This window comes from Cornus florida, unplaced genomic scaffold (genome assembly GCF_030987335.1).
Source record: "Cornus florida cultivar Cherokee Brave unplaced genomic scaffold, ASM3098733v1 CherokeeBrave_3.0.0_Hap2_Chr03, whole genome shotgun sequence".
Taxonomy (NCBI): Eukaryota; Viridiplantae; Streptophyta; class Magnoliopsida; order Cornales; family Cornaceae; genus Cornus; species Cornus florida.
The window spans coordinates 70,618,506-70,690,594 of NW_026775573.1; the positions used below are offsets into that span (position 1 = coordinate 70,618,506).

The window sequence follows — 72,089 nt, forward strand, 5'->3', positions numbered from 1 at the left end:
CGTGGGCCTGACCCACTTCTATTTTTCAGGTACACGACAGTTCCAGGCTTAGACGTGTTCGTGCTGAGCAGAGGTCTTTATTCACTCTTCCGACGATGTAGGGCTCTCTCTATAGTTTTATTTCTGGACGTTTATTACAGTTGTTCTATCTTCCGTTTGGATGTTTAATAGGGGTCCACTAGAGATGGATTCCCAAGTTGTAAATTGATGAAGTTTTGGAGTTTGGGTTTGATGGATTTTAATAATTATAATATTTTGCAGATTCTATTTTTAGTTCCTTCCAGGTTTATTTTCATTTCTTAATTTATTTTGTATTCCGTGTTCATTATAAAATATTAATTGTTTGATATTCCCTCGGGTTTGGGCCTGAGCCTGATCAACCCGTGTCTCGGATCTGAGGGGTATCTCATATACAACCAAGTAGGGGTTTAAGACAAGGATGTCCTCTCTCCCCTCTTCTATTCACTTTAGTAACAGATCAACTCTCTCAAAGTCTAAACACTACAGTCTCTGATGGCAGTCTGAAGTTATCTCATACCTCTTTAAAAGCTCAATCTTCTATTTGTCATACCTTCTTCGCTGATGATCTTTTGGTGACCTGCAAGGACTCTACCTCTAATGCTAAGATGTTGCTTTCAATTCTGAAAAAATTTGGAGAAGAGTCTGGATTGAAGATCAGCCCGCAAAAAAGTAGCATCATCTTCTCCAAAGCAGTTAGAAGAAAAAGTGCAATTATGGGAATTATACAGTGCAAGGAAGAAGAATTACCTTTGAGATATTTGGGGATCCCTCTTTGCTCCAAAGGGCTGAAGCGATCTCATTGCTCTGCACTTATAGACAAGGTTACTAAGAGATTGTCTAATTGGAGTACTAAATTACTGTCAACTGCAGGGAAAGCTGAGTTGCTTAGAACCGTGGATACTCCCATATGTTTGTATTGGTGCGAAGTCTTTAATATTCCTGTTGCTGTCTTGAACCAAATTCAAAAGCTTTGTAGAAATTTCCTCTGGGGTGGTGCAACAAATGCGAAGAAGATGCATCTCTTGAGTTGGGATTTAATTACTAGAACTAAAGCTGAAGGTGGTTTGGGTATAGGGAAATTGAAGGACCTGCAGGTTACTTCTAAATGTGCTTTTGTTTGGGACTTCTTGATCAGCAAAGACAGATTATGGGTTCCATGGTTCAAGAACAGATACTTGTCTCATGCTTCTTTTTGGAATGCAGTTCCTAAGTCTTCTCACTCTGTTGTTTGGAAAGATATGGTTAACGTTCGAGAAATCATGCAGCAACATGTTGATTTATGTATGGGCAATGGGGAGCTCTTCAAAGCTCTCTTGGATCCTTGGTGTGAGGGGAAAACTTTGACTCAGAAATTTGGGCATCGAATGGTTAGAAGGTTAGGGCTGCCTTGGGATTCAACACTCAACAATCTTATTCTTAATGAGAGGTGGAATGCGGAGCTGCTGCAGGATGAACTTTTCAATTCTTTCAAGCTATGTATCTCTAATATCCTGCTACCTAACAGAGATGATAAGTTGTTATGGGATGGGGGCACATTTTCTTTCAAGAAGGCATCGTCTAGCTGCCGAGAATCTGTTGAAGATGTGGACTGGTTTAAGCTATGTTGGGGTAAGGCTGGACCTCGATGGTCTGTGCATGGGGTAATAGTATTTCAAAATCGACTTCCCACCATGGTAAATTTGCAGAAGAGAAACATTCAGTTAGCTCCGATTTGTACTAATTGTAAAACTGAAAGTGATACTCGTGACCATGTATTTGTTACTTGCCCATTTGCGAGGGAAGTATGGTGCTGGCTGGGGGATACCTTAGGGTGGGATGTTACTCAAGTTACTGCTCTTGTGTGCTTCAGAGATCTGGTGGAATGGTTCAATCAACATTCTAGTAAGCCTTCCCAATATATGTTGGTGGCTGCTTTGTGGGGGTATATGGCATGAGAGAAATGGTAGGCTTCACGATTCAACTTCAAGATCATCACAGGAGGTTGCTAGACAAAGTTTTTTTTGAGGTCATTGATGTTACAAATGTTTCAATCCGAGATTTGCTTAAATAGGCCCTGGATTTGGATGTTACATTAGGTTTTCCTTCTGTACTGGAAATGGGTTTACACCTTGTCTGATCTTTGTAAATGGCTAATGGCTATTTGTCTCATTTACGAGGGTATACCCCCTGTGCACCTGTAATTAATTCTTCCTTTTATACAACACCAATTAAGAGAGAGAGAGAGAGAGAAAAAAAAAAAAAAAAAAAAAAAAAAAACCTTTCCTCACAACTTAATTCCATGTTGCCTAAACGGCTTGACCAGGGTCAATAGATGAAATGATCCGTCCACCGCAATTCGATTACAACAAATTAAAAGACCTAAAGATTTTTGAACATATGAGTTCTAAGAATGAATATTATTGAAGGGGGTGGATTTTGGAACATGAAAGTTATTTGAAGGGCAAAAATACGTGGTCTTAGAATGTTTTTTGAAATGAAGTAGGTGGACATACGAGTTTTGAATGGAATTTTTTTAATCAAAAGATGTAGGTCTACAGGACTTGTTTGGGATGGGATCACCTTAGGTTTAATTATGGTAATCCTAGTTTAGGAGTGATTTAGTCTTCTGACAAAATACATAAAGATCGTACAACTCTAAATGACTTTGGAAAGATAGTCAGTGGATTTTAAGGTTGTAGTACGCAAGATAACTTAATTTCCATGTTTCATTTTAGGAGCTCGTTTGAAGAGAGTTTTTGAAAAGAGAATTAAGAGTTCTTAAAAAGAGGTTTTTAAAAATGTAAAATGTAATATGATAATAACGGTACAAATAACAAAAGATAAACCATGAATTTGTGCATTTGCACTCAAAGTACACAAGAACACACAATAGCGATCCTATAATATTCTCTTAAAGCTACCACTAGGTCAGTAGCCTAGCCGTACTAGGCCCTTACTTCCCAAAGGAAAGTCATGTGTCGAATATCAGTGGAGACATGTGTATGCAAGTATCAAAATCTTCATCTGATAATCTCTTTTGATCAAAGCTTCATCTCTTATTCTTAGAGGTTGAGATGGATTGATGAGTTGGAGGTTTCCAAACTCAGGGAGCAGGAGCAGGAGCAGCACAAGGTTAGGTCTACTCCAACCGCATGGAAAGAACTTCTCTTGTAGCAAAAGGATGGTGAGATGAGCAATATTTTACATCCTAAAGTTAGTTACAATTGGAAAGTACCCAATTAGGTTTACCATGTAACCAAATGCAATGCTTAAAGTGCTAGCAATAATTATCATTTTCATTTATAACGAAATAAATATAATAATCAAATAATGGCAAACATAATATTTTTTAGAAAAGATCACCTTGAAGGGCCTCATGAATTTTATGTTGGTTACACTAATACTTTGACAAGGCTAGAAATATATAAATACATCCTTTATTTATAGAAATGAAATCCAGTGATGCTTAGGCCAACCTAAGCTAACGTTCTCCACTCCATGTAATGGTTGGTTGGCAGCAGAGCAAGCACGCAAAACTTGTAAAGCATAAAGTGGAGGAAAAATGCCACAAGGATCGATCCCAAAGAGCAATATAGTACTAGTATTTGCAGTCCTGAGATTGAGCTATGGTGATCAGTTAAATCCTTTCAGTATCAGAAATGCATGATATTTATAAAGCCGGGGACATGAAAATGCAAATGATTTGTTGGATCTTGATAGGCATATAAGCCGTTCTGATGCAGGACCAATCAACCTTTCATCATCCCATGGTGCTTTCCATCTCTTTCTGCACTTGATCATAAGCAGAAAGCATGGATGATCGTATGTTTGCTATTTCTACAAGTGTCTCCAGAGCTGCACAAAAATGAAACCAAGACTCATATACCAAAATCCATATATGTGGTGTTACAAGTGTCTGTCGGGGATGGAGATTGGGGGAGGGATAGTGGAAAAGGAGGAAAGAGAAGCAGGGGAGCAATTCAATATTGGCTGTTACAATTTCATACTAAATCCCATATCTATAAGCAAGTAAAATACAGATGAGAATAAGCAAATAAAGTTCTGTGCAAGAGAGAGAGAGAGAGAGATTTGATTGTCTACTTCCATGGAGCATTTATCTAAAGTCAACCTGTAGCAAAACAGTCTCTCATTTCATGAAGCATCTTTAGCAATTTACCTGTCTCAAAAGAAAGTTGGGCAGATCGAAGCTTTGGAGAAACTAAAGCTCCAAACACCGACAGTAATTTGGATCGTTCCTTTTGAGCCTACAAAAGAAGGAACAAGACAAACAAAATCATTCAGTGTACGCATTTCTTTGTTCAAATACCACAGCTAGTTCAACAGAAGAGTTGACAAAGATTTTCTTTTTAATTTTTACGCTGGAATCCATTTGACATTTCCTCATTTGGGTCAAAATTTATTTCAAATAAACCTATGTTGCAAGCATTAATAGGGTGTCAAGGTGTTTAACCTGTTGAACTTAGAGAAGTCAAATGCAATAGAAATGCTGGTACAATGGCCGATACACTGGTTTCCAACAAGGCAATAATTGCTAAACAGAAACTTCTTACTATAGATAATAAAGGCTTGTCGATACGAGTTAAAAATATGGAACTTTTATGATGTTATTTGCAGGATACTTACATGGTCGTCAACTGTAAGCAGAGGTCCGTTACTTTTCTCTCTCTTCTCCTGAATTTCTTTGCACCAAGAGATGAGAAAGTAAGAGAGTAAGATGCTATAAATTTATAAATTAACCAGGGGAGGTAAACAAAAGGCTAAGCAGTAAAACATTAAAGATATTCTACAAAACCATGAGCACTCTGGAAAATTCCTGTGTGAAACTAACTTGATGCAATTTCCACAATTATTGGAATGAAGAAGAAAACATCCCTCTCAAGTAGCCTTGGAAGAAACCTTAAAATATGGTTCCATAATTTTGTTTATACATCTGCATCATTACAGCTGGAAGTAGACCTCACATCACTTTACTTTTAATAGTCTACAGGACCAGTACACTAATTCCAAACCAGCATATAAATCCATTAAAATAAATGAAGGAAAGACATATACCAGAATACTGGGATATTCCCCGATGTCTAAGCTGACTAGTTGACTGACTTTGTAACATCTCATCCTCATCAAACTTCGCTTCTTCAGAGCAGTAATTTTTATTGTCAGGGGACATCCATTTGCACAAGGTAAAATGAGTTTGCTTCATCGTGGAATCAACTACAACAAAAGAGGAAACTGAATAATATCTGTACTAAGATATGCATAGATACACGTGCATTTGTGTGTGCGCGCGTTTGAGAGAGAGAGAGAGAGAGAGAGAGAGAGAGGAAAGGGGTAAAACAAAAACTTGCAAAATCATGAACATATATCATATGAACTTTTCTTTTGAACTGTTTTCTTCTCCTAATTTAGGATTAAAAGATAATTTTGAAAAGAGTAGTGATACTCACACCGAAGACTTGCAGTGAATTGCCTAACCAAATGGTTTTTGATTAGTTGTTTATGCTAAATACAAGTAAGTGGAGGACCCCACTCCCTTATTTGTTGCATAAATGACCAATTAAAAGAAGTAGGTCTAGCAATTCATTGCAACTACTCGGTGCAAAAGTCATTTTCCTTTTGAAAATCAGGAGAAGGAATGCAGGTTCAAATCTTTTGACAGCAGTTACTTTGTGCAAATAAAGCCAAATATTAATTTTGTCTCTGGTTTACCCCTCCCAGCACCCTTGATTAACAGGGGCCACACATGTAATGAACCGTTTAGAAAATTCAACCACTAAAGTGCATATGGGGTAAGGAACTGTGTAGAATCCATGTCCAGTGCCCCTGATAGACGTACAGCACCTCAAGTAATTGTACAATATTCAAAAGCCGTACATCATTAAACTAATTTTGTCAATAAGGATAACCAGTAATATACCATTACATTGTGTTACTTGCAACGCTGTGGCAGCAGAGTGATGCTTGAGGTCAAATAAGGCACTGTTGATACGTGAAGCACCCATAGAATGTCGAGCACTGGCCAATTCCAGCCATCCCTGCAATGTAGTAGTTTAGAACTACGGGTTTAACATTACTCATTTCCAGATGTCCCACGAATAAAGTGAACAACCAATAAATAAGAGAGGACGATGGGATGTAGTAGAGTGATTTCCTAATTTTCTGTTTAAATTTCAAATAGAAGCATAACAACCATGTCAAGAGAGTCAAAAATATAATTAATCTTTGATTGGTAGCATGGGATTGGTATCTTGGAAATGGAATTGAAAGAAAATTAGTTCAGATTTTAAACCAACTTCTCTCCAATTTCAACTCCAAGGCACCATTCAACACTTCCAAACACAACCTTAGTGCACTTCAAAGTCTAAATTAAAATATTCTGTCATGTAATCAAGATCTACTTAACAACCGTCAACCCTTTTCACAGACAAACTAGATATGTTGTTGCACAGAGAATCCAGTTCCACCATTCCATTTTCCACAAAAGAAGCTTCCAAGCTTCAATTTTAGACCACAAGAGGGAACTGGTATGTGAAAGTTTATGACCTATTAGGGCAGTTTAAAAATAAGATACAACTATTATGAATAAAACTTTAGAACAATTAAATATTTCCCATGAACCGAATAGTTTAAGTCTTTCATTTGTTCCTTGGCATCCCAATTTACAATATAATTAGGGATCTGGTAGATTTAGGGTTAAATATTTTTATTTTGATTATTTCAGTGAATTTTTTTTGTGTTTTCTTATTTTAGGGTTTCTTGGAGATCGCATATATAATGGTTATGATGTAACAGAGTTATTCAGCCTTTGATGTCTTTTCAGAAATCCCACTTCCCGTTTTTCTCTCATTTTTCCATTCCCTCCATCGTGTTAGTCCTGCATCAAGTTACATTCTACATCTAAAGATGGGAAGCAACTAATAGAGTTATTACATTTCTAAACAAAGTCGTGAAAAGGAAAATAAAAGAAAAATCAAGGAATGGCAAACTAACCACATATTGACCACTTGAAGTGCCAACCCCAACAACAACAAAAATAAATTAAAAAATAAGAATCCCTCAAATTCCAATTCCAGTGAAACAAAATGCTCCCTCAATCTTGTAATAATTTTTATTAAATTTTGAACCACTGAACAACAACTACATAATAAAGAACCAACCATGAACAAGCCAAATGTAGAATTATCCACAAAAATGCAATCATAGAAACCAATTTATCAATGAATAAAAACAAGAGCTTTCTAATAAGAAGATAACAACTGGGTGTAAACTCAAGCTTGACACAACTGAAAAGAAAATGACTTAAGTCCAAGCTTAATACTAAAAGCTAATTAGAATAGTAATATAACAGCAAGAAATGTAAATGTATTCATCATGCAAACAAGTGTTAACAGTTCATGAGATTAGAAAGGTTGACCTAAAATCAAGATAATTTAAAGACTCAACCGCTCAACAAGCAAATGATTCCATAAAATTCAAGTCCGCACAATCACAGATTGGAACAGAGAGAGATATAAGAAAAAATTGGAAGAAAGATAAAAGGTAGGCTTTTATATACTGTTGTACCTGTCGAAGTGTGGAAGATAAGGAATCCAAAAGGGTTAGATAGCTATCCATTGAATCCAAAAACTTCACAACATTGTTTTCACCCTCTTGCTCTTCTGTAGGAATCCTACCTAGAATTCATTAAGAATCACACCCTTGTAAAAGAATGCATTATATAAAGATTTTCTCAAATTCTGAAAACTTTCACATTTTAAATGGTCATTAGATAACTCCTACTAAAAAGTAAAAAACAGAAAGTTACATACATGCACGCACACACATATTAGTTAAAACCTTAAAATTTTGACTACCAAAGAGTTTTTTAGAAATTATAAATTTTACATCGACTCCTCAAAAAGAAAAAGAAAAAGAAGAAGAAGAATTATACCAACAGCATGATTATTTAAAAAAACATAAACAAAACTCGATTTGATACAAAACTTAATTATATAATCTCCTTGAAGCATCCTATATAAAATTCCCAATTTGTCCTTCTTAATTACTGTTCCACATCATTCATCCCATATCATAAAACTAGACAAGTCTTGTATAGCAGAAATGAAGATTTCAGAACTTCGTACTTATATCCATGGATGCATGGAATCATAGAACCCTTTGATTGGAATTGATTTTGGAAGCAACAAAAAGTAGATTAAAATATTCATCTTGTCCTTAGAACCACTGAATCTGTCTAAAATTAAAAAGTAGATGTGAAGCAGTGCCAATTTAGATTTCCTTGGAAGGCTATTGGCCAAGCACTCTCTAACACAGCCTTCTTCCAGTGGACTGTGGTGATAAGCAAGATTTTGCGTTTTGATAACTCATTAAGAAGAAGAAAGTTTTCTCTAACTATTGTTGAATGTAAGAGAGTGAAATAATGTTCTGTTGTTCTTTTATTGATTCCCATGTGCATGATTTGAATTCTTATGATTAATTATTTTAGGTTTCTTTCACCATCAATATCACGTATTTGTGGCAGTTAGAAATTATTAAGGAGTATAATTAATCTAAGCTTGGTTTTTATACCCTTTGTTAAAACACTTATGTGTATATATGTATTTATGCTGGGACCTATTGTAATTAGATATAGGATTTGTGGCCATTATGTAAATAGGCCTTTCTTGTATTGTATAAAACCCCCCTTTATGTTTTAGGGTTAGAGATATATGGAAAATATGGGCTGAGCCCCAAACTTGCTCTCTCGCTCTCTCTCTCTCTCTGTATCTCTATTATCTTTATATACAAATCTCCATTTCTACATGGTATCAGAGCGGATCGAAATTGTGAGTGTGGGAAATTGCAGTTGTATCGTTCTTGTATAGATCTGTTCAGAGCTCGTGACGATGGTGAAGTTGTTGCCGTTTTGGTTGTTAACGAATTCACCGCCTTCTCTCGTCGTCGTTGCTCGCTGCTTGGTCACCGGCGGTTGTCATCATCATCACTGCTTGTTGCTTGGTCACCGACGGCTGTCACAAGGTGCGTCGCTGCTTGTTGATTCCATCGCCGCCGCTGCTGTTGCTGCCGCTGCGTGCTTACCGGATAGCTGAGACTTTGTAAAGAAAAACGGTGTTTGGCTACAGGGTTCTCGCTATCCTAATCCAGGTTAACATAAACCGGATTTGTTTCGACCCGGTTTGAGGTCTAGCCCGTTTGACCTAATTTAAGGTCCAGCCCGTTTGACCCGATATAAGGTCCAGCCCGTTTGATCCAATTCAAGGTCCGGCCCGTTCGACCCGATTTACTGACCAGGTCTGTTCTGCTCCGAGTCTTCTCCTGTTCTTGGTTCAACTCTGTTCTGGCCTTCTCGGGTGCAACAGCTTCTTTGGTTCCTCGGTACATATTTGGCATCTTAACTTGGCGCAAATAAGTTTTTTTTTCTTCTTTTCATATTCATATATCCATGTCGGACGATTCAAATGTTGCTTCTGGGTCTACTGGAGTTAAATCTTCTGCAACACATGTTGATCCTGTCGGGCTGCAAATTACATCTATGAAATTAAGTAATTCCAATTACTTACTATGGGCTCAAGCAGTAAAGATTTCTTTAGGTGCCCGACGAAAGCTGAAGTTTATTACAATCGATCCTCCATTAAAAACATGAGCAACATATGAGGATTGGGAAACTGATAACTATATGGTTATGTCCTGGTTGTGGAACAATATGGAACCTTCCATTGCATCCACTTTTATGTTTGTCAACACTGCAAAGGCAATCTGGGATGCAGTTAAAGAAACGTACTCTATGGACACGAATGTTTCTCGCATATATTCATTGTATGAAAAGATATTCCATTCTCGTCAATCTGACTTCTCTAGTCAAGGCCGTGGTGAGTATTACAGTACTTTCAAAAGCCTGTTAGATGAGTTGAATCAGTACCATCCCTTGACTACTGATCCTGACGTTCCCAAGCGACAACGTGAGGAATTTTCTGTTTTCATTTTTCTTGTTGGTTTGCACCCGAACCTTCATAATATTCGGGATCAGATCCTTGCTGGTGATGGAGGACTCCCATCTTTGGGTAACATTTATTCCTGCTTACTTCGGGTTTCAGAACAATTACATGTGACGCCCACTGAAGTGAAAGAAAATTCAGCTATGATGATTCCTTCTATTTTTCCACAGTCCTCTAGAGGTCGTGATACTCCTAGTGGCAACAGAGGGTATGGTGGAAATTCAAGTGATACTCCTAGTGGCAACAGAGGGTATGGTGGAAATTCAGGTAGTTCTCGTGGCGGTAGTGGCCGTGATAGAAGTCGCAGTCACTATAGTCGTGGACGTAGTAACACTCGCATCTGTAGCCACTGTAGGGGTACTAACCATTCTGTTGAGAACTGTTGGACTCTTCATGGGAAACCAGCATGGGCAAATCAAGCAGTGTCTTCCTCTGACCTTACGGGGTCTCATCCCTCTCTTGGTCAGACTTCTGTATTAACATCACCTGCATCTACTAGTGACACCGTGACACTATAACTATCACGAGCTGAGTTTAGTGCATTGGTCAACTGGACACATCCCAACTCTACTGATGTGGTTAATTTTGCGCAATCAGGTAATATTGCATGCTTGTTCGAATACAGACTTCAGCATCCCCTTGGGTTATTAACTCTGGGGCTTCTACCCATCTCAAAGGTGATGCCTCTCTATTTTCTAATTTTCAGAAATCTAATTCCTCATCTTTTGTTACTCTGGTTGATGGTAGAACATGTTCTATTATTGGCCAGGGAACAATTCAATTAACCCCATCCATTTCCTTATCCTTTGTGCAATTAGTTCCAAATTTTCCCTTTAATTTATTATCTGTAAGTAAACTAACTCAAGCATTAAATTGTTTTGTCACATTTTATCCTTCGTCTTGTGTTTTTCAGGACCTCAACACGAAACAAACGATTGGTGGGGGCAGTAACAGAAATGGCCTATACTACTTGGATTGCAAACCTTCCACTACTGCTTTACATTCCCAGATGTCTGTGTACCAGTGGCATTATCGGTTAGGTCATCCCTCGATGCGGTATTTGAAGTCTGCTTTGCCTTTCCTTGAGTCGGTGTCTACTTTAAATTGTGAGTCTTGTCAGTTGGGTAAGCACCATAGAGTGCCTTTTTCCCTCCTCATATTATTAATCGTCGATATGCTTTATTTGAATTGCATACGGACATTTGGGGTCCTGCTCGTCACACTAGTCACTCAGGTTTTTCTTATTTTGTTACTTTTGTTGATGATTATTCAAGGATGACTTGGTTGTTTTTAATAAAAGACCGTTCTGAACTTTTTTCCATATTTCAAATATTTTTAAAAGAAATTGAGGTCCAATTTGGGTGTGTTATACGCACTTTACAATCTGATAATGCTATGGAATATGTCAAAGGTGCTATTTCTAGTTTTTGTGACTCTTGTGGTATTTTGCACCAAACTTCTTGTTTTTATACTCCCCAACAAAATGGCGTAGCCGAACGGAAAAATAGGCATTTAATTGAAATAGTTCGGACATTGATGATACATATGCATCTTCCAAAAGCATTTTGGGGCGATGCTGTTTTAACTGCTTGTTATTTAATTAATTGTATGCCATCTTCCATTCTTTTATTTTTTTTTTTTTATAAGTAAAATGTATTAGAAGGCGTTCAAAAGGGGAACGCGTCCCAAGCTATACAAAAAATTGAAACTATGATCTCAAGGAGCCCAAAAAGTCCACAATATCCTCAATGGAGGAAAAATCTCTCCCCCAACCCCAACAAAAAAGAGTACAAATAATAGAGAATTTCAACACCCCAATGGAGGACTCCTTCCCATCAAAAGATTTTCTATTCCGCTCTTTCCAAATGCTCCACCAAACACAAAAGGGGGTTACCCTCCAGAAGACTCTCGCCTGAACCCCCACCCATTGGCCCCTCCAAATATCCAGCAAATCCCGAGATGTCCGAAGCATAACCCAATGAATACCAAACAAATCAAAAATGAGACTCCAACAATCATGAGCCACAGGACAATGCAGCAACAGGTGATCCACTGACTCCCCATTCAACTTACAAAGACAACACCGATTAACAATAATATGTCTTCGCTTCCTCAAGTTATCTAAAGTCAAAATCTTGCTCCAAGCTGCAGTCCACACGAAAAAGGCCACCCTAAGAGGCGCCTTAGACAACCATACCGTCTTCCACGGGAAGGAAACGCCATGAAAACCAGAAAGGCACACAAAAAAAGACCGGACCTGGAACATCCCCTGAGAAGAGGGCACCCAAAACAGGGGGTTAACACCAGTGCCCTCCACCTCCTGTCTATATAAGAGACCCAACAAGCCAGTGACATCATCCAACTCCCAATCCTGAAAAGATCGCCGGAATCGCACATCCCAAGATAACCTCTCGCTATCAAGGCGATAGCAGTTAGCAACCATAGCATGTTTGCCAACAATAATCCTGAACAACCTAGGAAACAAAAGAGCCAGAGGCCTATCCGCGCACCAGGGATCCTCCCAAAACCGGACAAACCTTCCATCCTAAACTTTGAATCTAACATGTTTGGAAAACTCGTCCCATCCTTTTCCAATGGCCCTCCACACCCCTACTCCACTAGCAGACCTGACTGGCCTAGCTGACCACCCCCCTCTCCTCCCCAAAGCGACAGGAAATACCCTTCTCCATAATCTATGCCTTTCACTGCCGAATCTCCAAAGCCACTTACCGAGGAGAGAACTGTTAAAGGGGGCCAATCTCCTAATCCTAAGCCCGCCCAACTGAAAAGGCCTGCAAACCTGCTCCTATCTGACAAGATGATACTTAAACTCCTCTCCATGACCCCCCCAAAGGAAGTTTCGTTGTAACATCTCAAGACAGCCAACAACCGAGGCTGGAACACAAAAGAGCGAAAGAAAATACGTTGGAAGGCTTGACAATACGCTTTTCACTAACGTAACTTTGCCACCCTTGGAGAGATATTGCTTTTTCCAACCAACTAATCTTATTTCGACCCTCTCAATCACCGGGTCCCAACTTCCCACCCTCCTGGCCGAGTCCCCCAGCGGCAAACCCAAATACGAGATAGGGAAACGTTGTGTCCCACACCTTAAGACAGCAGCCAGAGCGTCCACCTCCTGAACCTCCCCACAGGGACAAGCACACTCTTGCCCACGTTGACTTTCAAACCAGATCCACCGCCCTTCTCATCAACCTACTAAGAGTCTCCATAACAATAATAAAAAGGAATAAGGAGAGAGGGTCCCCCTGCCTCAGACCGCAAGAGCTGCCGAAAAACCCCGCAGGGGACCCATTCACCAACACCGAAAACCTGACAGTGGAAACACACGAAACAATCCATTTCCTCCATCTCTCACCAAAGCCCATCCTCTCCAACAGGTAGAACAAGAAATTCCAACAGACATGATCATAAGCTTTCTCGATATCCAGCTTACATAGAACCCCAGGAGCCCCACTACACAATCGAGAATCCACACATTCACTGGCAATAAGAGCGGAATCCAGGGTCTGTCTACCCCCAATGAAAGCATTCTGAGACTCAGAGATAACTCCATCCAAGACCTCCCTCAAACGGAATGCAAGGACTTTTGCGATGAGCTTGTAAATGCATCCAATCAGACTAATAGGTCGAAAATCCTTAATGTGAGAAGCACCACCCTTCTTAGGAATAAGAGCAATAAAGAATGCGTTCAGTGATTTCTCAAACCGCCTCGTGGAATGAAACTCATGAAAAGTGCCCATCACCTCGAACCGGACCACCTCCCAGCTCTCCAATAGAAATCTCATAGTAAAGCCGTCCGGGCTTGGAGCCTTATCACCATTACAGCTCTTAAGGGCCTTCAGCACCTCTTCATCCGAAAAAGGATTTTCCAACCCATCTCTTTCCAATGTAGGAATAGAATCAAAGTGAAGATCATCAAGACGTGGCCTCCATCGAAGAGGCTCAGCATAGAGATTCTGGTAGAAAGAGACAATACCACTACGCACCTCCTCCTCCGGAGTCAAAACCGCATCATCCACACACATCCACCCAATGTGATTATTCCTCCTATGAGCATTAGCGGTTCTATGGAAAAACTTGGTATTCTGGTCTCCCTCTTTGAGCCATAAGGCCCGAGATTTCTGACGCCACGAAATTTCCTCCAAAACTGCAATCTCCACACATTCTGCCTGACAAGCTGCTCGCCTACTGCATTGGGAATCAGAAAGAACACCCTCCCCTTCCAGTCTATCGATCTCGGCAATATCAGCCAAAGCCCTATTCTTTCTCCACTCCAAGCTCCCAAAAACCTCCTTATTCCACCTTTTAAGATTATTTTTCAGAATATGAAGCTTTCCTGCAAGAATAAAACTCGACGTACCCACCACCAGGTTATCCTCCCACCACGAACGTACAAGCCCCTGGAAGTTATCCGCACAAAGGCACATATTCTCAAATCTGAAAGGAGTGCAACGAGATCTCAACCCTCCACAATCCAGAACCAAAGGAATGTGATCCGAAGTCACCCTAACCAACACAGCCTGAACAACATCCAGGAACTTCTCTTCCCAGTCTCCGGAAATCAAAAATCTATCAAGGCGAGAGAGAGTTGGTGCTTCCCTTCCACTGGACCAAGTGAAAGAAGCTCCCTCAGGAAGATCAATAAGCTGATGCCCATCAATAAAGTCAAAAAAGTGCATCATAGCCTGAGTCCATGCACCTCCTGTAGATCTCTCCGCCGAGGACCTAACCACATTAAAGTCACCTGCCACACACCAAGGAAGAGACCACCTCTCCTTCACCCCACTCAACTCCTCCCACAGATCATCCCTCACATCATCATCAACTGCCCATACACCCCAGAAAAGCCCCAAGTGAAACCATCCTCCTCCATCACAAAGGCACAAGACAGAGAAAAAATCCCTCTAAAAACATCCACCTTAGCCATCCATCTTCTATCCCGCATAAAGAGAACACCGCCTGAAGTCCCAATAGAATCCAGCGCCTCCCACTCCACAAACCGGTTACCCCACAAACTCTTCACCATCCGATTAGTCATAGAATCGATCTTAGTCTCTTGAAGACACACCAACTGCACCCCCCCATTTCCTCACCGCCATCTTCACCACCTTTCTCTTGCCCAGACCATTGAGGCCACGGACATTCCAAGATAAAAGTCGTAGCTTCATAAGGAAACGTTCTCCCCTATCACCCCCTTACCCCTCCCTCCTCCCTTAGCACTCCCCCTCTCCTTCCCTCCCTCAGACACCCTATCATAATTCACATCAGAGACTAGATTCCTAAGCTCCCTTTCCCCTTTCCACGAAGAAAGGTTTTTCTTCTTCCGGCTCCACCTTCTAGAAAATTGAATCATCTCCCCCTCTCTCCCCTCTGCCGTAGCCTGAAGAATTACTAAGGCCTGATCCCGATTGCCGTTGCAAGAGACACCCAGAAGTTCACTAGTGACCCCAATATTAGCCTTGACCCATTCCTTTCCAGTATCCTCAACTTTCTGTCTACACACCTCACTACCCAAATCCTCTGGAAGAATAATAGCCAGTGGGTCCAGCACCCCCAAGTTAGCATGACCCTCTTCCCACAACATCAGATCAAGAGACCTGCTCCCATCTCCCTCACCGTCCTTATCCACCATTGCCTCCTCAACATGAGAAGACCAGTCCTCACCATAGTCCAAAACACCATCCCGGATGAAATGGTCCGGATTGCAATCAACAGTTTGAACATCAAGCGAAAATCTGTGCCTCTGCAGTTCCTTTACCAAAAGAGAGGTTGATTCATCGCTGAGGGAAATACGGATGTCTTTGCCCACACAAACAGTCACCAACTCAGGCGCAGAACCCTTCAAGCAAGTCATTGGGCCATCTTTTAGAGGAGAACAAGGCCCTGCCGATCCACTCAAAAGAAGCTTGGCCGACCTGCCCATTTCCTCCCTTGAGGATTCATTATACCGAGACGTGGAAGAAAACTCCGAGCATGTCTCAGCAAACCCGGCACACAACCGGTTGAAATCCCTGTCACCAAACAAACAAACCGTCCCATCCCTTTCTGACGGCCCAACATCCCCAAAATCAGAGCCAACCGTAGAGCTCCTCACATCCACTGAGTCATCCTCTATAACAAGCGACAACACCTGCTACCTCCCAGCAAAAACCTCCTCCCCCTTGCTTCTCGACAACTCACAAGAAGGAATGGAAGAAGAGAAAGAAATTGATGGAGCGTTCCGGACATGAGAAAGAGACGACTTACCTGGGCACGAATAAGAATCCTTACGGGCGACCCACTTCTGTTTGTCCTTTCTGGTCCATTTCTTTCTGGATTGCTTCAAAAGATTCCGAGAGAGACCCTCCTCCATGGACTCACAATCACCATTATCTTCTTCACCGAAAGACCCAGACTGCAGAGGATCAAATCTGTTACCCGAGAGCCGGTTCTGACAACATGAACCATGCCGGAAAGACTTCGGACAAACCCCATCCCCTTTCGTCATTCTCAAACTCACCTTCGCCCAGTTCGTCTTTTCTCTCCTTGACCAAGACCGTGATGCCGAGCTTCTTTGAGATGTGTCCGGATAAGAATCTTGAAAAGAATGGCTATGGTTCATTCCTGAAATGGGCTGCCCACCTTGAAATGAAATTGAGAGGTTTTTACTTGGGCCCCATTTAACCACCCTCTCCTTAGCCAATCTTGGCTTAACCTGGGCTGGTCCAGCAACAACAAGAGCCCAGCAAGCTTGAGGCGTCCATCCCTCTTAGCGGGCTTTGAGGGGCGCCCCGGCCCAAAAGGAAGCCTAGAACCACCCCCCTCATGCTTTTCCTTGCCAGGCCCTTTCGAGCCTTTAACATGAGCCCCACGTTGAAGAAGCCCAACCTCAACAGGCCCAAAAGAATTAGAATTCAAAAAACGCCGAGAATCACGAGGCTCAGCACGTGGAGGAGCAGCTGTCTTCCACTCACAACGGGCGTCATTCCTCCTTCGACCACGTGTCACATGAGATTCCTTCGCACTGCCACTCGCCTGAGGCGTGTGGTGTCTCCCACGTCCCTGACCTTGAGTCCGGCTGTGCTGCACCTCCACCTTTTGGAACTCCGACTTAGATCTACCTCCCCCACCAGATCTGCGAACTGGACGGGAGGCATCTGACGCCGCCGATGATCCCAAATCACCATTTCCAACATAAGTCCCTGTCAGCGGGACCATGATCGGAGCAATTTCTTCCGACAACGAGATTCTGAACGCCCATTAACCATCCTCCACCACAATACTCGCCAGAATCACACCACCGTCAGCCACAGTGATCACAATCCTTTCCGTGTCGCTCATCTCGAAGGCCTCCACTTCCCGAAAGCCTCCACACACATCTCCAATGGCGACGAAAAGCTTTTGGCACCAAAGATGCAACGGCAGACTATACAAAACGACTCGCCGGAATTTATTCCTAGCACTCGTAAGGCTTTTGTGTGCATGGACATTACCTTTTTTGAGGATACTACTTATTTTTCTTCACATAGTTCGTCTTTAGATACAGAGATGTTGCTTCTGTTGCCTGTTGTGTCACATTCATTACCCTGTGACCCACCACAACCACCACATGTGCCACCGCCACTTCAAATGTATAGTCGTCGATTACGAGTAGCACACCCACCCCCCACCCCAAAATTGTCTACTTCCATTGAGGCTCCTCCTGCTACTGATGATCTTCCTATTGCATTACGTAAGGGTGTTCGCTCGTGTGTTACTGCACACCCCATATCTAACTTTGTTTCCTATAAAAAGGTATCGCCCTCATTTTCTTGCTTTTTATCCACGTTATCTGCTATTGCTGTTCCGAAAACTGTGCAGGATGCTCTATCTAATATAGCTTGGCGCAAAGCCATGATATATGAAATGGATGCTCTTCATCATAATGGGACATGGGACCTTGTTTCCTTACCTCCCGGTTCCAAAACGGTTGGTTGTAAGTGGGTCTACACTATCAAATATCTCCATGATGGATCTGTTGAGCGATTAAAGACTTGCCTTGTTGCAAAGGGATACACACAAACCTATGGTATTGATTATGATGAGACTTTTTCTCCTATTGCGAAGATTTCTTCTATCCAAATCCTTATTTCCATTGCCGCCAATAATAACTGGCCATTGTTTCAATTAGATGTGAAAAATGATTTCTTACATGGTGACTTACATGAAGAGGTTTATATGGAGCAACCACCTGGATTTGTTGCTCAGGGTAGTCTCGTTATGCTGTATGTCGTCTTAAAAAGGCCCTGTACGGATTGAAACAATCTCCAAGGGCTTGGTTTGGAAAATTCTCCGAGGCGGTACTTTCCTTTATCCTTAACAGATGCCAGACAGATCATTCGGTATTTCACCAACATACTAAAACTGGCTTTATATTTCTTGTGGTATATGTAGATGATATTGTTATAACAGGTGATAATTCTGACAGTATTGTATAGTTAAAATTGTTCTTGCAGAGCGGTTTCACACAAAGCATCTAGGCAAACTCAAATATTTCTTAGGTATTGAGGTTGCTAGATCCAAGGAAAGTATAAGTCTATCTCAAAGAAAATATGTGTTGCACTTGTTAAAAGAAACAGGTATGTTAGGTACTCGCCCTGCTGATGCTCCTGTGGACCCAAATATAAAATTATTACCTGATGAAGGTGATTTATTTGACGATCATGGCATATATCGACGTCTAGTTGGGAAATTAATTTATCTCACTATCACCCGACCTGACATTTCATATGCAGTTAGTGTTGTAAGTCAGTTCATGAGTGTTCCTAGAGTATCACATTGGAATGTTGTTCTTCGAATTATTCGATATCTCAAACAAGCTCCAGGTTTTGGATTACTATACAAACCTAATGGTCATCTTAATGTGACAGGTTTCACAGATGCTGACTGAACTGGTTCTCCCTTTGATAGGAAATCTACTACAGGCTATTGTACATTTGTTGGTGGAAATCTTGTTACATGGAAAAGTAAAAAGCAAACAGTTGCAGCACAGTCTAGGGCTGAAGCAAAGTACAGGGCGATGGCCCATACCTCTAGTGAGTTAACGTGGATACAACATTTTCTTGAAGAACTTAGGTTAATAGTCAAGACTCCTATTCTACTGTTCTGTGATAACCAAGCAGCTATTCACAATGCATCCAATCCGGTGTTTCATGAAAGAACAAAGCACATTGAAGTTAATTGTCACTTCACTCGAGAGAAAATATTGAGTGGAAACATTTCTACTCCATTTGTGAAGTCTGAAGATCAATTAGCTGATATGTTTACTAAGGCTTTTGGTCATAATCGGTTAAAAACAATTTGTTCCAAGCTGGGATTATATGATATATATTCTCCAGCTTGAGGGGGAGTGTTAAAACACTTATATGTCTATATGTATTTATGCTGGGGTCCTATTGTAATTAGATATAGGATTTGTGGCCATTATGTAAATAGGCCTTTCTTGTATTGTATAAAACCCCCCTTTATGTTTTAGGGTTAGAGATATATAGAAAATATGGGCTGAGCCCCAAACTCGCTTTCTTTCGCTCTCTCTCTCTCTCTGTATCTCTATTATCTTTATATACAAATCTCCATTTCTACGCCCTCAAAAAGTAATAATCTTTGATCTTATGTTTTTCATTAAGTAGAATACATAGGATGGTTAGGATTTCATAACATGTAAGCGAAGGAAAATCTAGTTTTGAAAATATTTTTACTTGAGTTTAATGACAAAATATTTTGAAAGCAATGGAATGACTTCCGAATTGCTTCTGCTAGTCAGGGAATTGATAACTTGATGATTGGAACTTTATGGAATTAATGGTGGTGGAATCCGAAACCTTAGTACTTTTACCCTATTGATATTATTCTCGTTATTTTATTTTAATTTCATTATAATTTTCACTCTACAATCAATTTGGGTAACTAGGTTAGTTTTAATTTAATTTAGATTTGCATTAGTTTTTATCAAAGCATTCTCTTGGGTTCGACCTCTCTCTTGCTTATCTATACTTCAATAGATTCGTGCACTTGCGAGTTAATTTTAAAACAACATCAGCGGATATGCCCATTAATACCATTAATACATTGATAACTTTCATCTAAGCTCCCTTAGCTTTTGGATTGCAGGGGTGTCACATTTTTGAATTTTTGTAAAATATAAAATTAAGGATATGTAAGGCTAGGTTTTTGCATATATCGTCTGTAAATTTGTCGCAATCTTCAATCACTGAAATTTATTTATCTACAGAGGAAAAATATAGAATAGGAAGTATTTGAGGCTTTACTGGCAGAAATTTTTAACAAAAGATGGCAAACCGCTATATTGAATCATGATTCCACACTTCTGGCTTAGCACCTTGTACAAACCATATTTCCCTATTCAAGGAGCCCCAAGTGTGTATGGGCCACGGTTCGATTCTTGTGGTAAAACATTTTACTTCTCAAAAAAAAAAAAAAAAAAAAGGAGCCCCAATTGTGTCATGACAGAATCTTTAATTCATTTGGGATGATTTCAAATTATCAGAAAGGTCAGCTAGCAGAACTATAAAAGAGTTGATAGCATTACAAGAATTCGTAAATTTCTTCATCTTATTTCAATATATTTACTATGTCATCGTCATCCTTCCCATATGGATGGGGGCGGCAGCGTGAATTCTTTTTTCCATTCTTTTCTATTATATACCATATCTCTTCTAATATTTAATTTTTAAAAAATATTTTTAATTACTTCATTCATATAAGTTATGGTCGGCCTCTTTGTCGCTTACCTTCTAGGCAAACCACACTTTCTCTTCTAAGCCGTTCAGCTTCAGGTGTACATTGTATATGACCATACCACCTTAGCTACTTTCCTTACTTCTATTATTAATAGACACTATTCCTAGTTTTCCATCACTAATCTCATCTCTTCCAGTTACTCCTATCATCCATTGTAGCATCTTCAAGTGTATGAAGGGAACTTTTATAAATACAATATATATTGAAACATCAAAGGCTCTGTTTCCTTCATCCCATAATATTTTGTACCTTGTTACGCTTTTCTAATATACTTATTACTTATCAAAAAATATATATATATTTTGTACCTTGTTAGTTTTATTAAGTTGTAAAGCAGGAGTTATTACCAATTCAAGTTGGGGACTAGTTGTCCAGCATACACTTACCAAAACAAAGGCACACGAACGAGCACACACACAGTCGAAAGTGATCCTACACTTCGTATTATATGTAGGAAAGACATACCTTTCCATGAACGCATGAACTAATTATCCATATTATCTACGCGATAAGATATGCAACATTCCTTTTTTTAATTTTTCCTGAATGTGGTATTTTTATTGATACAAGTGAAATAAAGTACATAGGAAAGCCTATAGGCTCAACAACTCTAAACCAGAGAGATAAATGAGAAAAGATGACTAGTGCATACCCCAGCAATCAACTACACCTAAAAAACACAAAACATAACTAAAAAATAATGAATTCAAGTCTGCAATAGCAATACCTACTGAATCACAAAGCAGAAAACACAAGTATATGGCTAACTGTATTCTATCTTATCCTTCTTTTAGCAATTATTCTCCAAGATGATAACAGTCAATTTTTACCATGCTCCCTTCTACCATGTGTCAAATTTTGTCCAAAAACTACTCAGACACCTAATTTGCTTCTTAGACAAAGTGGGGTGCTGACTTAATAGGCTAGAATCGACAAAGCACAGCACATAATTTCACTGAACATTTAAAAAAAAATTGAACTTCAAATATTGGTGGGGGGAGGAGGGGATGTGGATGCGGCTTCATGGATAATCATGTATACATCCAAAACTATTCCTTCTATATTCTGAGGTAAAGAACCTGGCTTTGTGGTATGCAAAAGAAAAGGCTAGACAAATATTGAAGTGTATCTTCCCTTTAGAGTCTATACACCCTCAATGCTAGAACTAACTATTTTAACGCGTTCCCTGACTGCAATGGCACCCATTACAGAATTATGTACTAACCTCGATTTAAGTATGAATTATCAAATGAAAAATAGTTTTACCTTTCATATAGCTTCTATTTAGAAGAAAGAGCATCTCAAATAGAAAATTTAGGATATATTTCTTGGATTTTCATCGTTCAATAATTCTTCAGACAAATATCGACTAACTCTTCCTGTCCATGATTCAATTATTAATGTCAATCTTAGGAATTTTCTTTGTCAAAATAGAAAATGGCCAATAGATCCCACTTTACCCTTTTAAAGTCTAATAAGTCCTATCAAATTTAAGTAAGAATAGTAAGAACTACTGTTGAAACATTTTCCTATATAAGTTCGAATAAGACAATATTCTATTTATAACCGTACCAAAACATTACTAAAATGTTGTAATTATACTTTTTATTCAAAAACAAAAAAAAAAAAAAACAAAAAACAAAAAATTAATAAGTAAAATTTCATTGAAGAGATCTCTAAAGGAGAACGCATCTCGAGCATAAAAAGGGCCAAGAGGGCCCACTATACTGTCAAAGTATCTACAAACTCTACTATATCGCCCACCAATTTACAATATACTCCCTATACCCAAAAGAATAAACCAAGTACAGAAATTTTCAATACCCATATTGAAATCTCCTCCCCATACCAACGGGCCAGTGGCCTCGCGGTATCAGCCTCTTACCTCCCAAAGGGAGGTTAGGGGTTCAAGTCTCAGAAGAGACAAGTGTGTGTGAGTACCAACTAGGAAAAAAAAAATCTCCTCCCCATCAAAGGATCATCAATTCGATTTCCTTTATTCAATTTATTATTTATTTTTTATTTTGGGGTGACTATTGAAACGTGCTTAATATTATTTTCACTAGCATAACAGTTGGACTTTTTACCTTATTATGAATTTTAATTGTTAAATAATTATTTTACATTTTTATTGTAAAAAATGATTCAATTTTTTATATAAAAAGAAATTATAATATTTTATTGACTTTTTTTATGGTAATTTTGAATTTGTGGCAAAATTTTAGCCAGAACAAAATTCTATGCAAAAATTTCTAAATTGAACTAAAGTCAAGTTAATTAAAATTTAATCTCATAATGTAATATCCATTAATTTACTAACACTTGAATATATATATATATATATATATATATATATATATATATATATATATATATATATATATATATAACTTTATATTTAAACAAAAAATAAAAATGAAATAAAATCTAAAAAAAATATTATACAGGGTAAAACTAGAAATTTGTGAGACTTAGAACTAATATGGAAACATTATCAAAAGTAGGATTTACTGGTCTTATGGAAACTTGAAAGAGCTTATTTGTCATAAAATGGAAAAGTGTGACTTATCGATAATTTTCTCTAAAATTTAGTTATAACAAAATATACTAGTTTTTTGTTCCCATGTACAGTAACAGTGTGAAGCTTCCACTATAATGTCCAAGGGGCACTGGTCTTTTACCCCCTATCCTCCCTCTCTCTTCTTTGTTTGGACTGCAATTTGGGACGAGATCTTGACGCTTGACAACTTGAGGAGAGACAAGTTACTGTCAATTGGTGTTGCATGTGCAAGAGGGATGGAGAGTCCGTGGATCACCTCCTCTTGCATTGCTCCGTGGCTCACAACTGTAGGAATCTTATTTTTGGCTTGTTTGGCACCCAATAGGTCATGCCTCGGTTTGATTGACGCTTGGAGAGGATATTTCGTGGGAGCCCACGCTAGTGATTTTTGGAGGGCGGCACCTTTATGCATTTACTGGTGCATTTGGAAGGAGGTGAACAGGATATCCTTTGATGGCGAGGAATCTTCCATTTGGGCTTTCAAAATTCTTATTATTAACTCTCTGTTTAGTTGAGTGATGGGGAGAAATTGTAAATATATAGAGGAGATAGTTAATTTTTTGGGTTCCTTCGTAGGACCCCCTTTTTTGGATCCAGCCTTTATGTAGTGTTCGGGATGCGTTCCCCTTTTAAATGCTTTCTAATATATCTTTACTTATCCAAAAAAAAAATATTACGATTAACAACCGAAATAAGAGCTAAGAGTTATAATGTATAGACTAAATCATGATATCAATATATCAATATTTATTTTTTAAAAAAATTTTAAACTTCTCTTACCAACTATCCTATGATATTATTGTCATTTTAATGCTCAAAACAAGTTAATTATGTGTTTTGAAGTATCTATCCGTGCTTCCTAGCTCTTCAATCAACATATGCGTTCTCGATCTTCTGTACTAAGTGGCTGTTATTAACTCGAACACGCTTATTCAAGCTTGTCAACCAAAGTTTTTATCATTGCACCAAGCATAGACCCCCTTGATAACCAAAAAGATTTTTTTTTTAAAGAAAATAAAAAAAGGAAAAAGAAGAAGAAGAAACACAAACATAACTACCATTTCTTTGCAAGCAAATAAGCAAAGAACTATTAAGGATATTGCAAGCACCTTCAAGGAGTGGGGTCTGAAGAGGCAACAATCTACCATTTTCAGCCATTTGTCTTACATCATTCTCACACTTCTCCAGATTCTCCAGGGTTTTATCATTCTTCTCGACTGCTAGAATGTTGTCTGATTTGCTGCTTGTCATTCCAACTAAAATAAGGTAAAACTGAGTTAGTAAAACTGCTTATCAACAATTACAAGAGCAGTGATCATTACATATGGGAAGGTAAAACTGATCATTCCCATTAAGGGAAACAATAAAAAAGAAAAGTCCCTGTTTGCCTATGAATAAGGTTTTTTGTCTTACATTTTTGTTGAACTGAGCATGGTTATTTTCCAGCACTAAGCATAGGCACAGCTACATGTTTCATTAGGGTTCATGACAGCTATCTTGGACACTAGGTTCTTTGAATCCTTGGATTGCCTCCATATACCTCGGCATATTTATTCAATTAAGTATTGTTGTATAATAATGCGTTGTTGATTTCGGATTTCTTCTCCCCCAAATTCTTCTTTTCTCTCTCCTTCTCTTCCCGCTATATATTAGTTTGGTATCAGGGCAAAAGATCCAAGTTCAGAGCTAAAGATCTAAGCATGCTTTTACGTTTCATTCACATAATCCAAACCCAGTTCAACTATTGTTCATCTATCACCATCATAGCAGCCTCAAGTAATTTCAACAGATCAGCCCAAACCTCACTGTCATGAAGCCCTAACCAGCCCACCATCTTCATCGCACAACCTGACCATCAACTTTTCCCATGCTAAAACCACACTTACAAACAAAATACCACCAAATAAACCCACTGTTAATTGTTTTCTTCAGTCCCACATTCCTAAACCATAATCAGATCCTCCACCAACCAGAAAGACAAAATAAATAAATAAATAAAAATGGAATGATATATGTTATTTTTTCCGTTTGAAGTTATTTACCATAACAGAATGCATTGCATGAATTTGGATAAACAAGTGAGAAAGGAAAGGGAAAGATATTCGTATATTACTAATTAGGATAAAAAATGAATGAAAGGAAATGTAGTACCATAATTATTTCTCTTGTTTGGATGACTGAGAGAGAAATAAACCCCTCGTGTGTTTTGAAAATATATTGGATAGAAAAAGGGGCAATGAACTAACTTATTATGTGACTAGAAATGGGAAGTCACTGGCTATATGAAAGATGGACAAACCACTAATTCTCTTACCTTTCCCCTCTATTTCTTCTACTTTTAAGAGGTAGCAAATCACTCTGAGGGGTTAAACTGAAAAATCGGCTTGTTGCTCATATGATCCTCCTGCAGAAAACATCTTCAGAAGTTTCGGCCCTTTTTTTTTATGTGTATGAACATATTGAGAAAACTTCCAAACACGCAACGGGTACAGTAACAGAAAATTTTGAGAAAATAAATTTTTTTTTTTTGGTAAGTAAAATATATTAGAAAAGCGTTCAAAAGGGGAACGCGTCCGTAATACACAAGAACAAAAGCCCTAAGGACCAATAGAATCTAGAAGGTCAAAATAATCAGCAATCGAGGAGCAAGCACTTCCTCTAACATAACAGAAAAGAGAACGGAGAATATGAGATTTTAAATTAGCTATAGTCGATTATTTCCCTTCAAGATACACCACCAAACACAATGTGGGACAATCCTCCAAAAATCACGTGCATGACCTTTAACTTGGCATCTTCTCCATGCGTTGATTAATTGAAAAGAGTGTTCAAGCATCACCCACTGAACACCAAAAATACTGAAAATAAGATTACAACAATCATACGCCACAGGACAATGCATAAGAATGTGATCCACGAACTCACCATCTGTTCACAATGGTATTACCTCTCTTTCTCAAATTATCCAATGTCAAAAATTTTCCCCAGGTGACAGTCCAAACAAAAAATGAAACTCTAAGAGGAGCTTTAGAGCGCCAAATAGACTTCCAAGGGAAATCTTGGCCTTGGACAAACACAAGAACATGGATCGTACTCCATATCTACCATGAGTGGAAGGGACCCACAGAATATCATCACAACCTCTGCCAACATCCTACTGTCTATACAATAAGTCCAAAAGAGCGCACACTTCTGTCATCTCCCAATCCTGAAAAGAGCGCCTAAAACCCACATCCTACGTAACCCCACTGCTATCAAGATGACAAGAATCAACTACGTAAGAATGATTGTTTTCGGCAATACTGAAAAGGCGAGGAAAGGAAAGAGACAGCAGCTGATCACCACACCACAAGTCTTCCCAAAAACAAACATGCCTACCATTGCGAACTTTGAATCTAATGTGGGTGGAAAACACATCCCAACCCTTCCGAATGAATTTCCACACGCCAACGCCTCCCGTGACAGAAACAAGATGAGAGGACCAACCCCCACTCTCCTCCCCAAATCGACACGAGACAACTCTTCTCCACTGATGATGACGCTCTCTACCGAACCTCCATAACCACTTACTCAATAAAGCTCTGTTGAAAGGGACGAGCTTCCGAAGGCCTAAACCACCAAATTTCAAAGGTTTGCAAACTTGCTCCCAATTAACAAGATGATACTTGAACTCCTCTCCTCTTCCACCCCAAAGAAAGTCATGCTGAATTTTTTCAATCCGTTCAGCGACAGAGCATGGAATTTGAAACAAAGATAAAAAATAAGTGGGAAGGGACAAGAGGGTACTCTTAATAAAAGTGGCCTTCCCCACCCCCTCCCCCTCCCCCTCCCCCTTTTCGAGAGATACTGTTTTTTCCATCCTGCCAATCTCTTTTCATACCTGTTGATCACCAGATCCCAACTCCCCACTCTCCTGAAGGAAACTCCCAAAGGCAGTCCCAAATAAGGAAGTGGAAAAACATCCACTCCACACCCAAGAACTGCAGCTAAGGAGGAGATATCTAGAACATTCCCCACTGGGACAATCACACTCTTTCCAACATTAATTTTGAGAAAATAATGATTGGAAATTTCAAGAGATGATGACGCTTTAAAGGTAATATATATATATATATTTTTTATAAGTAAAAATAACGTTAAAAAAAGGCGATCAAGAGGGGAACGCGTCCCAATTACAAAAGTGGAACCGGGACTAAGGCCCCAGAGAATCCAAGAAAGTAATTAAATCATCAAAAGAGGGACAAAAGCACATCTTCACATAATTAAAAAGAGAACGAAGAATGTAAAGTTTAACCATTGCCGTAGGCAACTCTTTCCCTTCGAACATTCTGCTATTTCTCTCCTTCCAAATACACCACCATACACAATGTGGGACAATTCTCCAGAAATCGCGAACATCTCTTCTCATTCGACATCCTCTCCAAACATGGATTAATTCCTTAGTAGATCGAGGCATTACCCATCACATGCCAAACAACCCAACAATAAGATTCCAACAGTCGTTTGCCACAGGGCAATGCAAAAGGAGGTGATTAACGGACTCTTCATCATTCTTGCATAGACAACACCGATTAACAATACAATTGCCCCTTTCCCTCAAGTTATCCATTATCAGAATCTTTCCCCACACAGCGGTCCAGACAAAGAAAGCCACCCTAGTTGGAGCCATGGACCGCCAAATAATTTTCCATGAGAAGTCTCGATTAACAAAATTAGACAAACATAAGAACAAAGATCTTACTTCGAAACGACCATGGGAAGAAGGAACCCAAATCAAATCGTCATTATCTCTGCCAACGCCCTCCTGCCGATATAGAAAATCCAGAAAAACACATACCTTGTCCATCTCCCAATCCTAAAAAGAGCGCCGAAAATGCACATCCCACGTAATCCCGCTGCTATCAAGCCAATAACAGTCAACTACGTAGGCGTGTTTATCAACAGCAATACTAAATAATCTAGGAAATGTACGAGATAGTGGCTGATCACCACACCAAAGATCTTCCCAAAACCGAATGCGACATCCATCACGGACTTTGAATCTGATATGAGCAAAAAAAGCATCCCAACCCTTCCGAATAGCCTTCCACATCCCTACTCCTCCCACAAGGGTAACCGGACGTGTAAACCAACCTCCAGCCTCTTCCCCAAACCGACAAGAGACTAACCTGCGCCATGGACGATGTCTTTCCCTCCCATATCTCCATGACCATTTACCCAGGAGAGCTTGATTAAAAGGAACTAAACATCTTATTCCAAGTCCACCTAATTTCACAGGCTTACAAACTTGCTCCCATCTGACAAGGTGGTACTTGAACTCATCGCCCCTTCCTCCCCATAGGAAATCCCTTTGAATTTTTTCAATCCTATCTGCAACGGAACAAGGGATTTAGAACATAGAAAGAAAATAAGTGGGAAGGCTCGATAATGTACTCTTAATAAGAGTAACTTTACCTCCCTTGGCTAAGTATTGCTTCTTCCATCTTGCCAATCTCTTCGCATACCTATCAATCACAAAATCCCAACTCCCCACTAACCTTGAAGAGACCCCTAGGGGCAAACCCAAATAAGGAATAGGGAAAGAACTCACCCTGCATCCAAGAACTACAGGGTAATATTAAGATGAAAGATAATTGCTTAAGACCACACATCACAAATGAATAATATTGATGTTGTACTTTCTTCCATGTTATTTGTGACATGAATTAGATCGTTCACTTGATTATTACTTCTTGTTGTGTTACCTTCATCATGGATTTGGTACTTTTCGCACCGGGCTTCTTAAGAAATAGGATAGGACGATTTGGAAGCAAGAGTTATCTAGATTGGAGATTTTCAGTAGAAACTTTTTATTTTAATTTTATCTACTGAATAAGTTATAAGGTAGTTTATAGGTGGTTTGGAATATTCTTTTCTAGCGGTTCTAGAGACTTGTAATGATAAATATTACTATTCTTCAGATATTCTGAATTATATTTAAAAGTTTATGCTCAAACATTGAAATTCTTGGAAAGCTGCAATAAATCTGGATCATCCCATTTCCCCTGTTTTGTATACTGAACCAGACTTTGTTTCTGGAAGATTTCACAAATTGTTATTCTGTTTTCTGATTTATATGACTTAAGCAAAAGGCCCATACACTGTTCTGTGTTTGGAAAACTGCTGCAGTTAGCCTGACTTTGGATTTTTATTTGAGGGCCTTGATGCTACTGAAAAATTATGCTTTATACGTGTATAGAAAGTTTCTCAACCCTAGTTTTCATAAACATAAAGTTCAAAAAAGGTTTTATGTGTACAATTACAGCAATTAAATTTTTTTTTTTTTTTTTTTTTTGGTAAGTAAGATTTCATTAAAGGCACTCAAAAGGGGAGCGCTCCCAAAGGAAACAGACTAGGACGACACTATAACTTTAAGCTATCAACAAAATCCAAAAGACAATCCATAGAATTACAATCTCGCCCATTGACCCAAAAGAATAAAAAAGATAGAATATTTAATTTAAGAGACCAAATAGGAGACCCCTCTCCCTCAAAGGATCTCCTATTCCTCTCGTACCACAAACCCGACCTAATATTACAATAAGGTCAATCCTGTCAGCAAACTTTCAGCACAGGAGATCCATCGTCGTCATCGTTCTTGCCTTAATCCCATATGAATGAAGTTGGCCACATTAATTTTGTGTCTCCCAATCCTTTCTATTACATGCCATTTCACTTACTATATTTAACTTTTTTAAGTCATTTTTAATGATCTCATCCCATAATATTTTTGGTCTCCCTCTCCGTCTCATACCTTCTATGACAACTAGTCTTCCTCTTTTGACTGGCGCATCTGATCCCCAATGTATATGTCCAAACCATCTAAGTCTACTCTCTCTAATTTTCTCACTAATGGGAGCAACTCCTAATTTTCCTCTTACACTTTCATTAGGAACCTATCTCTTCTAGTCCTCCAATCATCCACCTTAGCATTCTCATTTCTGCTATTTGAAGGCGTTGTTCTTGTTTCTTTTTTAGGCTATGTGTCATCCTTTTGTCAGATAAGATGCCACTAACTTGTCTCCACTTTGTCCACCCAGCTCCAATTCCACTAGTTATATCACTATCTATCTCTCCATCCTTTTTGTATTATCGATCCTAAGTAACAGAAGTGGTTGTTTTGAGTAATTGTTTGGTTTTGAAGTGTCATCATTATATTGTTAATATCCGACTCCTTTTTAAATTTACACTCCATGTACTTGGTTTTAGCTCAACCCTTTCGATTCTAAAACATTTCTCCACATTTCTAGTTTTATTGCTAAGTTCTCCTTAGAGAAACCAAGTACCACAATATCATCTATAAACATCATGCACCATGGAATCTCGTTTTGAAAGTCATTTGTTATTTCATCTAAGATTGTTGCGAATAGATATGGCCTTAGTCCCAAGCCTTGGTGCAATCCTACATTTATGGAGAACTCACTAGTTTCCCCACACGTACAAACTTTATTTGTGTATTTATATACATATCTTGGATACTTTTTATGACTTGTAAGGGAATTTGTTTTCTTTATGGAAACCACCAAATTATCTCTTGGGACCCTAGCATATGCCTTTTCTAAGTCTATATAAACCATATGTAAGTCTTGTTGCTTAATCCTACAGTCTTCAACTAATTGTCTAAGTAGGTATTTAACTTCCATTGTTGATCTCCCCATCATCTATCCAAATTGGTTATCAGATACCGTGGACTCCTTCCTTAGTCGTTATTCTATTACCTTTTTCCATATTTTCAATGTATGACTCATTAATTTATTTCATTTATAGTTGCCACAATTTTGTATGTTGCCTTTATTTTAAAAAATTGGAATAATTGTAATTTTCCTCCAGTCATTTGGCATTATTTTATGCCTTGTTTTAGTAATTTGTTAAACAACCTTGTTAGCCACTCAACTCCTACATTACCTAATTTCACCAAGCCTCTATGGGTATATGATCCGAGCCTAATGCTTTATTACTCCCCATCTTCTTTAGTGTGTCCTCTAACTCTTTGTTGGTGATTTTATTTAGTACCCCTGTGTTAGTGTGTTAAATTCATTTCCTTCTACCTCTTCTCAAGGCTATTCCTCTTTTAATAGATTTTGATAATAACCTTTCATCTAGTTAATATATCTAATATTTCTAAACACAACCTTGTGGCCACATATAAAATTAAGGTTGGACTAGAGAGCAATTGTACAGATCATCGATGGGAATGGGGCATGGTTGTCAAAAGCGTGCCTAGGCGCAAGGCGCCTACAGGCGCAACAGTGGCGCCTCACAATAGCCCAGGCGCAGCGACCTCCACTACGTGCGCGCCTGGGTTGCGCCTTGGAGCTTGTATAAGGCGCGCCTAAGTGCGCCTCATGTATTACGCAGCATATATGATCTTTGTTTGATTGTTTGTTATTTATATTATTATATTTAGTGTATATATATATATATATTGCTTTGGAAACTTAAAGCTTTGGAAACTTAAAAAGTAAAAAATAAAGAATTTTGTCATCTCAAATCAAGCTGGCTGCAGAAGAAACGTGGAATGCCCACTAACCCAAGTCAAAAGTGGGAAAGTCAAAACTCAAAAGTAGGAAAGAGAAGAGAGAGAAAGAAAGAAAAAAAGAAAAGAGAAGAAAAGAGAAAAGAAGAGAAGAAAAGTTGAAGAAACTGGCTTGCCTCCTTCCTTCCGACAGAGAAAAGAAGAGAAGAAAAGTTGAAGAATCTGGTCTTGCCTCCTTCCTTCCAACGAAACCACTTTCCAAGTTAGTAGTAATTTCATTTAAGTTTTTTTTTCCCCCTCTTCTCTTCTCCTCTTCTCTCTCTCATCTGTTTTTTTTTTTTTTTTTTTTTTTTTTCCCTCTTTATGGGTCTCTGTTTTTCTTTTTTTCTTCCGGCTTTATTTATTTATTTATTTTTTTCCCTCCTCCTCTTCTCTTCTCCCTTCTCTCTCTCATCTGGTTTTTGTTTTTGTTTTTTTCCTGGTTCTCCATTTTTTCTCTTTCTCGTGTTTTTTTTTTTTCCCCCTTTCTTTATGGGTCTCTGTTTTTCTTTTTTTTTTTCTTCCAGCTCTATTTTTTTTTCCCTCCTCCTCTTCTCTCTCTCATCTGGTTTTTGTTTTTTTTTTTTTTCCTGGTTCTCTATTTTTTCTCTCTTTTTTTTTTTTTTTTTTCTCCATTTTTTCTTCTTTCTCTGTTTTTTATTTTTTTTTATTTCCTTCTTTGTGGGTCTCTATTTTTTTTCCTCCTCTTCTCCTCCTCTTCTCTTCTCTTCTCTTCTCCTCTCCTCTCCTCTTTTCTCTCTCATTTGGTTTTTTTATTTTTTTCTGGGTCTCTGTTTTTCTTCATGTAGGGCCGCTGTATTTTTTTTTTTTCCCCTCCTTTCTGAGTCTTCTCTCTAGCCTAAAATGCTGCTCTGCTATTGTGGACTAAATACATGCTCTGTTTGCTAGAATTTGCTACATTATTTAAATTTTGAATGTTTGTGCCTAAATGCTGATTGCTGAATTGCTTGAATGCTTGTTTGCTAAATTTAACTTGGTCCATTGACTCCATTCTATTTCTCATTGTAAATAGATAGGAAAAAATGTCAAAGGATCCAGGTTGGAATTACTGTCACCTGCAAAACCCACAAGATAGGAATGCAACAACATGTAATTTTTGTGAAAAAGTTATGAAAGGAGGTATTTATAGGGCTAAGCAACACATTGTAGGGGGATATAGAAACGTACAAGCATGTAAAAAGTGCCATGAACATGTGAAAGAAGAGATTAGAGAATACATGAGCAAGAAGAAAGAAGAAAAGGAACACACAAATTTGTTGCCGGATTTTGATGACATGGATGATCAAGATGAGGATGATGTAACAATAATTGATGTTAAGAGTAAAAGAGTGGCAAGTGGAACTAGTAGCAATAATATTCAATCAAAAAAGCAAAAGCAGAAAGGTCCTATTGATTTGTACTTCACCCCTCCTCCGGAAGTAGTTGTGCAAAATAGAAAAAATGACAAGGGTAAGCAAACAACAATTGATAATGCTTACAAGAAAGAACTTAAAAACCGAGTATGTCAACGGTTTGCAAGATGGATGTATGATGCTGGGATATCATTCAATGCCCTTAATTATGATAGTTTTGCACCAGTTGTTGAAGCTATTAGCCAACATGGTCCAGGAATGAAACCTCCTTCTTATCATGAGGTGAGAGTTCCCCTCCTCAAGAAAGAACTGGAGCATACAGACAATTTAATGCGGGATCATAGAGAGGAATGGGCAAGATACAGATGCACAATTATGGCAGATGGATGGAAGGATAAAAGACACAGGTGTTTGATTAATTTTCTGGTGAATTATCCTAAAGGGACAATGTTCATTCAATCTGTTGATGCTTCCTCTTATTCAAAGACCGGTGAAAAAATATTTGACATGCTTAACAAGTTCGTGCAGCAAATTGGAGCATCAAATGTGATTCAAGTAGTCACTGATAGTGCCTCTTCTAATGTTGTGGCAGGTATAAATTTCAATCTGTACTTGATGTGGAAATTTTAGGTTTATTACTTCTAGCCTTCTATTAATCCATATTTTCTTTCTTTACAATAGGGAGAATGTTGGAGGGAAGGCACCGACATTTGTATTGGTCACCTTGTGCTGCACATTGTGTGGACCTGATGTTGGAGGACATTGCTAAGATCCCAAAGATAATGATGACCATAAAGAGAGCTATAATGTTAAATGGTTATATTTATAACCGTTCGGGTTTGTTGAACATGATGAGGCGTTATACTGGACATAAAGAGTTGCTTAGACCTGCAACGGCTCGATTTGCCACTTCATTTATCACATTATCAAGCATCCATCATCAAAAGGATTGCTTGAGGAAGATGTTCACTTTACAAGAATGGATCTCCAGTAAATGGGCGAAAGAGATAGAAGGGAAAAATGTAGCACAGATTGTGTTGATGCCTACATTTTGGACAAGCATTGTGTACTCTCTCAAAGTAGCAAGTCCTCTTGTTCGTGTACTTAAGTTGGTTGATGCTGTGAGAAGGCCTCCAATGGGATATATTTATGAGGCTATGGAAAGGGCTAAAGAAGCGATAGCTAAAGCTTTTGGTGAGAATGAGGAGAAGTATAAGGACATCTTTAAGATCATTGATACTAGATGGAATATCCAACTCCATCGCCCTTTGCATGCAGTTGGGCATTTCTTGAACCCAAAATATTGTTATAACAATCCAAATATTGAGCAAGATGAAGAGGTGATGGGTGGTGGTTTATATCAATGCATAGAAAGATTAATTCCAACTACTTTGGAGTTGAGTAGATATATGAAAGCTGATGGTCTATTTGGCTCATCAATTGCTATTAGACAAAGAAAGTCAAGAGCACCAGGTAAACAAGTCAATTAATCATTTTTTAGTATATTTGAATTTTAATTTTGTTAATTTTTTACTAATAATATGTAAATAACAGCCGATTGGTGGTCCGTATATGGTTCTACAACTCCTAATTTGCAAAAGTTTGCCATTAAAGTGCTTAGCCTCACATGTAGCGCATCTGGGTGTGAACGAAATTGGAGTGTATTTGAACATGTAAGTTTGTAGTATTAGTAGTTCAATGATAAAAAATTAGATTATAAACAGTTATACACTTATACTTATTAGTTATTAATTATTTGAATTAATGCAGCTTCATAACAAGAAGAGGAACCGGCTAACTCAATGTCGATTGAATGATTTGGTTTTCATCAAGTATAATAGAGCACTAAAACGACGATATGACATGCGTGATAGGATCGATCCCATCCTTTTAAATGATATAGATGATAGCAATGAGTGGTTGGTTGGAGTAATAAATGAAGATGTAGATGCTGAAAATGAGTTGGTGTTTGAAGATGGCTCTTTGACATGGGGTGCAGTTGCTAGAGCTACCGGGGTTGGAGAGTCCAGCCATAATTTAAGATCAAGATCAGCTCCAAGGGCAACAAAGAGGACAACATCTTCATGCTCGTCTTCACTACAAATCATAGATGATGACGAGGCAAACTTTGAGGAGACAGAAGAGGAAGAAGATGCTGAGGGTTACAAATCTTTTGATGGAGGCGATAATGAGACTATGTTGTTTGGTGAAGAGGATGATATTTACGTCCCTTAACATTGTTTGGTAACTTTGGTTGTAGGAGTCCTTGTCAAAACTCAAAACTAAAACTAATATTTTGTTGCTTGGTTTATAGATTTGGTAGGCTACTAAGTTAAGTATTGACTATGATACTTTATAAATTTGGTAGGCTACTAAGTATCTTTTGATGAATCTGTTTTGGAGTCAAATGATAGCTTTTGCTTAAGACATCAAGTATAAATTTATAATATATGGTTAATTGGCTTATGTTTTGCTCCTTTTGAATCTTTCTTATGAATAAATAGCTTTATTAGTTTAATTGTTCTATTATTGGATGCTTTATTGGTTTAATTGTGATATATTTAGACTAATTTAGTGTTTTTATTATTGGATGCTCATTGTTTAATTATGTTATTTTTGCTAAGAATTATTGTTTTAAAATTTTACTTGTGCGCCTCACATCACTCAGGCTCGCGCCTCGCCGTGCGCCTCGCGCCTAGGCTATAAGGGACCTCTAGTGCCTCGGTGCACCTTGGGCTTTTAATAACTATGGAATGGGGTTAAAGCCGAAAGCTAACGAGTCACCTTAATGGAAACCCAACCTAGCAGATTGGAGATCCCAAAATCTAGCTTCAAAGGAACAATAGAAATTCTGAGTGACTCACCAGAAGCACTGGGAAGATATAAATCTTCTACCCATTTCTATGATGAGACAGTGCTACCTACAGCAAGGATTAGGATAAGCTACGCTTTTAATGACTCTTGTACCTTGACAATTCAAGTGGGGTATAGTAGGATACTCTTAATAAGAAGTCACCTATATAAGTGTGAAGTGGGGCTGCTTCTATGAGAACTGTAAAGGCTAAGTTTTCTGGAGCCCTCATTGAATACCAAGAGTTGCTCAGGGCCAAAATGAACACAACAATGAGAACCAACTCTGTGAGGAAGGGAACAGTGTGTTTGCTATTGTCGTGGTTTACATCAACGGCTGAACAGTTCAAGACATCATGTTCACTGGTTAGCTAGTAAATCCGATAGTAATACACTAGGGAAGGTTCAAGGCCAAAAGCTACCTATCCCGATACAGTAACTTTCCGACTATACTCTCTCTAGTGTCTGCATGATCATCTTTTGCATTTAAGCAGCCAATTTCTATTCATGTGGGGGATTATTAGAAATTGTGAATGAAAATTGTTTGATTAGTCATCAATAGATGTCTTTGACTAAACAAGTGTGATTACTGGTTGGTTATGTGATGAAAAGATGCAACTTAAAACGAACAGACATAACCTATTGGAGTGGATGTGTCTAGTGGTGAACAGACACCATGTGAACCATTGCAACCTATTGGAGTGGATGTGTCTAGTGGTGAATAAACACCATGTGAACCATTGCAACCAATTGGAGTGGTTGTGTCCAGTGATGAAGAGACACGTATAAATGGTTGTGTCCAATGATGAAGAGACACACCCAATCCGAAAAGACACTTCTATTTCTATAAATACCCCCTTGGGCTGCCATTTGCAATTCATTCAATTCAATTTTTTCTCTCTCCCTCTCTAGACTTGAACCCAACCCAAGTAGGTTCAAACCATAGGTCAAGTGGTCCGAGCCACTTAGACCCTAATCCAATTTCATTGAACCATATTAAGATTGGTCCGAACCATTTGGTTCGGATTGCATCCAATTTAGCATTTATATAGTATAGATGCATTTTTTAGTCAAAGAGAGTATTACACGGCCTCAAATCTTTGTTAATCTATAAATATTTTTTACACCCTCTTTTGTGCCTAGTTTTTCATATAAGCCATTTAGTGAGCTTGCTTAGCTTTGTTTACTATCTTCTTTGCTTCACATTTGTTTGCTTTTTTGCCATGCCTTAAAGCTTTTTCACTTCTGTTTAATTATTTGTTTCACTTCCTCACTCTAACACCATGTCTCTTTCTTGATGAATTTCTCGCCTTTGGTTTCGCCCAAAATTTCTTTTTCCTTATTCCTAATATAATTTTTCATTTTGCACCATAAATTATTTTCATCATCATTCCAATCCCATTGCTTTTCCTTTAAAATTGGTTATCTCAACATAGATTGCCTAACTACCTTTTAGTACTTTCCACTTAATACTTTTATGTCCCTTATTCATTTTTTTATACTTAACCCTTTAATTAAAATGTCTAAAGGTAATATGTGATGTTGCTTTGTGAGGTTCTCTCCAAGAATCACTTTACAGTCTTTACATGATGCCCATTCCCTTCTTCTATAGTCATATGTTTTTGATAAGTCTAAAATTGTTTCTCCTATCTCATTTCGCTCTCCAAAACCATATCCTTCATGGATTCCTGTATATCATATCCTATCAAAACCTACATGTCCATTAAAATCGCCGCCTACAAATATGCTTTCACGATTAGGTATAGATTGCATCAATTCATCTAACAAGTCCCAAAAGAGTGTCCTTGAAGTGTCATCTAATGCTCCTTGACGAGCGTACGCACTTATTATGTTTAAGATATGTTCCTCCACGACAATTTTAATAGTTATTAGTCTATCTCCTTGTCTCCTAACCTCTATGAATTTATCCCTCATGTAGTAATCTACTACTATGCCTACTCCATTTCGTTGATTATCTTTCCCTCCCGAGTAAAAAAGTTTATATCTATCTTGAATCTCTCTAGTCTTTTCCCCTTTCCATTGAGTTTCTTGTAAGCAAATTATGTTTACTTTCTTTGTTTTATGGTATCCACTAATTTGTCACACCTACTTGTTAATGTACCTATGTTCCATGTTGCTATCCTAGTTTTTTTGCAGCTTACTTTTTGTGGTATTCTTATTTGAGTGAGAATTCATCAAAATGATTTGACATAATTTTACAATTGGTTGTCGCCCTGACACTAACCCTCCTCCTTTTCACATCTGGCCTTGGGTACCGGCAATGGGAGAGTCGAGACAAAATAAAATCAATCAATCAAAAGAACAAATCAACACATAAACAAATTACAAATTACAAATTAGATAAATAATTACATAGATAATAGGAATAATACTAATAATAATAGATAATAGTAGTAATAATAGATGTTACCACTATACCTATATATCCTGTTACTGACTATGCTATACCCTCTATATACTGTATCTAAAATGTCCCCAAGAACTAAACTAAGTACTAGAAATCCAATGAACAAGTACAAGATTCAAATAAACAAGATGCATATAAATCAGGGTGCACTGATATGAAAAAATGCACATAAATTTAAATGGTCGCCAAAATGCAATACTGTGAACAAATAAATCAGGATGCACTCATATGAACAAAATGCAAAGAATCAAAATGGTGCTGTGAAAACGCTGTATGTATATAACAAACCTTGTCTATATATTACTATATATGTATGTATCGATAGAGGGAAAGAGAAGCTTACCGGCTGCTCTTTGAAGAATGAAATTGCCAGAATTCCGAGGAAAAATAGCCTAAAGTCTCCGGTCACAATATCGTCCTTGGACGATCAGGTCACAATCGCACAAGGGAGAGAGAGATCACCCACGGTTGATCGCTCAAGAATATGTATATGTTTGGTCGTTCATCGACTGCTAGTCTGCTAGTTCAAAATCTGAAATTTTGGTTTTAAGGAAATTAATACTCCGTGGTAGAAAGCAAAAATGAAGTTAAAGAAAAAGAAAATAAAATTATTTAAGATTTATTTTGGTTATCATGAAATTTTTTCTTCAATTTTATAGTTTGGGTAGGTTGAAACTTGAAAGTTAATACTTCGTAATAGAACGGTACCCAAAACTATCTCTGACCTCCCCTAACTCAATTACTTATAATAGTTAAAGTACTATTTTACCCTTCACATTTTATCTTCTTTCCTCCTCTCCTCACCCCGGCCCAAACCCACAAGAAGACCACCACCCACCAAGCCGCCTCCGCCACCAACCAAGCCAAACACCACCACTGTTCTTCACCACCACCACCACCACAACCAGTGAACACAACCCCGTCAGACACCGACACGTACAGTTGATCCAAAGGGCGAACAACAGGAAACACCATTTTCACCTAACTACGCCACATGTGGTAGTGTGGAGAGAGCTCAAACACCACCAAAAAATTTCTTCAATATCCTCTCATTTTTCTCTTCTCCTCCCAGACACAGATCAGCTCTCCTTCAAATCGAAGCTCAGACTTATAGACTATTTCTCACTCATTCAACTCTCTCTATACTAAATATATAAAACTTATTATATACACAGCACAAAAATTACACACGCACACTATATATATATAAGGTTATTATAAGCCAATGGGTCTACCCAGATTCATTATAGAAGCTTCAGAGGTCGAATCAATGGCGAAGTAATTGGGCCTCTCAGTCCTCCAGCTCGGAGTTGTTGATCTGATGGTGATTATCAATTGGAGAGGAAGATCGTTTTTTCTTCGATGTTGATGAGATGGGTCTTTTGATTTCACGATCGAAAGATTCAAAAGTGCAGAGTCTAAGGTTTGGAAATGAAACCCTTGGCTATTTGATGGTGATTCAGAATTCAGAGCTGTCGGAATTGCCGATAAAATCCGCAATCGTCGGCGGAGTCGAAGTTGAGAGCGATTTGATGAACTATTTAGGTTTTCCGAAATTTGAATGTACTTGTCGTTGTCATGTGTTTCACCGGCACCGGTAGACAGTGCAAGAAACAAAATTGAGCAAATAGCGAGTACAAGGCCGTCGAGGCCGACCCAACATCGAGAAGTACCCGATTTTCCGGAGACGAAATCTTGGTTGTATCGGACGTATTTGATTGCGGAGAAGGCGAAGGAGAGGCCTTGGGAGAGCTGGACGACGCGGATGACGGGGAGGGGTTAGGGGCAATGCCGGTGTGCCACGGTGCCGGAGGGTTAGAAGGGCAGTACCGGTTCGGTGGCCGGAGCGGCGTGTTTGTGGTGCTTTTGGGGGTGTGGAAGCTGGTTCTTGGGGCTGTTGTTTGGGAACTCTTTTGTGAGAAAATTGGGTCAGTTTCCGATTGGGATTCTTGGGGTGCTATTCCTATTTGCGATGCTTGGTTGGTGGGGCGGCTTGGTGGGTGGCGGTCTTCTTGTGGGTTTGGGAGAGGATAAAAGAAGATAAAATGTGAAGGGTAAAATAGTACTTTAACTATTATAAGTAATTGAGTTAGGGGAGGTAAATATATATATACGGTTTAACAATATATATATATATATATATATATATACGGATATATACGGACAAACTTAGCTTCATCCTAGAAATATGAATGTGAAAAAAAAAAAAAAAAAATTATATATATATATATATAAATATATATAGAAAATATGGATAATTTACATTTTTTCTATTAATGGCAACCTTAACAAAGACACCCTAATGACATTATTGTCATTTGACTAATTTTCACTAATTGGTTGATCTATTTAAATATTGAAATACATTTTTAACTTTTACAAGTAATTTTATTGGACCAAGGAATATATTCTCACGTTAATAAACTAAGCCACACCACTGCAAACAATTATTTCAGTATTCAGTAATAAATTTACAAATGTTTATAAATATTAGTAAATACACGTGCTATGTATGTGAGTACAAGAGTATGTTTAACGGTAAAGTAAAGGGCCTTTGGCCTAATGGTATTTCTCATCTTTAAAAAAGAGGAGAGGGGTTCGAGCCCGAGCGTGGGCAAAAAAGTATGTGTATGTTTGCTTTACCATCCAAAATAAATAAATAAATAAATTTGTAAAGGATCAAAAAATATATAAGAATAATTTTTCATTATTATTAATTATCATATAAATAATATTATAAAATATATATTTATTTATTAAAATAAATAAATTATATATTTCAATCTCTAATTGGATTTCCTTTTATAATATTTCAGTATTTCCTACTACTATATATGCTTATATTTCCTTTTATTGAATTAAATAAATATTTTTTTAATATTATATATTTTCTTCTCCAATTAGATTTCTTTTTATTGACTTTTAGTAAGTCAATTTTTAAATATTATATATTTCCTTTTCTAATTAGATTTCCTACTACTATATTATTAAATAAGTTTTTAATATTATGTATTTCATTCTCTAATTAGATTTTCTTTTATTGAATTTCAGTATTTTCTACTACTATAGTATTATTATTATTAAATAAATAAATGTACTAAAATTCTGAAATTCAATTATTGATATATTTAGATATAGAATTATTGTTATCTATTTATTGAAATAAATTATATATTTCCTTCTCTAATTAGATTTCTTTTTACTTAAATCCAATTATTGATATATTTTCATTGAATTACTAGTAATTATATATGCGTGTAAATTTATTAATTAATGTTGAGGTAATTGTTGTTAGTGGTTGTGGTGTTGATTAGTTTATTAATGTAAGAATACGTTGTCAGACTAGGTTAGTTTGGTTCAATAAAATGACTTGTAGAGGGTTAAAAAGTAATTTTAATATTTAAATAAGTCAAGTAACTAGTCAAAAGGCAATAATGTCATTTGGGTGTCTTTGTTAACTTTATTAAACTTGAAAGGTGTCATTGTTAAAAAATGGGCCAAGTTATACCTGTTTATAATAAATCCAAACCTCGGGGGGTGTACGTCATTCTAAATTACCCAAAAAATATTACAATTTACTTAAATTGTCTTTATCTTTATTAAATATGATAATTGGTCTAGATAAATTTATAATTTTTTATTTTTTATTATAAACAAAAGCAATATAAGAATCTAAATTAAAAATATTTGTAGAACAACTAGAGGGGAGATATAAATTATGATATTATTTTTATCAAAAGTTATGCATAAATAAATTTTAGGGTAAAATGCAAAAACAAAAAAAAAAAAGTTTTGCAACTAACCCCTCGGAACTACAAAAAATTCCCCTGAACTATGAATTTGTTACAATTTACCCCTTCAGGCCATAGGAAAAGTAGAAAGACAAATTTATCCTTCCAAAAAAAGGATGTAGTTTCTCTATAACGTCAACTTAAGTTGCTTATGTGGTAAATAAAATCTCAGCAACCAATAAAATTGTGAGAACAAGGCGATTACACTTTGTAGATACCTGGTTTTGCATTGGTCCTGGAAGAGTCAAGAAGGTTTGGGAATATACCACTCAGCAATATGAAGAATGCAGAAGGGTAGGAAGAAGGGAGAGAAAACCAGTCCAGAGAGAGAATCTTGAGCAATGGTAAGGAAGGAGCTACCGTCAGTTCTTACCCGCTTCTTTTTGTCACTGTCTCCTTTTATAGCCCTAGGTCATTCAGGTGATACATTATTGGGCCTCCATCTTTAGAGCGAGTCAGAATCATGCCTCTTTGGGTCATGTTGCCCTAATCCTTATATTTTTGGATCAGCTGCCAAGTGTACCTTTCCTGTTGAATAATCTAAGAATGACAGGCTGTAAAGGCGATTGTACTATTCCAACTGTCCTTTGCTCTTATCCTCAAATTGGGTCTTGCCTTAGTGGGTAAGACATTACTAATTTTCTATCCTCCATTCCAAAATCCCTTCTACATCCCAGTGTCACTCGAAGGGCCCTACCATAGCTCTTCATTGCTTGAATAAAGGCTCAAAGCCCATCAATTGATGATTTGCTGCTACATTGATTCGAGGCTCAGGATATGTCGGTCATCGAACTGTGACAATCAGACGCCCAAGGCTCGTTGCCCAACAAGCTATGAAGTGGTCGAATCGAGGTTCAAGGCTCATCGATCGACGAATTATGATCGGGTCAGATCGAGGTTCAAGGGCCGTCGATCGACCAACTGTGATGGGGTCGGATCGAGGTTCAAGGCCCGTCGATCGACCAACTGTGATGGGGTCGGATCGAGGTTCAAGGCCCGTCGATCGACCAACTGTGATGGGGTCGGATCGAGGTTCAAGGCCCGTCGATCGACCAACTGTGATGGGGTCGGATCGAGGTTCAAGGCCCGTCGATCGACCAACTGTGATGGGGTCGGATCGAGGTTCAAAGCCCACCAATCGACAAAATGTGATGGGGTCCTATCGAGGTTCAAGGCCCGTCAATTGACCAACTGTGATGAGGTCGAATCGAGGTTCATGGCCCGTTGATCGACTAATTGTGATCGGGTCGGATCGAGGTTCAAGGCCCGTCGATCGACGAATTGTGATGGGGTCGGATCGAGGTTCAAGGCCCGTCGATCGACGAATTGTGATGGGGTCGGATCGAGGTTCAAGACCTGTCGATCGACGAATTGTGATGGGGTTCGATCGAGGTTCAAGGCCCGTCGATAGACTGCGGAGATGGCTCGTGGTTCAAGGCCTAGGATCCATCGACCGAATGTTTGGTTCAAAGATTGAGGCCCAATGGTCGACTACTGCTCACCTTACTGAGGTGGATCTTGTCAAAGTGTTGACTATTTGATTTGACCTTTGGTGACGTGGCTGAACCACGTCCACATTTAGCCCCCCTACACGTGACGTTTTGAATTTTGAATTTTGAAAATAAAAACGGCGCGTGCATAAAGGCGTGGAGATTAATGGTGTTGGAAACCAGTACGGCGTGGTGGTTTTGGCGGTTAAACATTTAATGGGAAAATGATAAGACACGGCTGTTGAGTGTCGTCGTCTTCCCCAAAACAAAACCCTAATTGTTTATATAAAGGTCGAGTTCAGAGACAAGAAGAGTGTTGCAAACAGAGGAAAAAAAATACAATGCAAGGAAGGTGTTGACGTGGGGCTGTGACAACAGAACTGTGGAAGAGTGACCAGACTATTGGTGCAGGAGCAGTATGGGTGTTTGAGGAAATGACGAAGAGAAAACAGTTGAGTAAAACCGGTGAACCAGTGCCGGAAGTACCACCGGAAGGGGAATGGAAGCGTGCTCCGTTCTTTGGACCAGTGGATAGATTCTGGACAGCGACGTGAGACATGGCCAGAGACGAGATTGACAGCGGGGTAGCCTAATTGATGGAAGAAGAAGCCGCCGTGGAAACAAGTGCCCTGCCGTCGGCGGACTGTGTACACCGGCTTGCCATTGAACAAGGGATGTATCCTTATTGTTTTATTGAGTTCAAGACACCGGTGGGGCCATGTACAGGTTGGGAGGAGTGGTCTGAGCACATTTTCAGTCACGCTATGTATGTACAGTGGCTCCGGCAAGCACGAGTTGCACAAGCCATGCATCTATCCCGGAAGTTGAAAGTGCCCTGAGATGGGCCAGGGTTGGACTTATTGGTATCAAGGTGGTGTAGTGCAACACACACCTTTGTGGCTAAGTGGGGGGAGTTTACAACCACGCTAGAGGATGTGGCCCAATTGCTTGGGCTACATGTCATGGGTTGGGGTTTTACAGTCCCCTTGGCGATGGATGCAGCCGAGAAAGGAATAATGGCTGCGCTGGAAGAGGGATTGGAAAAGACCAAAAACTATGGATCCTTCTACAACACAAAGGGAGCAAAACGCGATGAAAGGGCAGAGGGAGCAAGGAAGAGCACGATAGGGGCATGGATACGTTATTGGTTCAAAGATTTGCAGCCAGCCTTCAAGGGAGAGAAGTCAGAGAGTCCTTTTGTCGATGGGGACAAGATTAGGCACCCGACAGAGCTCGCAGTGAATGTACTGTGCTGGCTATCTAAGTATGTATTCCCAGGCACTCTAAATGATACACCTTTAAGTCGATGGTGCCTAATTGCGGTGAATTTCGCAAGTGGAGTGGCGATCCCCTTGGGGCCATTATTCTTGGGAACATTGTACCATCGGCTGGACATGATTGCAGAGGATAGTGCACGCTCAGTTGGTCGATACCCCATGGTGTCCTATGTGGCGACTGGGTTTTTGCAGATGTATTTATATGAGCGCTTCCTTGCTTACGGGCCTGTCCCGCTGGAGTTGAGCGATCAAGGAGTGCGAGTGAGGCGCTGGAGTGGGCGATGCTGCAGAGTGTCACTCGGAGAGGTGATCGACTCAGAGCAAGAGTTTGTTTTCAGACCTTACAGGGAGGATATAGCTAGAGCAGCAGACTTAGTGATATACTGGGAGGAGGTAAGGGTATATAAGCCAAGAACAGAATCTGGAGACCCAGACGAACAGACATTTGCCTTAATGGTGCTGCCAGGTAAAACGATTTGAGCTTGGCGATATGCTAAAGGTGTATATCCCAAGGCGTGTACCAAGAAAGTTTGGGTATGACCAAGGGATGCCAAGAGAGTGTGACTTAGTGGAGAAATATAAAGAACTGGAAGAGGCCCTCTTTCGATTCAGTGTGCTGTACGATCTGGTAGAAGAGAATGTTGGCAGCATAATGATTCCAGCATGAAGTCGCCAGGGTGATATTACAGGGAGCTATCGACAGAACTGGATGGACTGTTTAGGCTCGTTCAGGATGTTTTGCTTACAACATCCTCATCCATACGCTCCGGTAGCCTTATACAAAGATGATGCCTCTCTACGCATGCCTTGACCAGGGATGCAAGGACACAAGTCGATAATGGCTCCGTTAGCCTTGGAGATAGGTGAAGTGGCGTATGACACTGTACCGGAAGGTGTGGTGCCTGCCACATCAGTTGAGCCAAGGAGTGGCAGGAGGGCTGCAAGGGCAGCTCCGCCCAAGCCCAAGGAGAAAGCCGTAGTGTCAGACGATAAGGAGGATGAGCCAATCGCTAATTTGAGGCGACAAAAGCGGAAAGCCTCGATAATCGACTTATCGGAGGATGAGTCAATGAGAGAGACGGAGGATGTGGTGGAGTTGAGCGACGAGGTCTCGCTGAGCGTAGAAAAGGTGAGAGAAACGGCAGAGGTATCGAGTGCTGGTGAGAAGTTTACCTGGGGCGTTGGGGCAGTGTTAGCTGCCGGTGGCTCGAAGAGAGATATCGTGAGGAGATTAATGACAGCCGAGAGCCCTTTGCCTCCCATTCGAAGAGCAATAGGTAAGTAATGGAGTAATGATGGTTCGATTTTCTATGTATTGAAATGAAACTTAGGCCTTGGGTACGTTGGTTGCAGGACATCGACCAGGGACGGGAAGGAAAGTACCAGTAACGGTTTTGCGTATTCTGCGAGTGGAAGAACCCTCAGTGCCAAGATCGTTGACGCCAATGCTGCTGTTAGAGTACCTAGCAGGCGAGGCATCTGGTGCGAAGGAGGAGGAGGTTGGGGAAGAACAGGACTCTGGAGACACCGTAAGGCTGGAAGATATGGAGGTCGAGGCACAGGCAGGCCAGCATGGGGTAGAAGTGCTGTAACCGCAATCCTCCTTGGAAGGTTCTAATAGTATATTAAACAAGCGAGTGTCAGACGAGGAGGTCGAAAGTGGCAAGAATAGTGCGATAAGGGAGGTGCCCCCAGTCGAGAGGAGGCAGCAAGTGGTAGAAACAATGCACACAATGGTGGCGATAGGGAAGATAGAGGCTGTCTGGCGAGGAGTGATGATTGGTGCACACTTTATCCCATTGCTGGAGGCAGCGAACCGAGTGCAGCCAACGACAGTGGAGGCGATTGAAAGGAGACATCCAATGTTCCGTCGCTTTGGGTACGAAGCCTTAGGGCGAGTACTCGAGATATTCATGATGGTGGTGCGAGGAAAAGGGTCAGAAGAACTAATACAGGAGGCCCGCGAGCTAATTGGGCTGCTCAAGGACAGAGTAGAGATAAAATGGTTAGATAGAAGACTAGACGCCTGCGAGCGAGTTGTGGGGCAAGCTTTCTTAGCCAAAGAGATGGCGGAGTTAGATGCGCGAATTGCGAGAGATAAGCGGATGATTGAGGAGATCTAAGCTCGCCTAGTGATGGCAGAGCAACAACGAGCCTTAGTCGAAGAGACATACAACGAGCTTGGCGGTGATATAACTATTCTGCTATCTTATGAGTAGACCAGTGATTGTAAATGAATGACCATTTGGTCCATACTGTATTTTGCCATAAATTGAATGAAAAGTTGAGCAATTATAGTAATAGAAATAACTTGCATACGTATATTACTTGTGATATGGAACTAATGCCAAGTACAAGAGACACAACTAACTGTGGTAAAGCTTTAACTAACTAGAATTTATAGGTTCGGCCTTGCGCCCATCACCATGCAGTCTGCAGTAGCCACTGGGTTGGACCTCGATGACAACATAGGGCCCTTCCTATTTAGGGGTGAACTTTAGGGCAGAGGTGTTGTGCATAATGTGTTTAGTAGCTTTGAGAACAAGGTTGCCTACCTGGAAGGTACGAGGTCGCACGTGCTTGTTGTAAGCCTTGGCCAAGGTGTGTTGATAAACCTTGAGATATTGTCGTGCTAATTCCTATCATTCATCTAAGGCATTGAGATGAGTGAAGTGGTCAACCTCGCTTTGAGCGGTCAAAGCAGCAGCAGGAATGGCAATCTCGACTCAGAAAACAGCTTCTGTGCCATATAGGAGGGAAAAAGAAGTTTGGCTTGTGGTGCGCTTTTTGGAAATGAGATGGGCCCAAAGAGCTAATGGCAGCTGATCGACCCAATTAGATTTGTGCTCGGCGACCGTGCGACTAAAGATTTTAAGGAGAGATTTGTTGGTTGCTTCGGCTTAGCCGTTGTCTTTGGGATAGTAAGCAGAAGATCGGCGCTGTGTGATATTATATTGCGAAGAAGCTGAGCAACTCGATAATTGACAAAGGGGGTGCCATTGTCTGAGAGGATGATTGTTGGGATGCCGAACCGGCAAATGATGTGTTCACGAATAAAGGCTGTAACAGCGATGCCTGTGGCATGGCATAAGGGGATGGCTTTAACCCACTTGGAAAAGAAATCTATAGCTGTGAGGATCCAATGCATTTGACGAACTGTAGGGTTGATTGGGCCAATGAGGTCTAGACCCCAAGTGTGGAAGGGCCAAGGGGCAGCAAGTGGATGAAGTACTGTTGGGGGGGGGGGGTATGGATCCGATGGTGATGGTATTGACACGGTTGACACCGTTGAATAAGTATCTTAGCATCGTGCTCCATAGTTGGCCAGTAGAGCCCTTTGTGGATCAAGTGTTGAAACAATTTGTATGCACCCTGATACTCGGGAGAGTGGGCTTGATGAAGTGCTTCACGGATCTCAGCGCCAGTAAAGCATCACATGTAATACCCCTAGTTTTCAAAAGGATACGATTGGAATTTAAATTTTATTTTATGTGATATTTTAATTTGATTTTGTGGATATGTGCTTAGGTGTCAGATTTTAATTTGATTAGTGGGTTGTTTTAATTAATTGTTTTATTTAAATGGTTTGTTTTAATTAATTATTTAATTGAAGTTTTATTTTCTTTAATTGAATTCTATTCGTTTTTTTTAATTGTTTAAACTATTTGTTATTTTAATTGAATGAGTTAATTAGGTTTATATTATTAGTGTATTAAATTGTAGGGTTAATTAGGTTTTCCATCGGAGGTTAGGATTTAGGGTTCCTTGGTGCTTATATATATATATACGGTTATACTCTCAAAAGGGTTTAGAACCCTATACACGTACAGTTGAGAGAGAGAAAACAGAGAGGAACAGAGAGAGGTTGTGAGAAACAAATAGAGCCACTTTGGTGAGGGTTTGGCCGTGGCTTGAAGGACGGACATAGGAGAAGGGAAGATGGAGCAATAGGAGATTTAACAGTGAGTTGGATCGCTGGAAAAAAACTTAGAACGAAGGCAATAGAGTTTTGAATCTAGAACTTTAAAGGCAAGTTCTTTCATTTCTCTCTCCCGTTGCCTGTGTTCTGTGCATCCTTAGACTGTCTCTAGGGTTTTAATTGGTCAGTAATTAAATTATACATGCTTGTTATATGCTAAATCATATGTTTGTATGTGTGATATTATTCTGTTATGATTCTTGTATCTCTGGTTTCCAGTTTGGAGTGAAAGCATGTTTAATCAGTTAAGGATTTAAACACTGTAATTGATATGAAATTTTGTGATCAAGTCATGGGGACGAGTTAGGGTATAAATAGGACTCTTAGGTTCAGTATTAAGGTGAACAGAGGGTCAAGAATGGTCGGTAACGAAGCTGGTAGTCAGACGGAGCAATAACGAAAGAGAGAAGGCTCTCAGAGAGGGAGAGCCGGCTCTGGAAGGCAAAGAGCTGGCTCCCCCCCATTGTAGAGCCGGCTTTAGGAGAGGTAGAGCTGGCTCTACCTTTCTAGAGGCGGCTCGATGGTTTTTATGAGCCTGCTCTCCAATTTTGAGAGCACGCTCTCTTGTTTCAGTGTGTTTCTAGGGGTTTTTACGTACTGTTTGGACAAATGGGGTTCCAGAATTTGTTGTGGACGTTATCAGAGTTATAACCATTAAGTCATGATGTATTAAAATCATTAGAATGCATAATTTGAACTTTATGCTAAGGATCTTGAACAGTATAGAAGATTAAGAACAAGTCGTATACTGTTTACGAACGGAGAGAATTTAATTGCTTAAGTTGATGTAGCAATGTAAATGACTGATTTATGATTTAAAAATCTATTTTGGATGTGTAATAGGGTCATGTAATTGTTAGACCTTATTTGTGCGTAGGTTGGATCTTAATTAAGGAGCTAGTAAAATAGGTTTCATTAATTAAATGGAGTTTGTTATTTTAATTGTTGAACTGTTCTTCTGTTTCTTTAATTATTGGTTAGAGCTGTAGATATCCTGAGTTATATTTTATCCTTCTCAAATTTATAAATTGACACTTTACTATTGATAATGTTGTCAACTGCTGGACTGTATTAGGGGTTAGTTGAACTTTAAGTTAGATAAATTAAAGTATTAATTACATGGACGGATTCTGGATTTTAACTTGATGAAACATTAAACTTTGTCTCGTTAATTACATGGACGGATTCTGGATTTTAACTTGATGAATTAGTAAACTATGTCTCGTTTAATTACATGGATGGATTCTGGATTTTTAGTTGATGACTTGTTTAAATTCTGTGTTTATCAACTATGTGGATACTGTGGACTTTATTTGATGTACTGTATAAAATGTTGCATCATTTACGAATCATTTGCATGTATGCACCGGTATGGGACGGTGTCATACGGAGGGATGGATTAGGTCACAACACTAATTCCAACCCATTCATACATACGGAATGGATTAACTAAAACCATTAAATCCTATATGGTTTCATGTCCTGTCAACTAAAACAGTTGAACGACATACTAGATGGTTGTTTGTATTTCTGCGTTAGGATGGATAGGGTTTTTACTAAAACGTTTAAATCCTGATTATATGTTGTGTCTTGACCAATGAACTATTGACCGGCACAACATTGTAATTGGAAGGAACTTATATATATAATTAGAGTAGGGATTTAATTAAAACATTTAAATCCTAATTTTATGTCGTGTCATGGCAATGAATCAGTTGAGCGGCACTACATTGGTTTGGATGGGAATTTATATATATAAATTATGGTACCGCGATTTGAGCTTGAGTCTCATAGTCGACGGTTAGGGTGCGTATATGCAGTAGGATGCGTAGCTAGCCATGTTGGTTGAGGTATACCCTGTTAGGCTTAGGTAGTCATGCTCACTCAGGTGCGTATTGCATGTTACCTTCTATTCAGGTTGAGACCCTCAGCATAGTTAGTGAGAATCCTGTAGTGTGGATATATATTTATCTATTACGGACTATATAGATATGTTTGAGACGTCTAGGATGTATCTGCGTATCGGGTCTCTGTTTGGATTGTAGTTAGGATAGAACTTGTTCATGGGCCTGACCCACTATTATTTTTCAGGTAACGGATGGTTCTAGGTCTTAGAGCTTGTTCGTGCTGAGCAAAGACGACTACTCATTCTACCGACGATGTAGGGGGGTTCTTCATGGTTTAGCAGTGGACTTCTTTTTAGTTGTTCGCTTTCCAGTATTGGCTTTTGATTATGGGTCCACCAGATGGATTCCCGAGTTGTATTATAATTGGAGATGTTGGATGTAACAGACTAGTTCTTATTTATAAGATTTATTTTGAAGTTTTAATAAAGGATTTTCATTTAGTTTCTTTCCAGCGAATTTTATTTACTCATGTTTATCTTAATTATATTCTGTGTTCGATTATTGCTAATTGATTTGATATCCTCGGGTAATCGAGCGTGGGCCTGGCCAACCCGCATCCGGAAATCCGGGGGTATCACATCGCAGGAGGTGCCCTTCGCGAGAGAGGCGGAACAATAGACCATCGAAAACCTGAAAGCGTGGCGCTTGGTGTTTAAGCTTGACGGCCAAGGTTGGATCGTCTGGGCGATGACCATGTTGAAGTTAACGAATAAAAGGGGTCCGCAAATCAGCCAGCTTGAGCTTGAGGACCTCAGCTTCATCAGGGCATTTCTGGCAAGCGACACATGCACGCTACAACGCAGCGGCCTGACTGGACATTTGAGGCCAGTAATAGCCTTAGCGCTGGAGCCGTCGATAAATAGCGATATCAGTAGTGGCACAATATTGCTGATGAATACGGTGAAGAACTTCACTGGCCTCTGCGTCCTCGAGACAGCGACTGAGGATGCCAGAGGGTGATCGATGATAAAGGACTCATTGGATCAGATGAAAGCGTTTGAGCTGAGCAAGAGGTAAGGAACCGGTGAAGGTCTGCATTTGATCGATAATTGGGCGATGCCAATCAGTGAAGTCTTCAAGAGGGAGCAAACTGGCGATGGCAGGCTGCGTTTGTTTATGAACAGTGATCTGTTGGATGGGGCTAGAGATGTCAAGTTTGGATGCGAGCGTGGCAAGAGCATCGGGGTATCGATTGACAGATCGAGAGACATGAGCCAAGCGAACGGTGGTGAACCGAGAGAGAAGCTTTTGAATGATTGTGCGATGCGAGACTAAAGAGGGCTCGTGAATTGCAAACTCACCTAAAGTTTGTTTGATAATCAACTTTGAATCGCCATCGATGCATAACTGGGAGATTTGCTTATCGAGTGCTGTTAATAGCCCCAAGATGAGTGCTTCATATTTAGCTTCGTTATTGGTGCACTTGAAGTCAAGTTTGACAGTAGCGGTAGAGGTGAAGGTCGGGCAAGAGAGCGCGATGCCCACGCCTCCGCCCCGTGCTGTGGAAGAACCATCAAAAGACAAGTGCCATTCCTGAGCTTGCTCAAGGGAGGCAACCTACAGGTCGTCGAGGGGTAGCTGTTCATCCACCGGCTCGTGAGTTCCATTGGGGAATTGAGTAAACAAGTCTGCGAGGGCTTGACTTTTGATAGCCTTAGGCTGCTGGCAAGAAATATTAAATTCTGCTAAGGAGAGAAGCCATCGTGCGGCCTTACCTGTAAGCATCAGTATGGAGAGGAGGTGCCTGTAGGGATCACATTTAGTGATGAGAATGATACAATGGGCGAGGAAGTAGTGTCGGAACTTTAGCGCGGCGAAGACCAAAGCGAGGCAGTGCTTTTCAATAAGGGAATACCGTTCTTCAGCATCACGGATCAGATGACTAATGTAATAGACCGGGCACTCTTGATTATTGACTTCTTGTGCGAGCAGTGCCCCAATGGATTGAGGTGTGGAAGTAACATACAGGAAGAGGGGCTGTTCTTTTTGCAGAGCGTGTATGATCTGCGGGGATAATAGTATGTGCTTGATCCGCTCGAAGGCCGCTTGATGAATGTTTGTCCAAGAGAACCTCGCTTTCCCTTTAACAAGAGTGCTAAAGGCATGTGTTGCCTCAGTGAGGGCTGGCAGGAATCGACGAAGATAAGAAACTTTGCCCAAGAAGCTTTTCAGCTGCTTGGAAGTCGTTGGAGATGGCATATCAAGAATCGCTTTGAACTTGGCTAGATCAACTTCAATACCCTGGTGAGTGACCATAAAACCCAAGAATTTGCCATGGTTAACACCGAAAGCACATTTGAGGGATTCATTTTGAGGTTATACTGGCGGCAACGCTCGAACACTTGGCGTAAGTCATGGAGATGATTGGCTTTCTGTTTGGACTTAACGACTAAATCATCCACATAATCTTCGAGATTGTGATGAAGTAAATCATGGAAGATAGCAGTCATGGCTCACTAGTATGTGGCACCTGCATTTTTTAAACCGAAAGGCATGACAGTGAAGTGGAAATTACCAAGAGGAGTTCGAAAGGCTGTCTTTTCTACATCACCCTCGGCTATCCGGATCTGATTGTAACCACTAAAGCTATCCATGAAAGAAAACATTTCATGGCCTGCAGTGCCATCGACCAGGGTATCAATAATGGGCAAGGGAAATCATCCTTTGGGCAGGCCTTGTTAAGGTCCCGAAAATCGACACACACCCTGATTTGGCCATTTTTCTTCTGCACGGGAACAATGTTGGCCAACCACGTGGGATGAATGATGGGCTTGATGAAACCGGCTGCTAACAACTTTTGGACCTCATCTTTGATTTGCAACTCAAACTCTGGCCGGAAAGTTCGCGAGCCTTGCTTAACTAGGTGAATGTTGGGCAAAACGTTAAGATGGTGGGAGACCAACAAAGGGTGAAGCCCAGGCATCTCGCTGTATGTCCATGCAAATACATCACGAAATTCCTGCAAGAGAGAGACAAGGTGAGAGCTATCTTGAGAGCTGAGTGTACCCGAGAGGAACGTGATGCGAGGCGGCTCATTGGGATGGGCAAGATTAACTTCAACAAGATCTGGCAGTGGTGCTTTCTCGAGAATCCGAGGCTAATATTCTGGGGAGTCAGTAGAGTGAACCTCTGCTAACCCCGGGCACCGTCATAAATGGTAGATGACATAACTGTTGGGGAGGCGAACGCTTTTGCATTCGCGTGGGGCATCGCCTGTCTGAACGGGAAAGGGTGGATGAAAAATGCCCTTCTAGACGTCAGCCCAGGTAGGTAGAGGAGTGCTGATAATGGTCGCATCGCAGTCTTATGCGTAGTCATCAAGGTCATTGAAGAATAATGCATCGGTGTAATGAGCCTCAAAGGTGGCAAAGGGGCGATCTGAACACGGGACGGTGACAACCTTGTTATTCCAAATGCCTTTGAAACATTGATGGTAAGTGGAAGGGACGATGCTAAAGCAGTGCATCCATGCGCGCTCCAGAAGGATGTGATAAGAAGTGTCGCTGTCAATAACATGGAACTTCATGGAGGCTTGGAATTTGTTAACAGCTAGATCAACATTAACATAACCCATCGTGCGATGAAGATCATTGCCAAATCCTGCAACCTCGATTGGCTCTTTGATCAGACGATCCTCAGAGATGCCTGCTTTACGAAAGTTAGAGAGCGGCATAACATTGATGGAAGAACCATTGTCAAGAAAAGCGCGCTTGAATTCCACCCCCTTGATAGAAGCCAGCACATACAATGGTCGATTTTGGGCACTTGTGCTTTGTTTGTCAGCATTAGAGAAGGATAGAGTTTTCTTTAATGCAGGAGAGTTGGGTTTAACAAAGGCGACTAAAGGACACATATCCGTTTCTGAAGAAGGCTTTGCCTCATAGCCTAAATTTGTTTCTGCGAGCTCATCATAGCAGGTGATAATAGCCACATGATGATTAGGGTACAGGAACCTACGAACATCCTTAAGAGGGGTGACTTCAAGATCACCAGTTGCCATTCGTCGTTGAAAGAGGCGGCGCAAGCCCCGGCAATTAATAGTGGGATGAGTAACACTTTGATGGTAAACACAGAAATCAGCATTAGCTCTATCAGTTGGGGTGGGATCGCGACGTGGAGTGGGTAGAACGACAACGCCATCCTTGACTGATTGGGCGAGTGTATTCTTGACCTCCTCGATGCGAATGGGGAAAGGTGGTGGCTCGTCGCCTTGTGGCTTAGATTGGGACCTATCAAACCGTTTTTGTGGGCATTCCTCGATGGTCACTGCAGGTGCAGGTTTGCGATTAGAAGGCTTTGGAACTTCAAACTTAGGAGCATCATACTTCGGAGGCTTATACTTAGTAGCGACTGGCTTGAGATCTTTGAGATTCTGGGCAGCGATCTTAAGCTCGCCAAGCTAGCAATTCTTAGGTTAACAAGATAGAGCTTATAGACCTGCAGCATGCCCTGGATACAAATATCAACCAAGTCTATTTCATTGCTACTTTCGAAGCACTGACCTGCACGATCACTGAATCGGTTGATAAAGGCAAGGACATCTTCATTGTCTTCTTGGGCCTCTTTTGTGAGGGACAAGGTGGTGACACGCTCTTCAGCCTGGAAAAACTTGGTAAGAAAATGATCTTTCAGCTGCTCCCAAGTACTGATGGAGTCTGGCTCGAGGTTGAAATACCAACGGTATGCCCGATTAGTTAGGGACTTGGAGAATTCGCGTAGGCGAACCACATGATTATCACCAAAATGACCCAAAGCCTCAACAAAGCGCATGACATGCTCTCTAGGATCGCTAGTTTTGCCATTGAATTGTGGGAATTTTGGGACCAAATATCCCTGCGAGTATGGGGTCTGTGCAATAGCGAGAGGGTAAGGAGGCTAGCTACCAAAGTCCAAGGCGCGAGAGGTTGGCGTGCCCTTCTTGAAGAGATCACGTAATTTAGAGTGTGTGAATATTTCTTTTGGGGCAGAGTAGGAGTAAGAAGGGAGAGGACGATGTGCTTTAGGGTTTGCCTGAGCATAGGTAGGCGGGGAACAGAACATGGGTTCTTTTCCTCGAGATAGGAAAGCACGAGGGGCCTCAGGGGTTACCTGTAATGCAGGGTTGTAGGACTCTGGAGTGGGCTGTGATAGCAGGTTAGCACTACGATCTTGGCCCCTTGGTGTCCTCATAATCTGTTGCTCACTCTGTGGAGGTAGAGTCATGTTAACTGGAACGGTAGTAGTGAATGCTACCTGAGTCGCTGAAGGGACCTCCGTTTGAACCGTGCTTGGTGTCATCGAAACCCTCCTATCAAGAATGTTAAGGGCCTCTTCAAACCTTTCCATCTGGGTCATCAGTTGGTTGTTCATTGCCTGCATAGCCTCCAGAATAGCATCAGTGTTGGACCTGTGTTTGGATCTTGAGGAATGAGACCTGGTGCTGGTGGCCCTAGTGCTGGTGTCTCTTGCGCTGGTAGCTTTGGCACTGACAGCCTTAACACTGGTGGCGCCAACAGCAGACACCTCTGCCTATGCCAGAGGAGGAACCTCATCTCGATTCATTGTCTTGCTAGGATAATCCCCAGTGAAGTCACCAAATGTAGATACCTGGTTCTGCGTGGGTCCTGGAAGAGTCAAGAAGGTCTGGGAATATACCACTCAGCAATATGAAGAATGCAGAAGGGTAGGAAGAAGGGAGAGAAAACCAGTCCAGAGAGAGAATCTTGAACAATGGTAAGGAAGGAGCTGCCGTCAGTTCTTACCCGCTTCTTTTTGTTACTGCCTCCTTTTATAGCCCTAGGTCATTCAGGTGGTACATTATTGGGCTTCCATCTTTAGAGTAGGTTAGAATTATGCCTCTTTGGGTCATGTTGCCCTAATCCCTATATTTTTGGATCAGCTGCCAAGTGTACCTTTCCTATTGAATAATCCAAGAATGACAGGCAGTAAAGGTGATTGTACTATTCCAGCTGTCCTTTCCTCTTATCCTCAAACTGGGTCTTGCTTTAGTGGGCAAGACATTACTAATTTTCCATCCTCCATTCCAAAATCCCTTCTACATCCCAGTGTCACTCGAAGAGCCCTAACATAGCTCGTTGTTGTTTGAATAAAGGCTCAAAGCCCATCAATTGATGATTTGCTGCTACATTGATTCGAGGCTCAGGATATGTCGGTCGTCGAACTGTGACAATCAGAGGCCCAAGGCCCGTTACCCAACAAGCTATGAAGAGGTCGGATCGAGGTTCAAGGCCCGTCGATTGACAAGTTATGATGGGGTCGGATCGAGGTTCAAGGCCCGTCGATCGACGAATTATGATCGGGTCGGATTAAGGTTCAAGGCCCGTCGATCGATGAATTATGATGGGGTCGGATCAAGGTTCAAGGCCCGTCGATTGACAAATTGTAATGGGGTCGGATCGAGGTTCAAGGCCAGTCGATCGACAAATTGTGATGGGGTCGGATCGAGGTTCAAGGCCCGTCGATCGACCAATTGTGATGGGGTCGGATTAAGGTTCAAAGCCCGTCGATCGACAAAATGTGATGGGGTCGGATCGAGGTTCAAGGCCTGTCGATCGACCAACTGTGATGGGGTCAGATTGAGGTTCAAAGCCCGTCGAATCGACTAAATGTGCTGGGGTCGGATTGAGGTTCAAGGCCCGTCGATGGACCAACTATGATAGGGTTGGATAGAGGTTCAAGGCCCGTCAATTGACTAATTGTGATCGGGTCGGATCGAGGTTCAAGGCCCGTCGATCGACGAATTGTGATGGGGTCGGATTGAGATTCAAGGCCCGTCGATCGACGAATTGTGATGGGGTCGGATCGAGGTTTAAGGCCCGTTAATTGACTGTGGAGATGGCTCGTGGTTTAAGGCCCAGGATCCATCGACCAAATGTTTGGTTCAAAGATTGAGGCCCAATGGTCGACTACTGCTCAACTTGCTGAGGTGGATCTTGTCAAGCTGTTGACTATTTGACTTGACCTTTGGTGACGTGGTTGAACCACGTCCACACACTTACATCTTCATTACCACATAAACCCCCTAAACCACCTTCCTTTATTCACGCCCCACACACAGAGCAGAAAAGGAAGCCATTGTAGACCTCCTAGAGTGGAAGTGGCGATGGTGGTGGATGAATGGGCGGTGAATGATTTGAACTCCGGTGAGCCGCCGAACTTGAAAGTTGCTGACTCGTGAAGGAAGGTGGAGTACCTGTCATGATGATGCCGGCGAAGATCTAGTTACCACCAGAAGAGAAGAAGGAAGACGATGATGATGCAGCGGCAAAACCTAATTTTGTGGCAGTCAACAGTAAGGAGGACCTCAATGAGGATCTAGTTATTGCCAGAGTTGTCGTTCGGTGAATCAGCAATGATGGTGGTGACGGTGGGTTTGTAGGGTTCGATTGGGTTTGAGAGAACTTTGAGGCTAATTGGGTGACGTTATGGTGGTGGTGATGGCAGTGGCTTAGGTAGTGCAATATGAATTTTTTGAGTTTCCAAAAATATGTGGTTCAATTGGTTGGGCTTAGGTTTGTAAGATTCGATTGGGTAATTGTTTAAGAGAAATTTGTGGCTTGATTCCTTCATGTTATGGAGGGGTGATGGTAGTGGCTGAGGTGTTTCAGTACGAATTATTTGAATTGGTTTATGACGGTGGGTTTGTAGGATTCAATTTGGAAACTGTTTGAGAAACGTTTATGACTAAATTGTTAACGTTCTTGCGGCGGTGATGGCAATGGCAGTGCTAGTTCAGTATGAATTATTTGAATTTCTAAAAATTTGTGGTCTAATTACTTCGGCAATGATGGTGGTAGTAGTGTATGGATTGGGTTAAACGGCTTTTGGTGTCGAAGATTTTGCAAGAGCTCGGTGAAATTCGATCCATGAACACAACTGTTGAGCGGTGTGAGAATTATCAGAATTATTTTTGCACGCTTGTGAAGACGATGAACAGTGATATGTAAATACATATATATGTATAGGGCCTGTTTGGGTATGCACGTTTCTGAAGATGATGAATAATGATCTGTAAATATATATATAGGGTAAAAGGCAATAAACACACTTGAACTATCAGTTAAAAACACTAAACCCCCTAGAACTATTTAAAAAGTGCAATTTAAGGACAAAACTAAAAGTTGCCGTCAGGGAAGCTCACCAAAAATGTTAGATTACAGAATTGCCCTTAAATAAAATGATGTCATTTTAATGTTTTAGCAGATGCTTTTGATGAAGTGTTAAATGCAATCTAAACATCCAATAACATTGCGACAATACCACCAGCTTATCACAATAACCACTTAATACTACTTGATAAACACCACTTAATGTACTAAACATTACATTACATTACATAAGCCAAACACTACCACCACAGAGCGCCATTTCTCTCTCTTACACTATCTTTCTCCAGCAGCCGACGAGATTGCCTTGATCACAAACTCTACCAGCCAAAACATTGCACAACACATCAGCTTATCACAATAACCACCTAATACTACGCCAAACACCACCTTACAGTACTGTACAGAGCGTTCTTTCTTCCTCTTGAGCTTTCGTTCTTCGACAGTTGATGAGATTGCCGATCAATCGTAACCTCCGGTAGCCGACTTCGTCGACCGCCTTGGTCTTCAATGAAGTTCAAGGTTTGGGTTTTCAAAGATGCTCACGATTTAGTTATCTGGGTCTGTATGATGCTTGCCAGAAAGATTTGGTTTGTTGTATCTGTTTGAGGTTCACCAGAATGTGACCTCACTGGTTTGGTCGCTGCAATTAGGTCGTGATGTTTAGAGCTTCTCACCTGTGGATGGGGTTTTAAGGTTGGGCTCTCATCGGTTTTAATGGGAGTCGATTGTGCTCTTGGTAGCCTAATTTTTTTTAGTTTCTTTCTCCAGTGACTAACGATTCAACCATTCTTATTTTTAAAAATGAGTAAAAGAATGCTTGAAAGAAGTTAAGCGAACTGTGGAAAGCCTTAGAGGAAATTGGATTTGAATATACTGTGTGTGTATACATCTATCATCTTCCATCCAGATAATATATTGTTGAGCAATAAATTTACGAGTTTTTAACTTTATGCCCATATGACATATACAATGTACACATATATATGTATAGATGTATCCATGATCAGTTGAACGATTTGCATAGACCTCCATAGAGATGGAGATTCGGTAGGGAATGAAGCTAATAGGTGTTAGGGTTAACAAATTGGGGATTCAATTTAGGGCTTTTTATTAATATATATTATAATAATGAAAGGGTAAAATTACCATTTTAAAATTATAGCATTAGTCACTTGCCAATTTTAGGAGCAAAACCAACCGGAACGTGTCACTTGGTTTTTTTTTTTTTTTGCAAAAAAAGGGCTAGTTCAAAGGGTTTTTTGTAAAAATAATAGTGCAGGGGTTTTTTTTGGAAGAAAGAGTAAAATTCAAGGGCGTTTATTGCACTTTACCTGTGTGTGTAGGCGCGTATAGGGTGTGTTTAGGTATGCACGCCTATGAAGATGATGAACAATGTTTATAAATATATATATGTGTGTGTGTGCGTGCGCGTATATGGCATGTTTGGGTATGTTGCGTTTATAATGCAACTGGGTGACTATTGGGCTCCATGGAAATTAAGGGCATTCTTGTCCTTTCATGCTTCTAAGGGCAGTATGGTCCTTTAAAATGATTCAACAATTTTTAACGGCTAATTCTCACTGGACCTTGGTCGAATAGGGTGATTTGTAACTTTTTTGCATAGTTTAGGAGGTTTCTTGCATATTTTGTAGTTTAGAGGATTAGTCGCAGGTTTTCCCATAGTTTTTTTTTTTTTTTTTACCCTAAATTTTATAAAGAAGTGGCATAGTTGAAATATCATAGCTGAAATAAGTTAGGTAGTTATAAAAAATTATTTTCCCATAAATTTTTCAATTTCTACTATCCAAATTTTTAAGAAGAAGTTTAAAGTTCCAATTTCCTTTCCATCCATCTAACCAAATTAAGCCTTGTAATTTGGAATTGGAATTGGAATTAGAATTGAAAAATGAATTGCATTGTAATTAAAAACCAAAATTTGTAGAAAGGCATTTGTAAATAAATAAATTTTGTATCATTTTAGGATGGGAGACTTGTTTTTTAAGGGGTAAATTACACTGATCTCCTTGAGGTTTGGTGGATATATACTAACATCCCCTCTTATTTGCCAAATTAGACTTACTTTCCCAATTAGATCTGTCGTGTTTGTAATTACGTTTTTCCTTTTATATATATACACTCATTAGCCAAAGGCATAATATAATGTTTTACTAATTGATTTACTCATATATTTTTGCAATAAAAATTAATTATATATTAATTAAAAAATAGATGTATTTTTTATACAAAATATTATTAATTAAAATCATTTCAAAAATAAAAAGTACAGAAAGAATCGGGAGAGTGCTAATAAATTGATGATAATACCACATATGATGTTCGAATATATAATAAAAATTCTTACATTATCTCTCTTCAAAATAAGAATAATTAGTCAATTTAAATTTAATATTTCAATAAAATAAAACATACGTAATCATCTATGAATTTAAATCAATACATGAAGAGTAATTTATGAATATTACAATTAAATTTATCATTATAACAGATGCAAAAAATAGTAAAGAAAAATAATACGTGAAAACAAAATGTACATTATTAATACAACATAACTAAAAACTATTAAAAGTAAGATACAACTACCAAAAAAATGGAGGGAAAAAACTTGATAAAAAAATATTTAGCTTTATTCATCATACTTTGATATGAATATGTGTATTACATTTTTTTTTTGTCTCTTTTGAGTCTCTTGATCGAAGTTGATTCGGTCTTTTCACATTCATCTCTCTCTTGGATTCTTCAAATACAATCTCTTGATAGTTAACATCTTCCATAAGCAACTTTTAAAAAATATGCAAATTTAAGTTACATATAATGTGTAACAAAAAACAACTTTTAACTTGTATCATATAAATTATCTAGCAAAACTAAGGAACAATTCTAAAAAAAATTACAAAATAAAATATGCCAATTTAAATAAAAATTTTATATCAAAAAATGACGAATTACCTTGGATGATTTGCCTTACAAGATGATGTATGATCAAAGGGGTTCCACCCATATGTTCAACAAGGGTAACATGTTAGGATAAACAAAACATTTAGTATGAAGCTGTACATTTGAAAATGAATCTAGTCATTGCAAAAACGATTGGATCACCCATTCCTTTTCAACTACAAAAAATAAAAACAACTAACTCTCACCTGAATGGTTCATCACCCATCTCTTTTCCTGCATATGTTGTATCCGAATAAAGCACACAATTAACCATTACAGAGTTTCTGGCACTTGATCAAAATATTCTGGCACTTGATCGAAATACTTTGTACGAAATATAGAAAATTAATTATAAATTACTTCTTTAAAGCTTTTTGATGAACGATGAATGTTGCACATTTATGCTCCTTAAATTGCATGTGTTAGTGACTTAACGATATTTATATAGTAGTTTTGATAATTTATTCTTGTTTTTACCATTTTCAGGCTTTCACCCAAAAATGCAATCAATTTCGTTGATTCTAAGCTTTTGACGATGCTTTAATAAAACCAGAAAGAGTACCAGCTATTTCGGTGTCGAGTCAGAACTTGAATGGCACATGGAGACGAATTCTGCATCACAAGTGCTCGAGCCCAACACCTAGGGCGCACGAGCTCATTTGCCCTAGTACACTTATGGCTAACATAACCAAGGCGTTCGAGCGCACCTATCGAGGGTTCCAGCGCATTCTTGCTAGTAGTCATTCTTGGAAGATAATGTCAGTGCTCAAATGAAGATTCCAAGGGGCTTGAGCGCATTCCCCAAAGCGCTCGATCGTAAATACAATAGGTGGCAGTTTTGAATATTCGGGAAATTAGAACTTTAATCTCATCTTACTATATACGGGTCGGACCAGTGTTATTGAAGGTGCTAAGCACGCGGATGCGCTAGAGGTCCCTTTGAGCTTAGGTGTGAGGCACGCTCCTAAGTGATGGAAGAAGCATAAGTAAAAATTTAAAACAATAATTCTCTGCAAAATGAACATAAATAAAAACACTAAATATATCACAATTAAACTAATAAAGCAACCAGTAAAATAGCATAATTAAACTAATAAAGCTCCTTTAAGAAAAACAACAAATGAAAGATATTTAAACCCATAAGAAAAGAAGCAAAACATAAACCAATTAACCATATATTATAAATTTATACTTGATTTTTTAAGAGAAAGCTATCATTTGAGTCCAAAAAAGATATATATTCAGTACTCAGTAGCCTACTAAATCTATAAACCAAGCAATAAAATATTAGTTTCAATTTTGACTCCTAAAACCAAACAATCTTAAAGAACCTAAAAATCATCCTCTTCACCAAACAACATAGTCTTATTGTCCTCATCAAAATATTTGTAACCCTCAACATCTTCTTCCTCTTCGGTCTCCTTAGAGTTTGCCTCTTCCTCATCTATGATTCGTAGTGAATATGAGGATGAAGGTGTTATCCTTTTGTTGCCCATGGAGCTGATCTTGAGCTTAAATTATGGCAAGACTCTCTAGCCCCGGTAGCTCTAGTAATTACACCCTATGTCAAAGAGTCGTCTTCAAACACCAACTCATCTTCGGTATCTACATTTTCATCCATTGTTCCGACCAACCACCCATTGCTGTCATCTATATCATTTAAAAGGATGTGATTGATCCTATCATACATGTCATATCGTTATTGTAGAGCTCTATTATACTTGATGAAAACCAAATCGTTCAATCAACATTGAATTAGCCAGCTGCATTAATTCAAATAATTAATAAGTATAACTTTTTGTAATTTAAATTTTTATCATTAAATTAATAATACTAAAAACTTACATATTCAAAGACACTCCAATTTCGTTCACACCTAGATGCTCTAGATGTGAGGCTAAGAACTTTAATAACAAACTTTTGCAAATTAGGAGTTGTAGAACCATATGAGGACCACCAATTGGATGTTATTTACATATTATTATTAAATAAAAATTAACAAAATTAATATTCAAATATACTAAAAAATGATTAATTGGCTTATTTACCCGATGCCCTTGACTTTCTTTGTCAAATACCAATTGACGAGCTAAATAGATCATCAACTTTCATATATTTACTCAACTCCAAAGAAATTTTATCTTGCACTTTAGTGGTTGGGACAAATCTGTCCACGCATTTATATAAACCACTCATCACCTCTTCTTCTTGCTTAATATTTGGATTGCTATACAAATATTCTGGGTTCAAGAAATACCCAGATGCATGCAAAGGGCGATGGAGTTGGATATTCCTCCTATCATCAACAATCTTAAAGATCTCCTCATACTTCTCTTCATTCCCACCAAAAGCTTTGACTATAGCTTCTTTAGCCCTATCTATAGCCTCATAAATATATCCCATTGGAAGCTTTCTCTCACCATCAACCGACTTAAGTACACGAACAAGAGAGCTTGTTACTTTATGTAATACCTTTAGTGTTCAAAAAGGTATAAATGGGAATTTAAATTTATTTTCTTGTGAGTTTTAGTTATTTTCGTGGCTATGTGGTTATGTGGTTTCGTGTTAATTGTTTAAATGAATTAATTGTTTAATTTTGTTTAATTTTAAAGTGTGTGTTTATGTGGTTTCATGTATATGTTTTAAATTCTGTATTTGTTTACTTGGCTGGCGATTAATTGTTTAATTGTTTAGTTGTTGTATTTATTTTAATTGAAGTATATGCTTATGTGGTAATTAAATGTTAAATTAAATGTATTCTTTTTAGTTTTAAACAGAGTTTGGACTTGGACAGGATCAATGGACTTTTTGGATCGTGTATATGGGTATAGCTTTACCCATAGATGTATATACATGTGTATATGGGTATATGTGTATATGTGAATTAATTTAGTTATTATTAATTATTAATAATTGCATTTGTAATTTAAGTCATCATTTAAGGTATAAAATAATTCTAGAGTTTTATTTATACTTATAATATCACGGGATTCTAGGTTACCGACTTGCATACATATAGTTGGTATATAATTTTTTCTTTATTTTCCTTAGGTAAATAGATTTAGGTTACAAATTATATTTGCCTATAAATATTTGTAGTATGTCTGCCTAGGGTTTTAGAACCCTATTCACGGCACAGTGGAGGCAAAGAGTCATAATAGAGAATTGTGAGGAAAACAAAGAGATTACAATGAGGGTTTCGGCTATGGATTAAAGGACGGACCTAGGAGGAGGGAAAGTTGAGCAGTAGGAGGTTGACAATGAACAAATGTCGTCAGAAAGCTTAGGAAGACGGCGACGGGGTTTTGATTAAAAACCACACAGGCAAGTTCTTTTCTTTCTCTCTCCCATTGGCCTGTGTTTTGTGCATGCCTAGGTAGTCTCCAGGGTTTTAATTAACATTAAAACTGATCTTATAAGTAGGGTTGTAGTGAATTTAAATGCATTGAATTAAAAGGTTTAATGGTTTATACATGGTCTTGTTTTAATCATGATTTAGTTGATTTTTAAACTGGTTTTAATTAATGTCGATGATGTATGACACCTGCATATAATTAATTCTGGGACATAAATTGAACCCTAGATAGTTAAATAAAACAATACGGAGGCTCTGAACTTCGTTGGAGGCGAAGAAGATGAGCAGTTTTGAAGAATAAGGCTCCCAAGTGTGTGAAGAAGGCTCCCAAGTGAATGGCGAAGGCTCCCAAGTGTATGGAGAAGGCTCGCATGTTAATGGAGCAGGCTCTCAATTTGTGAGAGCCTGCTCTCGCCCAGAAACGCATATTCAGCTATTTAGGGCACTATTTGGACGAGGTGGGTTTCTAGAACTGTGTTGGAATATTAATGAGGGTTCTATATATTAATTCAAAGTGTATTAAAACCCTTTGATGCATAATCTTTAGTTGTATGCTAATAATTTGAACAGTATCAAAGATTAAACAATTTTGCATATGGTTAACATATAGGAAGGATTAGATTGTTAAATTATGTTTTAATAATCTAATGGATTGTAACATGGACTCTAAACCTTTTACTATGCTGTATTAGAACCCAAACTGCAGAATTGATGTTTTTATGCAATTGGACTAAACAATATGAAAGCGTAAATAAGTTACATGCTGTTAACGGATATAACGGATAGAGGGGATTTAATTGCTTAAACTGTGTCTAGCAATTTAACGGACTATAGTTTGATTTATAAAACTTGTTTTGAGTGCATAATGGGGTCATTTAATTATCAGAGTTGTTTTATGCTTACTTTGGATTTTAATTGCTAAGATATTAAAACTCTGTCTGCAATTACATGGATTAAATGTTTTGGATTCTAATTGCTGAACTATAAAATAATGTTCTAGCAATTACAGGGGATGATATTTTGGACTGTAGTTGATGAACTGTTTAAATTCTATTTTTATCAACTATATGGATTATGTGGATTTTATTTGATGTACTGTTTGAGTTGTTGCATCATTTACGGATCATATGCATTATATACACCGGTATGAGACGGTGACATATTAGGGACAGATTAGATCAAAACGCTAATTTCTACTTATTCATACATACGGAATGGATTAACTAAAACAGTTAAATCCTATATAGTTGCATGTCCTGTCAACTAAAATAGTTGAACGACATATTGGATGTTTGTTTATATTTCTGTATTAGGAAGGAAATGGGTTTAATTAAAACATTTAAATCCTAATTTTATGTCGTGGTGTCTTGACAACGAATAGTTGAGTGGCACTATATTGGTTTGGATGGGAATTTATATATATAATTTATGATACCGCAATATGAGCTTGAGTCTCATGATCGTTGGTTAGGGAGCGTATATGTGTTGGGATGTGTAACTGGTTATGATGGTTGAGGTATACCCTGTTAGGTCTATGTACTCATACCTACCTATGGGTGAGTTTTTGCATGTTGCCTTCTATTCAGGTTGAGACCCCCATTGTAGTCCAGTGAGAGTCCTGTAGTATGGATATATATATATATATATATATATATATATATATTTATAGACTATACAGATATGGTTGAGATATCTAGGATGTATCTGCATACCAGGTCTCTGTTTAGATTGTAGTTAGAATAGAACTTGTTCGTGGGCCTGACCCACTATTATTTTTCAGGTATCGGACGGTTCCAGTTTTAGAGCTTATTCGTGTTAAGCAGAGACGATTACCCACTCTTCCGACTACGTAGGACTGCTTTTTATATTTAGTATTGGGATTTCCTTGTTTAGTTTAGTTTAACTTCAGTTAGGTTTTGAATAGGGGTCCACTAGATAGATTCCCGAGTTGTATTCATGGGGGATCAGTTGTATCAGAAGAGTTTATTTATTAATGGAATTTTATTCTGAGGTTTCAGTTTCTTGATTATTAATTTAGTTTATTTTCAGCAATTTTATTTATTCCTATTTATCTTAATTGTATTATGTGTTTATTTATTACTGATTGGTTTGATATCCTCAAGTAATCGGGCGTTTGCCTGGCCAACCTGCGTCCAGAAATTCGGGGGTATCATAGTTGGTATCAGAGCACTCCAGGTTCTAGTATCCTTAGGAATGTCTTTCATTGTAGGACTTCCGCGTTGCGTCTTTTAAAACTTAGAGACATATTAGGAGGAGCTGATGTCATTTATATCCTACAGTTCCAGAATGGTTGACACTGCGAGGAGGATTGGGTTCAAGGTGAAAGCGATAAAGACCTAAATGAGTAAAGGAGTATGTTGTCGAGTTCTTTGCCAGAAGCAGAACTTTGGATCGAAGGTTTAGTTATGGGGTTGGCATTACTTAGAAAGTATAAGCCAATGACGGCTTAAGGTGTAAGTGTTAGGTCATCGAATATCGGGGCCAACACGACTTCAGTTGTTCTAAAAAAGGAAACAAGCGAAGAGTAGAGGTCCGAAGAGGATCCTAAGGGAGGAGATTTCAGAGTATCCAAGGAAAAGGATACTAAATCTTCAAGATGAATGATTACACGAGGATGAATTTTATTCGCTCGTAGTGTAATGAATGATACAAGTAGAGTTGGTATGAACCAATCTACATATAGTTAAATTTTCATGTCATCTCTAAGAGAGTTATGTAAGAAGTACTCTTCTGGAGTTTGGGGATTTGATGGAGTTCTTATCAGAATGAAAAAATGATTTTATATCACGTTTTAGAGATTATAGGGATTAGGTTGTGATGTTCTAAGTTACTTTATAAAGCCCCGTTAGACGATTTGTATTCCGCATATAAGGAGGATGAGGGTTAAGTCTTTGGTTTTGTTTAAGCAACCGAATGTTGCTTTTAAGCTATGTTCAAGGATATGTTTCGAGGTTGGATGATTACCTACGAAACTGTAAAAGGAACTTTTGTGAAATAATTGGACAAGTTGAGTTCAAATGTGGTTTTCTTTTCTAGAATGGATGATGTCTTAAGTAGAATTTTATTTTATTTTATTTTTATTTTTATTATTATTATTTTTTTGTTGTGTGTATCATAGGTGTTTTATTTTTGTTAATTAGTCCGGATGGGGAATACGGTTAGTTGGAGACGCAAGTATGTGATCAGCCAACTATTGTTTTAATAACATGGAGTAATAGCGCTATCTATGCTAGGATTGTGAGCATGTGGTTATAGGATTTGGTAGATATACATAATTCTAGCCAATCTATTGGACCTGGACATGTATCATTATGGTATGCTATTAATTATCAATACGCGTCAAATAATCTAAAATGATTAGTTTGATATGCTTTACCCTATATATGGATTCGTTTTTACAACACCCTAATAATGGTGGATGTTAATGTGGCGGTAGTCATTAGGTTATGGTAGATAAAGATCACTGTAATGCCACTATAGTTTATCAAAGGTGTCGGAGGTGCAGAACATTTTCTTGGAAATTTCAGAAGTGGTCACCAAGATGGAAGAAGGATTTCGTGCTGGTAGGTACTTATTAGAATGACGTCGAGAAAGGATAATGGCCTGATTAAATCTTCATCAGTCTATTCGTAACCAATACATTATTCACGAGGGTGTCATTTGGAGGAGTTGCTGGTGTTGCACTTGGAGGAGGAATTAAAGTTTCTACACTATATAAATTGTGGAATTTTTTTTTTTTTTTTTTTTTTAAGGGTCATGACTCGCAACAATTAGGGGTTGCTACGACGTTGATGACTATATGGGGGATGGAAAAAGTTCCATATTCATTTGAAGCGAGACAAGGAGTCAAATTGACACTTACTTATATTAAAGAAGTAGGGTGTGTCAAAGACAGGATGGTGAGATTGATCACCTATAATAAGGAAGAGGTGCAAGGTGTGTGTGGAAAAGTCATAGCTAGTTGACTTTCGATGAATGAAATTACCGGTTGATTTACATTATCGGTAAGTTTATCACTAATTGGTGATGCATAGATTCCATTGCAGGGTTAGCTTTTGACGATGCTTCAATTTAAACAATGGGTGCAGACCAAAGCTAATGGTACCAGACTAGATGGTACTTTCTGTAGACAAATGGGAAGGAGGATGTAAGGACTGAGGTTCACAACTCTTTGTTCTTTATTCGTCCTGGTAAAAAAAAACAACAAAATGTTTCACGGTATGAAGCAAATGTTTGGAGGATAGGCAAGAAGAGGGATATAGTGATTTTGATACCATTTCTAATATTTATTAGATGGACCATTAGAGATCACTCGATCCTTGCAGCCATTTTCTATACTGTAGTGGAAATGAAAGAGCATTTTCGCGGATTTAGTTGAGGGATTGTTGACTTTACACAAGGGTCAGGATTCTGGTTGGGATATTGGATGACTGATAAATTTTATCAGTTTCATTTTGGCTATTTTAAACTGGAAAGATATCAGTTCATACAAATAGAACGAATCATGAAACAGCTTAGATGGATAGGAGTGGTGATTCATACTTTACATTAGGTTCTATTTGGTGGACGGGAATATAGAAGTGGACGCTCTCAACAACTGATAGGATATTAATATCTTACGATTCGTTGTTGAGTTCGCAGTTGGAGTTTTAGCCTGTATAATAAGGACACTGGTTGTTATCGAGGAAAATAAGGAAGTCAACTTCAAATATTGGGGCTGATCTTAGTGGAGGTGTTACCTTACTCAGATAGAGCTTAAGGTACTGGAAGAGGATTAGTAGTTTTGTAAATGATGTCGGAGTGAATACGATGTAAAACTTTGTCAACTCTTCTCAATGCACTCAGATGATTATAAGGTTTATTAAGATATCAAATATCTATTCTAATGAACCGGTTGGTGTAAGGACATATTTAAATTGGTATGTCTGGATGGGTTGGTTTTAAACTAATGCTATGTGTATGATATGCATGCTATGACTATGTGTGATTTAGTTCATTGTTAAGTTTAAAAATTGGTACATGGTTGAATTATAGGCATGGTTTATTTGCCAAAGTATAACTAAATATACTTACGGAGTCATGGTTGATTTGCCAAAGACATGGTTGAATTGTCGGCATGGTTGATTTGCCAAAATATGAATAAATATACTTAAGGAGGTATGGTTGAATTGCTCAAGTAAAAATAAATACATTCTGAATGGCATGGTTGATTTGCTAAAGCATAATTAAAAATTGCTTGGTTAAATTCGTTATTAGCTTTTGGTATTACATATAGATTAGCATTACCAAATTTGTTAGCCCTCGATGTATAGGAATTTTGTGTGATAATCCTATGGAACTTGGAGGAATAGGGATCGTTACCTTAACTACATATTAGGTATGATTAAGTCATCGTTAGATACAACTTAGGAGTTGTACAGTGGGGTTTCTTAAATATAGGAAATTTATTGGATACATTGGACTTCAGTGGCATCTATACACAGAGGCTGAGTCCACACGAGGACAGAAATGAATTTTAAAAGCAAATAATTCAGAGTTTTGTGAATTCCGAGGACGAAATTCCTTTTGTTAGGGGGTAAGAATGTAATACCCCTAGTGTTCAAAAGGGTATAAATGGGAATTTAAATTTATTTTCTTGTGAGTTTTAGTTGTTTTTGTGGCTATGTGGTTTCATGTTAACTGTTTAAATGAATTAATTTTCTAATTTTGTTTAATTTTAAAGTGTGTGCTTATTTGGTTTCATGTATATGTTTTAAATTCTGTATTTGTTTACTTGGCTGGTGATTAATTGTTTAATTGATTTATTTATTTTAATTGAAGTATATGCTTATGTGGTAATTAAATGTTAAATTAAATGTATTCTTTTTAGTTATAGATGGAGTTTGGACTTGGATAGGATCAATGGACTTTTTGGATTGTGTATATGGGTATAGCTTTACCCATGGATGTATATATATGTATATATGGGTATATGTGTATATGTGGATTAATTTAGTTATTATTAATTATTAATAATTGAATTTGTAATTTAAGTCATCATTTAAGGTATAAAATAATTCTAGAGTTTTATTTATACTTATAATATCACGGGATTCTAGGTTACCGACTTGTAAAATAATTCTAGAGTTTTATTTATACTTATAATATCACGGGATTCTAGGTTGCCGACTTGCATACATATAGTTGGTATATAATTTTTCCTTTGTTTTCCTTAGGTAAATAGATTTAGGTTACAAATTATATTTGCTAATAAATATTTGTAGTATGTCTGCCTAGGGTTTTAGAACCCTATTCACGGCACAGTGGAGGCAGAGAGTCATAACAAGGAGTTGTGAGGAAAATGGAGAGATTACAATGATTTCGGCTATGGATTAAAGGATGGACCTAGGAGGGGAAGGTTGAGCAGTAGGAGGTTGACAATAAACAGACGTCGTCGGAAAGCTTAGGAAGACGGCGACGGGGTTTCGATTCAAAACCACACAGGCAAGTTATTTTTTTCTCTCTCCCGTTGGCCTGTGTTCTGTGCATGCCTAGGTAGTCTCCAGGGTTTTAATTAACGTTAAAACTGATCTTATAAGTAGGGTTGTAGTGAATTTAAATGCATTGAATTAAAAGGTTTAATGGT

The 72,089-nt window shown here is 38.9% G+C and overlaps 3 protein-coding genes across 4 annotated transcripts; 1 reads left to right on the forward strand and 2 right to left on the reverse strand.

The window, feature by feature from the left end:
• Positions 1-3,317: 3,317 nt before the first annotated feature.
• LOC132300746 (uncharacterized) lies at positions 3,318-40,587 on the reverse strand. 2 transcript variants are annotated; one of them, XM_059797965.1, is made up of 9 exons: positions 39,817-40,587; positions 38,925-39,113; positions 24,486-24,632; positions 7,582-7,691; positions 5,942-6,053; positions 5,074-5,232; positions 4,645-4,700; positions 4,178-4,265; positions 3,318-3,855 (listed from the first exon to the last, which is right to left on the reverse strand). In XM_059797965.1, exons 3-9 carry the CDS (start codon positions 24,625-24,627, stop codon positions 3,761-3,763), a joined length of 762 nt encoding a protein of 253 aa, XP_059653948.1. In that variant the 5' UTR covers positions 24,628-24,632; positions 38,925-39,113; positions 39,817-40,587; the 3' UTR covers positions 3,318-3,760. The 2 variants fall into 2 exon arrangements, with proteins under 2 accessions (XP_059653948.1, XP_059653947.1); XM_059797964.1 differs by having other exon boundaries at positions 5,936-6,053; positions 39,817-40,586.
• On the forward strand, positions 33,169-35,538 carry LOC132301724 (uncharacterized). Its single transcript, XM_059798953.1, has 4 exons — positions 33,169-33,895; positions 33,985-34,776; positions 34,858-34,976; positions 35,074-35,538. The coding sequence occupies exons 1-4, from the start codon at positions 33,169-33,171 to the stop codon at positions 35,536-35,538; spliced, it is 2,103 nt and encodes a 700-aa protein (XP_059654936.1).
• A 13,742-nt stretch (positions 40,588-54,329) lies between the features above and the next one.
• Positions 54,330-55,795, reverse strand: LOC132301725 (uncharacterized). Its single transcript, XM_059798954.1, has 2 exons — positions 55,493-55,795; positions 54,330-55,424 (listed from the first exon to the last, which is right to left on the reverse strand). Exons 1-2 carry the CDS (start codon positions 55,793-55,795, stop codon positions 54,330-54,332), a joined length of 1,398 nt encoding a protein of 465 aa, XP_059654937.1.
• Between the last annotated feature and the right edge of the window lie 16,294 nt (positions 55,796-72,089).

What these genes read in the sequence shown, in the direction of transcription:
- LOC132300746 (XM_059797964.1), bottom strand. Translation starts at nt 24,627, where the DNA reads ATGACAAGCAGCAAATCAGACAACATTCTAGCAGTCGAGAAGAATGAT. An exon ending in TCAGACCCCACTCCTTGAAG is followed by an intron (nt 7,692 to 24,485) that starts GTGCTTGCAATA and finishes AATGAATTCTAG; the next exon opens with GTAGGATTCCTACAGAAGAG. An exon ending in TATCTTCCACACTTCGACAG is followed by an intron (nt 6,054 to 7,581) that starts GTACAACAGTAT and finishes ACTACATTGCAG; the next exon opens with GGATGGCTGGAATTGGCCAG.
- LOC132301725 (XM_059798954.1), bottom strand. Translation starts at nt 55,795, where the DNA reads ATGCGCTTTGTTGAGGCTTTGGGTCATTTTGGTGATAATCATGTGGTT. An exon ending in GTAGCAATGAAATAGACTTG is followed by an intron (nt 55,425 to 55,492) that starts GTTGATATTTGT and finishes AAGAATTGCTAG; the next exon opens with CTTGGCGAGCTTAAGATCGC.
- LOC132301724 (XM_059798953.1), top strand. Translation starts at nt 33,169, where the DNA reads ATGAGCAAGAAGAAAGAAGAAAAGGAACACACAAATTTGTTGCCGGAT. An exon ending in CTCTTCTAATGTTGTGGCAG is followed by an intron (nt 33,896 to 33,984) that starts GTATAAATTTCA and finishes TCTTTACAATAG; the next exon opens with GGAGAATGTTGGAGGGAAGG. An exon ending in ATTGGAGTGTATTTGAACAT is followed by an intron (nt 34,977 to 35,073) that starts GTAAGTTTGTAG and finishes GAATTAATGCAG; the next exon opens with CTTCATAACAAGAAGAGGAA.